This window comes from Dendrobates tinctorius, unplaced genomic scaffold (genome assembly GCF_039654945.1).
Source record: "Dendrobates tinctorius isolate UK_male_01 unplaced genomic scaffold, ASM3965494v1 ptg000151l, whole genome shotgun sequence".
Taxonomy (NCBI): domain Eukaryota; kingdom Metazoa; phylum Chordata; class Amphibia; order Anura; family Dendrobatidae; genus Dendrobates; species Dendrobates tinctorius.
The window spans coordinates 17,014,488-17,072,004 of record NW_027361818.1 but is presented as its reverse complement, the minus strand read 5'-3'; the positions used below and the strand labels follow the sequence as shown (position 1 = coordinate 17,072,004).

Below are 57,517 nucleotides of genomic sequence, written 5' to 3'. Positions count from 1 at the left end.
TTTGAAATTACAAATTTTTAGAAATTTATCAAATTACTGATATAGGAAAAATTTATATCTTTGTTCCATATTAGTGGATAGAAAAATATCAAAGTCTGAGATTCCACAGTGGTTGCTACCTTTTTACGGCTAATTGTAAAGGTCATAACAAATAGCAAGCTTTCAAGACTACTCAGTTTTAACTTCCATTTAATACCGAAAAGATTGATTTTCACATTCCTACTTATTGCAGTAATAATTTATGCTCAAAGAAGAACCTATTCAATGGCAAAGCTACAGATTCAGCTGGACGCATAACTTACAGAGGTTGTCCCCTACTTTGATATTGATGACCTATCCCTAGGATAAGTGATTGTCTGATTGGTCAGGTTCTGACGTCCGGCACCCTCACTGATCAGACATCAGACGTTCTTGATGTCGGTGACTGCCGGCTGGAAATACTCACTTGTGGAGCTGGCCATCTTCTGATGGCCATGGCTGGGTACTACACATCCGCCCTTTATTGATTTGATTACGAGGCAGATGTGTAGTACCCTGCCAGCTCTTCAAGAGAACATCTCCGACTTTCAGCCACTACCACACTGATAACGTCTCATTGGTGGGGGTGCAAGATGTCAAACCCCAACTGGTTAGACATTGATGACCTACCCTAAGGGTATGTCAACAATGCTGAAGTAGTGTAGTGGACGACCTCTTTAATGCCACTTATGTCACTGTACTTCACATTATTTAGGACATATAAAGGACAACATCAGATCCACTTCATTTTTTATAATGATCTTTTTTGGGTGAAGATCCTCTGGTTCTCGATGGCAAGAGGTCATTTGCCAGGTATCTAATATAGTGACCGGCAGCTTGGAAAATATGGCTCTCATAACTGTGTCCAACTGATAGGACAACCAGTCATTAACAAAGGGAAAATTGTATCCAGTGTTGGCTGACTTAATAATTATCTTTGTGTCAGGGCTATGTTCCAAAAGTCTAGTTACAGCTTCGCGAATATACCAGAGACGTTGAATATACAGTTCTAATGGATAGGTGGAAAAATGAGCCCAGCAATTCAGGACGATCACCATTCCTTCCCGAGCTCCCAGTCCATCCAGCTCTGTAGCAATGTAATGTAACTCTTTAACTCCGGTACGTACAATACGTAGAGGCTTCTGATGTGCTCTCCAGTGTACGAGATAGCTATTCTCTGCATCTGTGGCAAGTAATGGACCTGCGTGGTGGGGCACATGGAGGTCTATTTGCTTGAGAGCTGTAGATATATATTTTAAGAAAGAAAATTTAGCCATTAGTGATTAAAAGAATTAGACCTTCTTTAATATTAGCAAAAAGGATAAAGCATAAAATTTGATCTCATACAAAAGCTTGAAGGACACACAAGTTTGTTGACTATTATACTGCAGCAACCTTCAAGAAAGTTAACTGCCTTGCTTCTAGACCGGATGCATTGCTCAGTTTTATTTAAAGCAATGTGCCATCCATCTCTGCACAACATTTTTACATTGACATATAAATGCCGTTTCAATAGCATTCTGATTTTTTTTATAAATATTTTCCACATAGACCACTGAGAATATCTTTTTAATGAAGTAATGAACTGGGAAGAATTTCGACTTAGACAAATAGAGGTGGATTGCGAACCTAAAGTGGCTCAAAAAAAACATCAAAATGTTTCCTTTTGTAGGAGGTGGGTCAAAATTAGCAGCAAACAATACTAAGAAAATTGGGAGTTGGAGAGAAAATCAGTTTACAGGGTCAAACATGATTAGGAGACATTTCAAATGTTAAACTGGTGTCCTTACAGCAGCTTATGGAGGGAGCACATTGATAAACAAGTCGCAATATCACAGGTTCAGCTATTAACTTCACAAGAGGTTTCACAGTCTGGCTCCCACATTCACACTGGCAAAAACTATATCACCTGTAGAAGATCTTCAGAAAACTTGGAAACAGTAAAGTCTGTACCTGGCACTGAACTCTTGAGAACCGGCGACTGTAAACTTAGGTGACCTCAGTAAAGTTATCGCAGTCCATCAGCTATGAACTTCCATAACCTTAGTGACGTTATTGCTCATCATAGCAGACAGATCTACGTGCTACTGTCAGTATGTTCTGCTGTACGTGCTAAGGAGTCACATTGGTCACAGCTCAGCCCTGCTTCTGGATGGAGCAGTTGGGGATCATCATGGGACCTCATCGTTATGGATTAGTGCGGATAGGTAAGGATTACTTTGATTTTTTCTTTTAATTGCATCTCAATAGATGGGTAAAAGAGGGGATCTGTCGAGGAGTGTTTTGTTCAAATAAAGGACTTTTTTCTTTGTATGTATTTCCTATTTTTGACTATAAGGTCAGTAATGGGGGTGTCTTATAGACAGAAATATTTTACAAATTGCCAAAGGCAAATAATGCCTAATTAAGGACTCTGAAATAAATTTTTTATTTGTGCTGTTAAAAAGAAAGTACTATTAATAATTACACTTTCCAATGTGTACTAGTTTAGGACACAGGTATATTAATTTTGTAGACTCACATTTTTTTAAGTAAGTCACAAACCTAATCCTATTTTATGATAGTATTCATGGGTATGAAGCAAGGTGAGGCCGCTACAATCACTGACTGGTACTTATTAAAATTTGCTCCTAAGCTTCCCCAAATTGTTTTGCCAGCTAGATTGGCATCTTCAGAGGGTTGAGGCTGTAATTACAGTTGGAAACAGCTGGCATCAACCCTAAAACCATTACTCTTCTTATCAACGCACTAGGACAAGCAGGAATAGCGGAGAATAAGTGCCAAAAATTGTACATGTAATGGATGTGTCATTTATACGGCCGCTGAGGGCTGCTGTTTTTAATCTGGGATGGGGCCAATATCCATGGCCCCTAAACAGGCTATTATTATCAGCCTGTAGTTGTTTGCATAGCATTTGCTCTTTATTAAATATAGTAGGAACCCCACCCAACTTCTTTTGGATGATTCCCCTTTTAATAACCATTAAAGGCTACTCAGACAGTTATGAGGTGATATTAATATAATAGGAACCTTTATGGATATTGGCCCCTTCCCAGTTTAAAAAAAACAGCTCAAAGTTTTCCCTCAGCTGGTTTTCAAAAAGACGGGAACCATCCTCTTTTTGTTTGTAACAGAATCAGGCCAGGTCACGTGTTGTGCCATTACTTGATATGTCTGTGATGGTGTCGGAAGTGCCCACAGCCTTAAACCTTGTTGACTGGCAGTGCAGCAAACTTTCAATAAACTTTATTAGGATGATGAACCCAAACAGGAAACCTGACATACACTAAGTAGTCCGTGTTCAGGGTTGGGTACCAGACACTAGAAGTTCAGTACTAACAACAAACTTTCCAGTTCAAGTTCGATCATCCCTACATAGTACTATTGATAGCAAACCCGAATGCTAAAATTCGGGGTCTGTATCGGACACCTTGTGTTTTTGCATGGACTCTGATTACAGCCTTTTCACAAAAGTCTGTGTTACTGTTTGGGTTCAGCAGCCCTAGCAGTGCTTGGAGAAAGGTTGCAGCACAGCCAATCAACAACTTTTTCCAGTGTAGGAACTTCCGGCTCTATCACAGCCAAGCCAAATATTGGCATAGCTGTGATTGGAAGGCGTACCATGTAGAAAAAAAATTATAATAAAAAATGACATGTGGTCCCATCTATTTATGATAACAAGCATAGGAAAAGCAGACAGCTGAGGGCTGGTATTTTCAGGCTGGAAAGATCCCAGGATATTTGGCCCTCCCCAGCCAAAAAATGGCAGCCTACACTTGTCCCAGAAAAGGCACATCCATTGGATGCCCCCATTCTGGCACTTTGTCTGACTCTTCCTACTTGCCCTGGTGCATTGGCAAACAGAGTAATATTTTAAGGTTGCTGTCATCTGTGAAATGTCAGCTGACATCAAGCTCATAGGTTAGTAATGGGCATGACGCCTATCAGACTCCCCATTACTAACCTGATAATTGAATAGTTAAAAAATCACACACACAGGAAAAAAATACTTAATTTGAATAAAGACTCCCCCATGCTTCATTGTTTACCCATTTAGTAATTAAAAATAAATCCAGAAAATTTCAACTGTAATCCAAGAGTGCAATGTCTCATGATGTCCATCAAATCCTATTGAGTTTCGTTCTGAGAAAGTGGTCGCTCATTAGTCCAGCACCCTCATTGCCCTGGTGAGAACCGGCGCTGTGAACTGAGATAATCTTACTGAGGTCACCTAAGTTCACAGCAGTCGGTTCTCACAAGCGCAACATGTGCGCTGGACTAATAAGCGACTAATGAGATGCCAATTCTGATGTTTAGACTCAGTTCTTCCCAATTGCACTGGTGCAGGAACAATTGGAGTAATTGGTTTTGGGGTGAGTAATGGAGAGGTGTCAGTCAATCACCCACATTTCTAACGCAATAGCAAAAATAACCCACACACAGAAAAAATCCTTAATTTGAATAAAGGCTCACCAACAAAATGATCCCAAAACGTAATCCATGTTCAGGCTCTTGGTCTCTGGCATGTATTGATAGCAATAAAGCTACTGATATGCACAGGTGCCAGCCTATCAATACTCTCATCAGTGTCACATGATCTTGTTGATGTCAGTGAGAGTAGGTGATGCTGTGGACAGTAGTAGTCATCAGCTAGCATCTACCTGGTGGTAGCCTCATCACCATTGGTCATAGCCACTGTGTGGCAGCGTGAAAACCCGTGGAAGCCCACGATACTTAGCAACTGTTACCGGTGGTGACTTCAATAAAGTTGCCACCAGTCAGAGCAGCACAGTTGGAACTGCTGGATTTCCGGGTAACTGAAATGAATTTTTTTTTACAGTTTGGTCGATGCCGGCGAACATGAACATTCATGAATCCACCCATCCTTAATTATTACAAAGCTAAACTAGGATGTTGAGAAGTATACAGCCTAACAGAAGTTATGTCGCTTATCCATGTCATGTAAGTAAAAGCTTATAACCTGACGTTAAATTCATCCATTGGTTGTATAAATTATTCTTTTGAAAGCTGAAACCCTCTGAAATGTGGTTTAGGTTAAGAAAATAAATTGGCATCAATGCAGAAATATTGATCATTTAATGGACCCAGAATGGTCAGATTTTGGCAAGACAAAAGTTTTGTCGCCCACAGAAAGTAGAATCATAGAATCATAGAGTTGGAAGGGACCTCCTGGGCCATCTGGTCCAACCCCCTGCTCAAAGCAGGATTCACTAAATCATCCCAGTCAGATGTCTGTCCAGCCTCTGTTTGAAGACTTCCAATGAAGGAGAACTCACCACTTCTCGTGGCAGCCTGTTCCACTCATTGATCACTCTAACTGTCAAAAAGTTTTTTCTAATATCTAATCTGTGTCTCCTCCCATTCAGTTTCATCCCATTGCTTCTAGTCTTTCCTTGTGCAAATGAGAATAAAGATGATCCTTCTACAATGTGACAGCCCTTTAGATATTTGTAGACAGCTATTAAGTCTCCTCTCAGTCTTCTCTTTTGCAAACTAAACATTCCCAAATCCTGCAACCTTTCCTCATAAGACAGGGTTTGCAGACCGGTCACCATTCTGGTCGCTCTTTTCTGAACTTGCTCCAGTTTGTTGATGTCTTTTTTAAAATGTGGCGCCCAAAACTGGACACAATATTCCAGATGAGGTCTGACCAAAGAGGAGTAGAGGGAAATAATGACTTCACGTGATCTAGACTGTATGCTTCTGTTAATACATCCTAGAATTGCATTTGCCTTTTTTGCTGCTGCGTCACACTGTTGACTCATATTCAGTCTGTGATCTATTAGTATAGAATTGGGGGGTTTCCACTGCTCTTAAATCACAGAGATATGGCACTCAAACTTAATAGGTAACATTTCCCACATGTTTACTTTACATCAGCACAATTTGGCACAATTTGGGATCCCAAATTTTTTTTTGTTAGGAAGTTATAAGCGATTTCTCATTTTTACAACACCATTTTAATTTTAGGGACCACATCACATTTGAAGTCACTTTTAGGGGTCTATGTGATAGAAAATACCCAAAAGTGACACCATTCTAAAAACTGCACCCCTCAAGGTACTCAAAACCAGATTCAAGAAGTTTATTAACCCTTCAGGTGCTTCACAGGAATTTTTTGAATGTTTAAAATAAATGAACATTTTTTTCACAAAAAAAATTAATTCAGGTTCACTTTTTTATTTTACCAAGGGTAACAGGAGAAATTGGACAGGAAAAGTTATTGTGCAAATTGTCTTGAGTACGCTGATACCTGATATGGGGGGGGGGAACCACTGTTTGGGCGCATGGCAGAGCTCAGAAGGGAAGGAGCGCTGTTTGACCTTTTCACTGCAAAATTGGCTGGAATTCAGATCGGATGCCATGTCAAATTTGGAGAGCCCCTGGTGTGCCTAAACAGTGAAAATCCCCCACAAGTGACCCCATTTTGGAAACTAGACCCCCCAAAGAACTTATCTAGATATGTGGTGAGCACTTTGAACCCTCAAGGGCTTCACAGAAGTTTATAACGTACAGTCGTACAATTTAAAAATCATATTTTTTCCACAAAAATGATCTTTTCACCGCCAATTTTTATTTCCCAGGGGTAACAGGACCCTAAAAGTTATTGTGAAATTTGTCCTGAGTACGCTGATACCCCACATGTGGGGATAAACCACTGTTTGGGCGCATGGCAGAGCTCGGAAGGGAAGCAGCGCCATTTGACTTTTTTGGCTGGAATTTAGATCGGACGCGTGTCACGTTTGGAAAGCCCCTGATGTGCCAAAACAGTGGAAACCCCCCCAATTCTAACTCCAACCCTAACCCCAACAGACCCCTAACCCTAATCTCAGCCCTAACCCTAGCCCTAAGCCTAGCCCTAACCCTAACCCTAGCCCTGACCCTAAGCCTAACCCTAATGGGAAAATGGAAATAAATAATTTTTTTTTAAAATGTTATTATTTTCCCTAACTAAGGGGGTGATAACGGGGGGTTTGATTTACTATTTATGGCGGTTTTTATATTTGGCAGCTGTCGTGCACTAAAAGACGCTTTTTATTGTAAAAATAGTTTTTGCATCACCACATTTTGAGAGCTATAATTTTTCCATGTTTTGACCCACCGAGTCATGTGAGGTCTTATTTTTTGCAAGATGAGTTGACGTTTCTACTGGTACCATTTTCGGGCATGCAGCATTTTTTGATCGCTTTTTATTCCGATTTCTGGGACGCAGAATGAACAAAAATCAGCGTTTCATGAATTTCTTTTGGGGGGGTGCATTTACACCATTCCGCCTGTGGTAAAATTGATAAAGCGGTTTTATTCTTCGGGTCAGTATGGTTACAGCGATACCTCATTTATGTCGTTTTTTATGTTTTGGCGCTTTTATGCAATGAAAACAATTTTATATAAAAAATAATTATTTTTGCATTACTTTATTCTGCGAGCTATAACTTTTTTAGGTTTTCTCTGATGATGCTGTGTTGCAGCTCATTTTTTGCGGGACAAGATGACGTTTTCAGCGGTACCATGTTTATTTATATCCGTCTTTTTGATCGCGCGTTATTGCACTTTTTGTTCGGCAGTATGATAACAAAGCATTATTTTTTGCTTCGTTTTTTATTTTTATTTTTTAAGGGGTTTGCTAAAGGGGTTAACTAATGGGACAGTTTTATTGAGTGGATCATTATGGACGCGGCGATACCAAATATGTGTACTTTTATTGTTTTTTTATTTTCTAAAAATGAATTTATTAGGGAATTTTTTTAAATTTATTTAGCGATTTTTTATAAATTATTTTTACACTTTTTTTTAACTTTATTACAATGTCCCAGGTGGGACATCACTGTCATGTGACAGATCGCTGATCTGACACATCACAGATCGCTGTGACAGATTAGCGATCTGACACAGGCGCTGTAGCAGGCTTCCTCATGCCTGAGCTCTGCAGGCACTGAGGAACCCGGCTCCCTGCAGGCCCCCGAAGGTCCCTGCTGCCATATTAGATCTGGGGACTTGCAGGGAAGAAGGCCCCTGCAGCAGCGCTGCACATTGCGCTGTTTCGGGGGTCTCAGGGAAGCACGGAGGGAGCCCCCTCCCTGCCGATGCTTTCCTGATCCTCCGGTACACTGCGATTATGTTTGATCGCAGTGTACCGGGGGTTAATGTGTCGGGGCAGTCCGTGACCGCCCCTGACACCTAGTGTCGGGTGTCAGCTGTGATAAGAAGGTGACACCCTTCCGTGATCAGTGGCGCTCCCCACGGGAGGCACCTCTGATCGCTATGACGTACTATTCCATTCTTGGGACTTAGGTCCCAGGTCACATGGACGGAATAGTACGTCTAATGTAGGAAAGGGGTTAATATTTTGTGTGACTTCCATGAGCTTGAAGGACTGCATCCATGCGGTTCAACAATGATTCATACAATTTATTAATGAAGTCATCAGGAATAGCAAAGAATGCAGTCTTACATGCCTCCCAGAGTTCATCTAGATTCTTTGGTTTTGTCTTCCAAGCTTCCTCTTTCATCCTACCCCAAACCTGCTCAATGATGTTCATGTCTGGTGACTGGGCTGGCCAGTCCTTGAGCACCTTGATCTTTTTTGCTTGGAGGAACTTTGTTGTAGAGATGGATGGATGAGATGGAGTACCATCCTGCTGCAGAATTTGACCCCTTTTATGATTTGGAATATATGAGGTAGCTAATACTTCTTGATATTTTAGGCTATTGATATTGCCTTCCACCTTGCAAATGTTTTGCACACCCCCATACTGAATGTAACCCCAGACCATGATCTTTCCACCACCAAATTAAACTGTTTTCTGTGTGTATTTTGGATCCATACGGGCTTCAGTAGGTCTCCTGCAGTATTTTCAGTGGCTATGGTGTAATTCTACTGAAGATTCATCAGAGAAATCCACCTTCTGCCACTTTTCCAGCGTCCATCTGTTTTGCAGGCTGTGGGACTTTGCAAATGCCACACGGTTTTTTATTTGCCTTTTGTTTAGTGCTGGCTTCTGGGCACTGATTCGACCATGGAGGCCATTTCGAGACAGAATCCTATAAACGGTTCTAGTTGACACAGGGACTTGAGGTGACCAGGCCTGTTGGAGCTCTGCTGCAGTGGAAGAGGGGCTTGCTTTGCGTTTTCTAAACAACAAACGTTCCTCTTGAGCAGTTGTCTTGCAGGGTCTGCTGGACCTTGGCTTGTCAAACACATCTCCAGTCTCTTCTAATCTTTTTTTAATTCTTTGTACTTGATGCTGAGACACATTAAAGGTACCAGCCACCTCTGCAGTGGATCTGGTCTTTAGCCTCTTGATAATCCAGGCTTTGGTCGCAGGGTGGATTTTTGGCTTGTTGTCAGATTACTAGTTGCAGTTCAAGTGAAGGTCTGGGGTGCTGGGTTTCTTTTTATACACACCCACTAATTAACCCATCATTTACTGAGCACAGGTGAGGATGTAAACTAGGATTGGGGGCATTATATGACCAGGCGACCAAACTTTTGTCTTGCCAAAATCTGACCATTCTGGGTCCATTAAATGATCAATATTTCTGCATTGATGCCAATCTATTTTAATAACTGAAAGCACATTTCGGAGGGTTTCAGCTTTCAAAAGAGTAATTTATACAACTAATGGATGAAATTAATGTCGGGTTATAAGCTTTTATTTACATAGCATGGATAAGCGACAGAACTACTGTCAGGGAGTGTATATGACCTAACAGAGTTGCAAGTACTGTTCCATACTACAGGTAGTGACAAGGATATTGGCAATATAGAAAAATCAGCTGTAAGGCCTCATTCAGATGTCAGTTTCATCTGATTTTCGTCAGTGTCATCAGAGTTTTGTCAGAGTAGCATTAGTTTTTTTTCTTTTCTCCTTGATGAGAAAAACAATATATTTTTCACCTTCCTCCATTTAATGATCAGTGAAAAATTTACAGCACACAGGTGGCGTCTGATTGCTGTCAGATTATTGCTCAGTCCCATAGACTTTCATTGCTGCCACCAAACTGCTGCATGACCAGCTCTACCCTCGCCTACTGTATCCTCACCCATCCCGTTGTAGATTGTGAGCCCTCGCGGGCAGGGTCCTCTCTCCTCCCGGACCAGTCGTGACTTGTATTGCTTACGATTACTGCACTTGTATGTATTATGTATACCCCTCCTCACATGTAAAGCGCCATGGAATAAATGGCGCTATAATAATAAATAATAATAATAATAATAATAATAATAATAATTGCTAAGATTGATGTTGCACTCAGATGAATATCATCGCTCATGTCTCTGCAATTTTACAAAGACCGCTCCTTCTCCACCAAATTACTGAAGTGTCGACAGCCCAAAAGACCATCATAGGAATGAGTGTTCATTGGGAAAAATATGGCTATCACTTGTACTTGTAAAACTGACATATGAGTGAGTCCTAAGAGAGGCAAAATAGTCTGCGGCCACCACCTAAGGATAAAACGTTCTCCCTTTTTGGGTTCTTATTGCCGCTTCCTCTCCAATGCTCCTGGGATCATTGCTGGACATTTGCTTGCGGCATAGTAGACGTCTGACAACTTACATTGATTCACAATCACTTCTGCTTCTGAACTGGACAGATTGAAATCCCTGAAGTTTTACCGACTAAGGCCTCTTTCACACATCTGGTTTTCGCCGTCAGGTGAGATCCGGCATGTGTGTGTTAAAACGGATCCGTTTTTTTTACCGCCGGATGCGTTTTTTTCTCATAGATCATAACATGTGCCAGCGTTTGTTCCGTTTTTTGCCGGATCCGGCAAAAACATAGTGTCTGGCGGCCGGACAGAGCGCATGCTGTAACGTTTTTTTGTACGGCGTAAAAAGCCAGACAAGCGTGGATGTGGCGCTCCCGGAACTGTGTCACAATGAAAGCGAATGAGGACTTCCGGCCGCCGGATCAGTCTTTCACCTCATCCGGCCACCGCTTTCTGGCATTTTCCCTCTGCGCATGCCCGGATCTCATCCTCAGTGCGACTCATCATGCCCATAACAGAGCGCCGGAACTTCACACTCATCTCTCTCCGATGCATCCGTTCTGGGCCGCTTCCGGCACTCCAGCTTTTTGCCGCACGCCGCCGGAATAGCAAAAACAGATGTGTGAAAGTAGCCTTAGTTTTTATATTGTGATGTGCAAGTTATCCTTTAACTTGTTATCAGTGGATATCACAAGATTCTGAGACCAAAAAATCTGGAACTTTTGCAGATCATCTCATATCTGCGCTTACATGTTCATTTCCCTGTACTTCACATGATGGAATCCGAAATGTTGGTGGTGCCGGCTCTGTCACGTGATAGATGGAGTTAGGTGGACGTCATTAACGTTAAAAACCACAAAATATTTGCCAGTTCTTAAGATGAAATCTGAGGTGGGAGCTCTGACGCAGTTGTGATCCTTCCTAACCCTTTTGATCGTGGGAATGCTATTTATCAAACTATAGAATGAACCCAACTGCAGCTACTTACTTGGCACAAACTTCACCAAGTAATCCCACCAGCCTCGGAGTGTGGAGTCTCCGAACATGTAGACCATCTTCCCAGAAAGACATTTGGCCACATCTTTGGAATCATTGAAATGCTGATTAGAACAGGCGAGAGAATTCCAGACGTCCTGGTAATAAAATCCTGATGGGTTTGGATTTTTAAGCTTCGATGTGCATGGTATTGTGGCTGCAAACATGGGAGCAATTTTATTATTTTATTATTTTTTCAGAAAGGTTAGCAGTGAATATAATTCATAGTTGAATTAAAGTTATTGATGGCAGATTTTAGATAGATAGAAAGATAGATACATAGATAGATAAAGGGTAGGTAGATAGATAATAGATCGACAAGTTGATAATTGATAGATCACATGGATAATATATAGATGAATAATAGATAATAGTTAGCTAACACATAGATAGATGATAGATAGAAGTTATATAGGAGATAGATAGATGAAAGATAGATAGATAATATATAATAGATAGATAGATAGTAGATATCGAATAGATAATATAGATAAGTAGATAATTGATAGATCTTACAGATAATATATAGATGATTAATAGATAATAGTTAGATAACACATTGATAAATGATAGATAGATAGATAGATAGATAGATAGATAGATAGATAGATAGATAGATCATTTACCATTATTGAGTTGTTTTTGGGGAAGTACATTGAACGGCTTCACACTTGTTGAAATTTCTTGATCAATAAGATCTCTTAAAGAAAATGACAAAACACCATATAAAACAATAATACAGTAAGAATGGAATACGGAGGACAATGAATGTTCCGCATCAGACAGTATTTGTCATGTATACACAGTGATTGAAAAGTGAACTGCTGTCTGCAGAGATTTCCTGAAATGTCTTAATATTGTAGTAAATGGGTGTAACCGCTTATCCGATGTTCAACGAACATGTCCGGTATGAGTTGGTAGCGGGTGCACGGCGCAGGCTCAGGGGGTGAGCGCGCCCCATATTCCGCAGGTGATGGGTGTGTTATCTGTTAAATATTGGTATCAAACTCTATCGGCGGCATTAGCAGTGCGTCGGCAGCATGGCACATCATACCGTGACTTAATTAGCAGTCACTGTTGGGTTGCTGTAATAGCTGGGGGTCTGTTGACCCCAAAACTTGCATTCCAGGGCTCCCCTGAAACCTAGTCTGTGGCCGGACTTCAGTGGAGATCATGATATTTCCTATATGCAGCAATGCCATGACATCGCTTTTTATAGCTCAAGCGATTAGATGATCATTACTAGTCCCCTATGAGACACACAGACAAATACAGTGAGAAGTAAAGAAAATGTTCCGATCACCCCCCGTTTAAACCCAAGTAAAAATAAAAAAATAAAAAAATACACATATATGGTATCACCGCGCTCAGAAAAGTCCAATCTATCAAAAAAAACAAAACAAAACAATTAACCTGATCAAAAAACACCGTAAATGGAAAAAAAAAATCAAGAGCGACAAAATTGAATTGTTTGAGTCAGTGCAATATCACATAAAGCTCTGTAACAAGTGATCAAAATTTCATATCTATCCCGCAAAAAATATAAATAAAATGTTGTTTACCTCTACAAAAAAATAAGCCATCACACAGCTCCAAAAATGATTGGGGACACAATCCCCCAAAATATTCTCAAGCTTATGATTTACCACTAAAATAACATAAAAATTGTCCATTTTAGTCATGGCCGTCATCGTACGGCTGAGCAGAATCATAAGGCAAGGTTGTTTTTGCCATAAAAATAATTCCCAAAAAACAATGTCAGAATTGTGGTTTTTTTCCACAGTTTTACAGCAGTTGGATTTTTTTTTTCTCGTTTTCCAGTACACTGTATGGTTAAATGAATGGTGCAACTCGTTCTTCGAAAGAACAAGTCCTCGTGTGTGTACGTGTATCGTTTATGCAGCAATAAGTGGCTCATTTTTTAGAAGTAGTTTGGCCTCGTTGTATTAATTTGCTCACTGAGCCTTCGACTTCTTTCTCACCATCAGAGAGGCAGATAATAGGAATCACCTTATAATAAAGAAAATGTTTTCTAAGCTGACCTAGTAAATTCAGTAAATGATGAGCGTTACTTCGAGTCTGACAAGTAATGATGAATAGTTACTTTGCAAAGAACTTTTTCTCCCTTTTACTAAAGACATCCCGGAATCCCCCTGACGAGTGGTCTCGATAGGCGTCACATGGCAGCGTTTTTGGTCGCTGGCACACCCATTTTTCTTCATTGTGTTCATCATAATATTCGCAAACATCTTGCCCGGGAAGATCGAGGTTACATTCCACCACTTCTTCTCTTCCATTTTTCACAAAAAAGCCATGGAAGAAAATCTAAAGGAAAACAGAAGACCATGACATGTGGGGTTAACGTTATTATTCATGGTGAATATAAAATGAATATGTTTCTACTAGCTGCTGGCCCGATTCTAAAGCATCGGGTACTCTAGAATATGGCCAGCGGGAGACTAAAATAAAAAAATTGATATGCTCACCATCCGACGGCCCCCGGACTCTGTCCCTCCTCTCCACGCTCCAGGCATCTTCCGTTCCCAGTACTTCTTTGCGCCAAAGACCGCTGCTGATGTCACTCTCACAAGAGTGCGACGTCATCAGCAGCATTTCGCGCAAAGCATTACTGGGACCGGAAGATGCCTGGAGCGTGGAGAGGAGGGACAGAGTCCGGGGGCCGTCGGAAGGTGAGTAGATCACTATTTTTTATTTTAATTCTGTTTTTTACATGTTTATGGTACCGAGGGTCAGGAGAAGTCTCTTCTCCTCTTCTTCGGACCCTGGGTACCGACTAGCGCCAGTCACCTCCCGGCTGCATCGACGCTGACGCCCGTTCGCCCGGAGATCACCCGCTGCAACCGTCGGGAGCGCCGCTGATCTCCCGATGGTTGCGGTGGCGTGCATCCTTCTAATTGAGGACTACGCCAGCGCAGCGGGATTTTGGTTACAGAGAGATACCATAAGATGATTATATATATAGATTAGTGAATAAGGTAAGACGTCAATTACCAGAGTAGCAGGAAATAAATTGCGGCTGTATGAATCAAAACTCAGTATCTATGGAATGTGGGGTAATGACATCACATAGAGGAGAATTTATGAAAAATGTCATGAATACCAAGGAATATATAAGAAATGTTATGTGTTATGAATGGGTCACCGTTGAGAAAAATGCAAACAAGCTAAGCCACAGAAAACAGAGTGGTTGGTAACTATGCAGATTGCAGATCCCTGATCTTACCACACAACTAGCAGTAGCCGTGGAGCATGCCTACGATGAACCTAGATGCCTCGTCACGCCCGGAGGACTACATAAGCCTAAAGCAAGAAAAGGGAAAACTAACTGCCCCATAGCAGACCCCAAAGGAATAGATAGCCCCCACACATGTATTGACGGTGAAACAAGATGAAGGCACAAACACAGGCAGGAAAATAGGCTGAGCAAATGATGGGGCCCAAACTAACTAGAAAGGAAGGGAAAGGAAAGACACTATCTGCAACATGCAAAACACCTTACAAAATAATGTCCAACACTTCTGATAGCAAAATTAACCCTGAAGTCACTAGACTTCTCCCATTATATCAGCACTCTGAAATATTCTGAGACAGAGCAAAAAGAGACCGAACTAGAAAGGGACAAAAAGCCAATTGGCAAAATACTGATAAATAAGAGTGGAAATTCAGCTCAGCCCCCAGCCGGGGCTGGCAGACCACACAAAAAACTGAATAGACCAACAAAATCAAGTGTGAACATTAGCAGAAAAACTTAGCTTTTGATGACTGGAAAAGAGCTGAAAACCAAGAGCTGACAAGCAGAAGGAATCACCAGCAACTGAATAGGGCGTCGGCTGTCTTAAATCCAATCTGAGAATCCTGAGATCCAATCGTCATCTTCATTCTCAGGTGGCAGATCTCCACCGATCAAACCAGCCGCACCACCTCCCGTCACCACCAGAGGGAGTCCAGAGCGGGAAGTCACAACTGGTGAGAATTAACCCACAACAGTACCCCCCCCTTGAGGAGGGGTCACCGAACCCTCATCCACGCCACCAGGCCGATCAGGATGGGCCCGGTGAAAAGCACGAACCAATCTATTGGCATGAATATCAGAGACCCAAGAATTATCCTCCTGACCATAACCCTTCCATTTGACCAAATACTGGAGTCTCCGTCTAACCAAACGAGAATCCAATATTTTCTCTACCTCATATTCCACATTGCCTTCGACCAACACAGGGTCAGGAGGTGTTGCCATAGGAACCACTGGCTCAACAAACTTCTTCAACAGAGATTTGTGAAATACGTTATGGATCTTGAACGTAACTGGAAGAGCCAATTGAAACGAAACAGGATTAAAAATTTCCAAAATCTTATAAGGACCAATAAATCTTGGCTTAAATTTAGGAGATGCAACCTTCATAGGAATATTCTTAGACGACAACCAAACCATATCACCAACTTTAAACCGGGGACCAATGGTCCTATGCCGGTTAGAAAATCACTGGGCCTTTTCCTGAGAAAGTGACAACTTATCCACCACTTGGTCCCATATCTGCTGCATTCTCTTAACCACAGTGTCCACACCTGGGCAGGACAAAGATTCCACTTGCCCTGAAGAGAACCAAGGATGAAACCCAAAATTACAGAAAAAGGGTGACATCAAAGTGGCAGAACTAGCTCTATTGTTCAGCGCCAATTCGGCCAAGGGCAAAAATGAGACCAAATCGTCCTGATCAGCAGATACAAAACATCTAAAATAAGACTCCAAGGTCTGGTTTGTTCTCTCAGTCTGTCCATTGGTCTGGGGATGAAACGCGGAGGAGAAAGATAACTGAATTCCCAGATTGGAACAAAAGGCTTTCCAGAATCTGGAAACAAAATGGACTCCTCTGTCGGACACAATGTTCTCAGGAATCCCATGTAATCGAACCACCTGTTGTAAAAACAAGGGCACCAACTCAGCAGAAGATGGCAACTTTGGGAGTTGTACAAGATGGACCATCTTCGAAAATCTATCACAAATCAACCAGATAACAGTCATTCTCTGAGAGACAGGAAGCTCAGAAATAAAATCCATTGAGATATGGGTCCATGGCCTCTTGGGCACCGGCAAGGGCATCAGCAACCCACTAGAACGAGAACAGGGTTTAGACCGAGAACAAGTCCCACAGGACTGTACAAAATTCCTGATGTCACGAGAAAAGGCAGGCCACCAAAAGGACCGACTCACCAAATCTCTGGTACCAAAAATACCTGGATGACCAGCCAATGCGGAGCAATGAATTTCAGACATCACTCTCTTTCTCCACTGGTCAGGAACATACAATTTTCCCATAGGGCAACGCTCAGGTTTATCCTCCTGAAATTCCTCTAGGGCGCATCTCAAATCGGGCGAAATGGCAGAAAGAACTACCCCCTCACCTAGGATGGTAGTAGTCTCGGTCACACTAAGAGAATCGGCAAAGAATCTCCTAGAAAGGGCGTCTGCCTTAACATTCTTAGTGCCCGGAAGAAAAGAGACCACAAAATGAAAACGCGTGAAAAACAAGGCCCATCTAGCCTGTCTAGGATTCAAGCGTTTGGCCGACTCCAGATAAATCAAATTCTTGTGATCGGTGAGGACCACTTGATGTCTAGCTCCCTCCAACCAATGTCTCCACTCCTCAAATGCCCACTTCATGGCCAACAACTCCCGATTCCCCACGTCATAATTGCATTCAGATGGGGAGAACTTTCGAGAAAAGAAGGCACAGGGATTCATCTTAGAAGTCACAGGGTCTTTTTGGGACAAAACAGCTCCTGCACCAATCTCAGAAGCATCTACCTCCACCTGAAATAGAAGTGAGACATCAGGTTGCCGTAAAACTGGAGCGAAATAAATTTCTGCTTAAGCTCCTGAAATGCTGAGATAGCCTCAGGAGACCAATTCAATACATCAGCGCCCTTCTTCGTCAGATCAGTCAGTGGTTTGACAATACCAGAAAAATTACCTATAAATTTACGATAGAAATTAGCAAAACCCAAAAACTTCTGGAGGGCCTTCAAAGAAGTAGGCTGAACCCAATCATAAATGGCCTGTACCTTGGCCGGGTCCATTTCAATAGTCGATGGAGATAAGATAAATTCCAAAAATGAAATACTCTGTACACCAAAGAGGCATTTCAATCCCTTAACAAACAGGGAATTCTCCCTCAAAATCCGAAACACAATCCGGACGTGTTCCACATGAGAATCCCAATCACTAGAAAAGATAGATGATCAAAAACTTATCCACAAAGTCACAGAAAATATCATTCATAAAGGACTGGAAGACAGAAGGGGCATTAGTGAGCCCAAAAGGCATCACCAGGTACTCAAAATGTCCCTCTGGAGTATTAAGCGCCGTCTTGCATTCATCCCCATGCTTGATGCGAATAAGATTATATGCCCCCCTGAGGTCAAACTTAGTAAACCAGCAGGTACTCTTAACTCTGGAGAATAAATCAGACATCAGAGGTAACGGGTACTGACATTTAACCGTCATCTTGTTAAGGGAACGATAATCAATACACGGTCTTAATGAACCATCTTTTTTGGCCACAAAAAAAAACCAGTACCTAAAGGTGACGAGGATGGTGTAATATGACCCTTCTCCAATGACTCCTTAATATAGGATCGCATAGCATCATGTCCGGGTATTGATAAGTTGAAAAGCCGACCCTTGGGAAATTTACACCCAGGCATCAACTCAATTGCACAGTCATAACTCCTATGAGGAGGCAAAGATGCAGACTTGCTCTCACTATATACATCAGAAAAATCGGCCAGATAATCAGGAATATCATGAGACTGAGGAGAGGTGGAGAAAACAGGAGCGTCCCGAACACACCGACAACCCCAACTCACCACAGACACAGATTAACAATCCAAAACTGGATTATGAGTTTGCAACCAAGGAAAACCCAGAACAATAGTATCATGCAAATTATGCAGCACCAAAAATTTACAATTTTCTTGGTGGTCTGGGACAACCCGCATCGTCACCTGGGTCCAAAACTGAGGTTTATTCTCTGCCAAAGGAGTAGCATCAATACCCCTCAAAGGAATAGGCGTCCACAGAGGCGTCATGGAAAAACCACAATGTTTAGCAAAGTCTAAATCCATTAGATTCAACGCTGCTCCTGAATCCACAAACGCCTTCGTGGAAAACGTGGATAAGGAGCAGATCAGAGTAATTGCCAAAAGAAACTTAGGTTGTATACTGCCCACAGCAAATGTGTGTGCAAAACGTTTCTCCTGTTTTGGGCAGGCAGAAATAGTATGAGAGATGTCACCACAGAAAAAACACAGCTTTTTACGCCTTCTAAACTCCTGACGTTGCGCCCGAGACAAAACCCATCACATTGCATAGGTTCAGACATTTGTCCAAAAGGTGGCAACTCCTCTTGTGTAGTTTTGCGTTCACATAAACGCAGATCAATTTGAATGGCTAATGACAAAGAATCGTCAAGACCAGAGGGAACAGGAAATCCCACCATAGTATATTTTACGGTTTCTGACAAACCCTTCCGAAAGAGAGCTGCCAAGGCATTATCATTCCAGGTAGTAAGGACTGCCCACTTTCGGAATTTTTGGCAGTATAACTCTGCAGAATCCTGACCCTGGTACAATGCTAATAGGGCTTTCTCAGCTTGATCCATAGCATTAGGTTCATCATACAACAACCCCAAGGCTTGAAAAAATGCATCCATATTAGTCAGAATAGGATCTTCAAGTGTCAAAGAAAACGCCCAATCCTGGGGATCGCCACGCAGCAAAAAGATGACAATTTTAACCTACTGCGCAGAGCTCCCCGATGAATTAGGCTTCAAAGCAAGAAATAATTTACAATTATTCTTAAAATTCAAAAATTTAGACCGATCCCCAAAAAACACATAAGGAGTAGGGATCCTTGGTTCAGCAGCATGTGAATGAGCGAGATAGGCAGAAATTCCCCGCACTTGAGCAGTAAGCTGCTCCACACGATCAGACAATTGCTTAATCTCCATTTAAAAAGAAAAAAAAATCCTCCTACGGCCCCAGAGAAAAAGGGGAAAAAATATACATAAAAAAAAAATTCTGACACTTTTTTTTTTATTTACAATTCTTTCCTGCTTTTGAGTACCCTAGAATCTGCGGTATGGCTGGTGATTCTGTTATGAATGGGTCACCGTAGAGAAAAAAGCAAACAAGCTAAGCCACAGAAATCAGAGTGGTTGGTAACTATGCAGATTGCAGATCCCTGATCTTACCACACAACTAGCAGTTGGCATGGAGCGTGCCTACAATGAATCTAGATGCCTCGTCACGGCCGGAGGACTACATAAGCCTAAAGCAAGAAAAGGGAAAACTAACTGCCCCAGAGCGGACCCCAAAGGAATAGATAGCCCCCACACATGTATTGACAGTGAAACAAGATGAAGGCACAAACAAAGGCAGGAAAATAGGCCGAGCAAACGATGGGGCCCAAACTTACTAGACAGGAAGGGAAAGGAAAGACACTATCTGCAACCTGCAAAAAACCCTACAAAATAATGTCCAACAGTTCTGATAACAAAATTAACCCTGAAGTCACTAGACTTCTCCCACTATATCAGTACTCTGAAATATTCTGAGACAGAGCAAAAAGAGACCGAACTAGTAAGGGACAAAAAGCCAATTGGCAAAATACCGATAAATAAGAGTGGAAATTCAGCTCAGCCCCCAGCCGGGGCTGGCAGACCACACAAAAAACTGAATAGACCAACAAAATCAAGTGTGAACATTAGCAGAAAAACTTAGCTTTTGATGACTGGAACAGAGCTGAAAACCAAGAGCTGACAAGCCAGAAGGAATCACCAGCAACTGAATAGGGCGTCGGCTGTCTTAAATCCAATCTGAGAATCCTGAGATCCAATCGTCATCTTCATTCTCAGGTGGCAGATCTCCACTAATCAAACCAGCCGCACCACCTCCCATCACCACCAGAGGGAGTCCAGAAGGGGAACTCACAACTGGTGAGAATGAACTCAGAACAGTTATGTCTATATTAGCTGATTCCGAAGAAGCTAAATACAAAATAATTTCAAAATAGCTGTAAAATTCATTTGGTCCTTCTCTCCTCCTGCCATCCCTTATATTTTGTTTTTCTTCTTTCCTTCATTTTAACTCCAATCATTGCTTCTTTCCTTCATCTCTTCCTTCCTAACTCCAATTATTCCTTCCTTCTACTCTCCTTTTGTCCCTTTTATCGCTTTCCTCCTTTTATCACTCCTCTCTTCTTTACCCCATACACTATTTCCATCCTTCTATTAGTAATTCCTTCCTTCCTTACTGTCTGTTTCTCCATACCTTTTCCCTCCCGATCTTCCTTCTTCCTTCCTTTCATCCTTTCATATTAAAGTGCATTGCTCCTTTACTGTTGCTCTAATTCATCCTCATCTGGACTACCAAAACTCTTCTAATCGGTTTCCCTTTTCCTAAACTCTCCCTTCTCCAATCCATCCTGATTGCAGCAGTCCTTCCTCTCCAACCTCTGCACCGATGCCATTACCTTTTGCCAGCCATTGCACTGGTTACCCATCCACTACAGCATCCAGTATAGATTCTTCTCTCTCACCCACAAAGCTCTTCACAGTTTTGTACCACCCAACATCTCGTTCCTCATCTCTGTCTATCACCCTACCCGTGCCCTCCATTCCATTAATGACCTTAGACTAACATCCTCCATAATCCAAGCCTGTTGGATATGTTGGCACTATAGAAATAAAAGTTATTAATATTATAAAAACGTATTATTATTTTTACATTCCTCACTCTTTCTCCTTTTACTCCCTGCCTTCCTTCCTCCTTCCTTTTTTATCCCTCATTACTTTTTTCCTTCCTTACTACCTTTCCTATTTCCTTACCTTCTTTCCTCTCTCCCTTCCTTTTTCACTTTCTTGCCTCCTTTCATCCCTCCTTACTGTATTTCCTTTCTTAAACCTTCCCTTTTCTTCTATCATTCCCTGTATGAAACCACATAGGGCTAAAGGGCTATGATCGGTCAAGTTAGTAGTTTGATGCAATGTCCAATGCCTCAAAATAAAAATACAAACTTATTTAAGCCAGCTTAGGCTAGTTTCACACTTGCTTTTTTTTGCAGCGCGTTTTCCCCGCAAAAAAACGCATTGAAAAAACGCATACATAAGCATACAACTGCTGCGTTTTTTTCAAGCATTTTTATGAGCATGCATGAAAAAAACGCAGCGTTTTTATGCGTTTGTATGCGTTTTTAGTGCGTTTTTACCGCGTTTGCATTTTTTTCCAACATTTTTAGGTGGCCCCTCACACTACCCAAACCATGACTTTACTAACCCTAACCCTGACCCTAACCCTAACCCTGACCCTAACCCTTAACCAAATCATACTTAACCCTAACCCAAACCCTAAACCCTAACTAACCCTAACCCTAACCCTAACCCTGACCCTAACCCTAACCCTAACCCTAACCCTAACCCTGACCCTAACCCTAACCCTAACCCTGACCCTAACCCTTAACAAAACCATACTTAACCCTAACCCTGACCCTAACCCTAACCCTAACCCTAACCCTGACCCTAACCCTTAACCAAACCATACTTAACCCTAATCCTGACCCTAACCCTGACCCTAACCCTAACCCTGACCCTAACCCTTAACAAAACCATACTTAACCCTAATCCTGACCCTAACCCTGACCCTAATCCTTAACAAAACCATACTTAACCCTAACCCTGACCCTAACCCTAACCCTGACCCTAACCCTAACCCTAACCCTGACCCTAACCCTAACCCTAACCCTAACCCTGACCCTAACCCTTAACAAAACCATACTTAACCCTAATCCTGACCCTAACCCTGACCCTAATCCTTAACAAAACCATACTTAACCCTAACCCTGACCCTAACCCTAACCCTGACCCTAACCCTAACCCTGACCCTAACCCTAACCCTAACCCTGACCCTAACCCTTAACAAAACCATACTTAACCCTAATCCTGACCCTAACCCTGACCCTAACCCTTAACCAAACCATACTTAACCCTAACCCTGACCCAAACCCCAACCCTAACCCTGACCCTGACCCTAACCCTAACCCTAAACCCCCTTAACTAACCCTAACTCTAACCCAAACCCCTAAATTCCATGGTTAAAAAAAAAAACGCATATGCAAAAAAACGCATACATGAGCATGCCAGTGCGCACATATGCGCATCCATAGGCTATAATGGCCATTTTTAGCGCAAAACGTGCGCATATGTGCGCATGCGCTTTTTTGCAGGGCCAAAAAATGCAACATGCTGCGTCTGGAAAATACCAACGCACACCCCAAAAAAACGCAGCGCATGAAAATCGCATACATGCGCTTACCAGCGCGCAGGTATGCGCACCCATGTTAAATATAGGGGAAAAAACGCATGCGCAGGTATGCGTTTTTTTCCAGCGCTAAAAAACGCAAATGTGAAACCAGCCTTAGTCCTTACTTGGACAAAAAAATTTTAATTGAAAATATTGCTAAAATATGATTAAAAATTCAAGTTTAGGTAAAATTTACCTCTACATTTTCAAATTTTGAGTATTTTGGCAATAGAAATTCTCTTTTGTAACTCATTGGCCACCAATTAAATGATTTAATGAGTTCTCTGTATTACCTTACCTTATCTGGTCGTGTCTCTCTTTTTTCATGTAAAATTGAAATGGCTTCACTGGAATACATGAGCTTTATGGAGACCATGGTCTCACCAGGCCACTGAAGAATGAAGGAAGCTGTGTAGGAGCCGTTCTTGTGGTCTGTCACAGATCCACTCACTCCAGCTTTCAGACTTGGGGAATGAAGCTTTGCATGAAAAAAATCCCCACCATAGCTCTTTGCCCGACCTTTATGGTCCTTGGCTATGATAAATACCTCCAATTTTTCTCCCTCAACATAGGTAGACCGGGGATTAAGTAAAGAAAACACTGAAGTTTTTGAGTGGGTAGAAAATTCCAAATTGGGATTGTTAGGCGGCAGTGGCCATTCTGTCAGTTTCAGGAGCGTGTGAAGTTCTTCATCCAGTTGGGTTTTCTTTGGGAATTTTCGAGGTACTGAAAACTGCATGGGAACTTTTGTAGCGTCTGGTCTCCAAAAAAATCTGTAAGTAAACTTGGAAAAAGTTAACATGGGTTAATAAGTAACACACATCACTGGAGATACAGTGGGGCAAAAAAGTATTTAGTCAGTCAGCAATAGTGCAAGTTCCACCACTTAAAAAGATGAGAGGCGTCTGTAATTTACATCATAGGTAGACCTCAACTATGGGAGACAAACTGAGAAAAAAAAATTCAGAAAATCACATTGTCTGTTTTTTTTCATTTTATTTGCATATTATGGTGGAAAATAAGTATTTGGTCAGAAACAAAATTTCATCTCAATACTTTGTGATATATCCTTTGTTGGCAATGACAGAGGTCAAACGTTTTCTGTAAGTCTTCACAAGGTTGCCACACACTGTTGTTGGTATGTTGGCCCATTCCTCCATGCAGATCTCCTCTAGAGCAGTGATGTTTTTGGCTTTTCGCTTGGCAACACGGACTTTCAACTCCCTCCAAAGGTTTTCTATAGGGTTGAGATCTGGAGACTGGCTAGGCCACTCCAGGACCTTGAAATTCTTCTTACGAAGCCACTCCTTCGTTGCCCTGGCGGTGTGCTTTGGATCATTGTCATGTTGAAAGACCCAGCCACGTTTCATCATCAATGCCCTTGCTGATGGAAGGAGGTTTGCACTCAAAATCTCACGATACATGGCCCCATTCATTCTTTCATGTACCCGGATCAGTTGTCCTGGCCCCTTTGCAGAGAAACAGCCCCAAAGCATGATGTTTCCACCACCATGCTTTACAGTAGGTATGGTGTTTGATGGATGCAACTCAGTATTCTTTTTCCTCCAAACACGACAAGTTGTGTTTCTACCAAACAGTTCCAGTTTGGTTTCATCAGACCATAGGACATTCTCCCAAAACTCCTCTGGATCATCCAAATGCTCTCTAGCAAACTTCAGACGGGCCCGGACATGTACAGGCTTAAGCAGTGGGACACGTCTGGCACTGCAGGATCTGAGTCCATGGTGGCATAGTGTGTTACTTATGGTAGGCCTTGTTACATTGGTCCCAGCTCTCTGCAGTTCATTCACTAGGTCCCCCCGCGTGGTTCTGGGATTTTTGCTCACCGTTCTTGTGATCACTCTGACCCCACGGGGTGGGATTTTGCGTGGAGCACCAGATCGAGGGAGATTATCAGTGGTCTTGTATGTCTTCCATTTTCTAATTATTGCTCCCACAGTTGATTTCTTCACTCCAAGCTGGTTGGCTATTGCAGATTCAGTCTTCCCAGCCTGGTGCAGGGCTACAATTTTGTTTCTGGTGTCCTTTGACAGCTCTTTGGTCTTCACCATAGTGGAGTTTGGAGTCAGACTGTTTGAGGGTGTGCACAGGTGTCTTTTTATACTGATAACAAGTTTAAACAGGTGCCATTACTACAGGTAATGAGTGGAGGAAAGAGGAGACTCTTAAAGAAGAAGTTACAGGTCTGTGAGAGCCAGAAATCTTGATTGCTTGTTTCTGGCCAAATACTTATTTTCCACCATAATATGCAAATAAAATGAAAAAAAAACAGACAATGTGATTTTCTGGATTTTTTTTTCTCAGTTTGTCTCCCATAGTTGAGGTCTACCTATGATGTAAATTACAGACGCCTCTCATCTTTTTAAGTGGTGGAACTTGCACTATTGCTGACTGACTAAATACTTTTTTGCCCCACTGTATAGCTTTAAGAAACCAAAATTCAAAATATCTATTTAGCTAGTAGAAGCCATGTTGTAACCACAGTTAATACATTTCAGCGATATGATGTACAGCTCGGATGAAAATTCTATCGATCTCTGACTACTTTGGTCTAGTAAATAGGTTTTTGTTGCCCCTCATTTGACTTTCAAACTCATAATTAGAAATTAGCAAACGGATTAGAGGAGAATTGAATTCCCTTCAAATTTCACTACAGACTTGAAGTCACCAGAGTCTGATTTTTTAGCAATTCGATTAGGTCCTTGGCCCATCATCTGTCCTGTAGCTACTCAGCTTTCTCCTATCTCACTTCCTCCCAACTGCTCTGGTTTTCCCTACTACAATCACTCTAAAGTGTCTTTAAATTAACTGTGCCTCAAGTGTTGCCAATATGTCGCAAAAAGACAAATGCTGTGATGATGCATGGGGTTTGTTGAGCAAGCATTGTGTCATGGTTAGGACATGGATAATGTCCTGTTCTCACAGGGTTAACTTTTGCCGGCCTCTCTTTGGATCTGGGAGGGATATTTATACTTACTCCAGACTAGGATTCCCTGTCAGCTATACTGTTATTCTGGCTGTGTGTCTGACCCCCCTGGTGTGCGTGTATTCTGCATTGCTTGTTTGATTCCCGTGTATGACCCGGTCTGTCCCCTCACTCTGAACTCCGTCTCTCATTTTGGTACTATTGTCTTCTCCGGTTCTGACCTCCTGGCTTGGCTATTGTTACTCCGTTACAGGTTGTCCCTATTGTACCGTCCATTGCCCGTTCTGGTTTTCTGATCTATTGCTACGTCCTGACTATTCGCTCTGTCTAACCCTTTGGTACTGTCCTGCTATCTCGTGCTTTGACCCCGGCTTGATCTGGTTTCTGTCTAAGCCCCTTGGTAACTTGTCCCGTAGTTACCTTTCTAGGAGTTTCCCTGCAGTTCCTAGCTCTGTGGAGCTTAGGTCACGCCCCCAGCAGTCACGTGCTTCAGGTCCTGTTAGTCTGAAGCATGCATCGTCACCACTGCTGTCCCGCTCTGCAGGTATCTTTGAGCACTGTTTTTGTACTCAGGACACACGCACTGGCTCAGTGAGCAAGTGCAGTGCGGTGTTCCTGACACATTGAAGAAAATTGAAATGGAAGAGAAGACTGAAACCAGGGGAATAGGAAAGCCAGCAAATGAGCAAGAGGGAAGCTGTGGCACGACACAGGTGAAGGTCAAGGTAATTATAATATTACTTATATATTAACCCTTATTTTCTTAGACTTTGGCATCTGGAGAGACCTGTCTAGCACAATAAATGGATTTTACTAGCAGTTCAATTTACATTGAATAAATTCGAGCAAATTTGGAGAATCCAATTTTGTCAGACTCGTTCATCTTTCCTCATAACCCTCTCCCTTGATGCCTGCATCAGTTACGAAAAGAGATGAGCATTAGGATCTGCCACAGACTCTGATTTGAATTCTTTGATACAACAGGCTGTCACGAGAGGTGGTGAGTTCTCCTTCAATTGAAGTCTTCAAACAGAGGATGGACAGACATCTGTCTGAGATGGTTTAGTGAATTCTGCATTGAGCAGGAGATTGGACACAATGACCCAGAAGGTCCCTTCTATCTGTAACATTAAATGATTCCATGACTCTATGACCACACTGTTAAGTCTTAAATATCATAGATCAAAGTTCTTAAGCCCCAGCAATTACAGGCGCAACGCACAGGTTGATAGAAATTAAAGAACAATTGTAAGGTTGAAAGATGTATGGTGGTTATGGCTTGATCACATTTGAGCATTGATGTTGTCCTTACACTACTGATCAGCAACCACCTTAAAGTATTAGTATTTCAAGGTTCATAAACTATCTATAGCCAATGACATAGCATGACTGTGATAGATGTGAACATAGCACATCTTCTCGCCAAGCGTAGAACAGATGCTCAATTACGTTGGGTTTCATTATGCAACTTTTCCTCCCAATGATGGTTCATAGTGTAAATAAAGTTAGTGTGACAAATGCTACATCTGTATGTCATCAGAATGCATGAAGAATTTAAAGAAGCATCTTCATCTTGTAAAGCTATGGCATGTTTTTAGGATATGACAATGCTTTATGATGGGTGGCACTTCAAACTTTGGTTCTCATTACTAGTTCTGAGAATGCAGTTACCCTGTAACTGTCAAACTTTTTTATGTCCATTCAAAACCAATCGTGACTCTGAGCTCAAGGATGGAGTGATGGATATAGACATGACAGGGTAAAATCGAGCACTTAAAAAATACAGGAAACAACGAATTGCAGCAAAGTGGCCAAAAGATCATGATGAAGACTGGAATTTCTATTTAAAATTTATGTGATCTGGTGTATTTGATTCTTGGCTGATTCTATTTAAGATGGATACATTTATCCTGAACCTACATGACATTAATGAAAGTTAGCCCACAGATGATTGTCCGCTATATACAACTGCACTGGCTTTGGATTTAATTTCCAACATGTTCATTTCACTAACAGCATGCAGCTGACACAACTCTGTTGTCAGGTATTCATTCCCTGTCCCTAACACTAGGGGCGCCCTAGCTGACCTTGTTCCCTGGGTTACCTTTGATGGTGAAGACGCCGGAGTCACGTACCTTGCCTTAGCTCTTGAATCTTCCCTCACTCTGTACCCTTTTCCAATCCAGGAAAGAGGGGAATAGTAGTGTACTGTAATATACCAACCAGACTAACAAGGTAATGAGAACAGGGATAAAGGAAAATGCCAATCATACAAATATACTCACACAAACAACAGAGGTATACACTAAAGAGTGGAGAATAGGGTCAAACAAAAGTAGGAGAAAGAGGAGAATAAGCACACACCCAAAACCTAACAACAGTTTTGGATAAATGCACCAAACACCTTCTCAAACAATGACCTCCAGCCACCATCTATGAATCATGCAGGATAAGCTAGTTCTGGCAATGAGTGCGAGCCAGGGCCCAGAGTATATAGGAGATGGGAGTAGCTAGCAGTGAACAGCTGAGAACCTTAATGCAGGAAAACTTCCAGGAGCTCTCGACTGAGCAGACTAATTCCTGAATTGCTAAAAGAAGCCTGCACCATTTAATATGAAGGTGAAGTGCTTCTAACCAGTGCTGGAGTAGGAGAAATAAGACGTTGCAGTCTTCTGGCTTCTGTCTGCCATGGTAAACCCATGACTGCAGCAATCTTGAAAAATTGCAAGAAATTAAAATACACAATACATGACCAATCTAGAGAACTTTTTATATGATTTATGCTGTAATTAATGTCCACCATCAGTACACTGCCTCTTACCATTGTGATAAAAGAGAAGATGCAGAGTCCGGCGAGGAAAAACAGCTGCGTCTTCTTCATGGCCCCTGCGAGTCCTGACTGTACTTATTATGTAGGATGCAGCATTTTGTATGTAGAAAAGTAACAGTAAGAATTAATCAGCAAATGGAAAAACAATTCTGCAAATTACAAAGGTGTAACATAACAAAGATATCAGCACAAAATTATCTGGAAGGCAATGGACTATAGCATCTCCAGAAAAGAATCTAATACCCACACTGTAAGGCCTCTTTCACACATCAGGTTTTCGCCATCAGGCGCGATCCGGCGCTTTTGACAGAAACCGGATCCGGCGAAATGCAATGCCGGATCTGGTTTCCCCCCCATTGACTTGCATTTGCGCCGGATCGCGCCGGATGGCCATGCGTTTCATCCGGTTTTCACCAGATCCGGCAATGTGTCGCGATCCGGCGTCTGGAAAAAACGGCTACTGTAACGTTTTTTGTCTCCGGCGAAAAAACCGGACACGCCGGATCCGGCGCGTCCGGCTTTTTCACACAATGAAAGCCTATGAGCGCCGCAATGCGCCTGATCCGGCGAAAGCCGGATCCGGTGGCCGGATCCGGTTTTTTTGGTCTGAGCATGCTCAGTAGCTCTGCCCACAAGACATATATAAAAGCAAGACAGTGGGACCCACAGCCACACCCAACATGCCACCCAAGAAAGCAACCAAGCGCAGCAGGAGAAGGCAGGAAACCACTGCAGCACCATCAGCACCACCACCACCCCAAATGGAGCAGCAAATGGAACATGCTGAGGAGGGGAGGCCAGCAGCAGATGAGAGACGGTAATTATCAAATCCCCCATTCCTCCAAACTAGGGCTATTGAATATCAAGATATTCATTGGCCCTTTGTTTCTCTTTATTCAACAGCCGCCCAATAGATGCAGCAGCAGCAGCAGCAGCAATGGCAGCAGCTGGAACACCACCCACAGGCATGGAGTGTGGCCACCAGGAAGACAGCACATCATCTTCTGGGAGCCCTCCCTCGCATCGTCAGCGTTTGACGGTAAGTTTTTATTTCCAAAATCCATCATCTCTGTAATATATGTGTATTCATTGCCTTTTATTTCAAAACAGGATTCACAAGATGAAGAGGAGCTCCCAGAAGAAGAAGGAAGGGGTGGACAGACACTTGGAGTGGGCTCACAATTGGTAAGTTTTTTGCATCAAACGCAGAAACACAACATCACACTACACACAACACATAGAAAACAATGTTCTGCAGACCACACACAGCAAACAAATGCCTACATCCAAAGACATAACATTTTTTGTTTTCTTCTCTAGTCTTCCCAATCTGGTGCTCGGCCAAGAGGTCCTCGCAGTGCCTCCCAGGGTCGTCGGCGACAGCAACGCGGCGGTCACCAGCGTGTAAGTATAAATATTTTTGCTTTGTTTTTTTGCACTTTTTATTTCATTTCTTTTGTGGAGGCTAATTATGTTATTTTTGTCTTTTTCTTTAACAGCCTTCACAGCGTGCTCCCGACTCTGACGGTGAGGATGGAGGACTCGATGTGGACCACCTCATCGATCTCGTCAGAGAAAGGGAGCCGCTCTGGAATATGGCTGACCGCCGCCACGCTGACCTTATCGTTACCCGACGACTCTGGGAGGAAATCTGTTCGCTCCTTGTGGGCCGCTGGGAGGACCTCGATGTTCGGGCCCAGATTAAAGAGCGTAAGTATATACAGTACCGGTTGCTTGATGTAAACCAGTGTTTCCCGAACTCCAGTCCTCGTGGTCCCCACGGATCATGTGTTCAGGATTTCTATTTACTATGGAAATCCTGAAAACATGACCCCTGGGGACCATGAGGACTGGAGTTTGTGAAACACTGATGTTGTATACTAACCACTCCTTTCTCGTTTCAGGGAACAGAATTGTGAATCGGTGGCGGTCTGTGAGGGATCGTTTCAAGAAGGAGTTCAACAAAGAGATGCGGGCCCCCGAGTGGATCTGGAGGACGCAGGAGCAAGTACAAGTACGCACAAGCCCTGTCGTTCCTCCGGGAAACAATGGTCACTAGAAGGTAAATATTACACACCACATGTGAAAAAAAATGTTAGATGTAACTTTTTTTTTCAGCCAGGGCCATACCATGTCAGTATTTTAATTGTTTTTTTTTCTCTTTATTCCACAGCACGGTGAGCAGCACTCGGGAGCCTGGACAATTGGACCCTTCTGAGGCGATCCCTGAGGAGACCGGCACCGAGGGACACTTCGACCGCCCCGGTACATCTCCACCTTCCCAGCCTTCCCACACATTCGACCCATCTGTCCCATCCACCAGCACAGGAGCATCGTGGCCGCCTACATTACATGAAGCTGCTGGTGAGGAGATCGCTTTCCCTTTACCCCACCCTTCTTCCCCTGCCACCTCTAGTACACCTGTGGGTACTGGGCGGCAGCGGCAGAGGGGTCAGGAAAAGACTTATGCGCCAGAGTTCTTGCATCTGAATGCATCTTTCCAGAACTGTCTAAAAGTCTTGTCAGAGCAAATCTCCGCAGGCTTTCAGCAGATCAACTCCAGCATTCTGGAGGTGAAGACACTTCTGCAAACCATGCATTCAGAAGCAAGATCTTCGCCAAACCACACCTTTTTCAGGTCTGTTGTGGAGCGCATGGCAACACTATCTCCTACCCAGCAGATGCATGTAATGCATTCGTGCCACGGTGCTCTACAGCAGGTTACCTCCCAACCTCCACCTCCCACCACTGTAGTTCCTCCACCTGCACCCCCTCCAGCCACTTTCCATCCTCCCCCTCCTATTACATCTGCACCCCCTCCAGCCACTTTCCATCCTCCCCCTCCTATTACATACCAGCAACCTCACCAGTACCAGCAACCTTCCCAGTAGCAGCAACCTCCCCAGTACCAGACATCTCCCCACTTCCAGCAACCTGCCCCATACCAAACTCCTTCCCCGTACCAAACTCCTTCCCCGTACCAAACTCCTTCCCCATACAACTTCCCATCAACATCATCTGCTCCTACAGTCCCTGCCCAACCCTCCACTCCACCGCCCACCACCTCTTCTGCCTCCCACATGTCCACCCATTCTGTAGCTTTTTCCACACCATCACCTCTAACTGTTCCTTCCCCACCACGATCCCAATCTTCTCTCCACACTCCCATTGTCGAAGTGTCCCGCAGCCCCTCCAGCAGTATTTCCACCCCACACTACACCGAGTTATAATGTTTTTTTTGTAATAAAAATGCCCATTTGGTTGGTTTCAAACCTTTATTAAAAAAGTTTTTTTAACTTTAAAAACAGTTTACACAAAAAAAAATATTTTAAATAAAAGTTAAATTATTGTTTACACTGGTTGTCTGTCATTTCTTTCTGCGGCGAAATATGTTTAAAAAAAAGGTTAAATACAGGGTATTTAAAAGGTAAAAAGGTATTCAAAACCAGGTATATAACTGTGGGTAAATTTTAGCTTTTTGCCACAGTTGTGTTCCTGGTTGTGTTTGAAGCAAAGTATTTCACCTGAAAAGTTGTGTTTATTGTTGGTGATTTCCTAACAATGTACACAACTTTTGTTAAAAGGTGAAATACTTTGCATAAAACACAACCAGGTACACACCTGTGGCCTAAAGCTAAAAATAGTAAGACCATGACAAGATAGCCAACTTTGGTTGGCAAAGGTATATACTGTTGGTACAGAAGGTACACAAGTTTGGTTAGGGCACAAATCTTTCACACTCTGTCATCCTGCCAGTGTACTCTGCCTTGAGGTGACATAAAGTATAGTGCAAAATTGTCCCTCATTACTGAAACCGTCACAGAACTTCTAGTGGTAATATTTCCAATGACAACATCCATCTTCGCCAGTAACTTGCTCTTCTCTCCAACCTGCACTTTCTCCTCTACAACCGGTCAAAGAAGGGCTGTAAGAACATGCTATATATAGTTTTCCAGTAGCCAATCCCGTTCGGAAGGCCACAAGGGTCAATTTTAAAAACCAGATCCGGCGTAATCCGTCGAAAAATGGATAGAAAAACGGATGAACCGGATGAGACGGATCCGGTTTTGTCTGTCAAGAACAAGACGGATCCGGCAGAAAACCGGATCCGGCACATCAGGTTTTACAAAACATTTGCCGGATCCGGCGCTCCGGCACGACGCCGGATCGCGCCTGACGACGAAAACCTGATGTGTGAAAGTAGCCTAACATGTTCCTTGATCTCTCTCCTGCACTCTATGACACATGTACAGTGCATGAATACCTCGTGAACTTCTTCACATTTTTTTCACATTACTCCCACAAACATATTTTCATTGGGATTTTATGTGATACCAACACAAAGTACCAAATCTTCATGAAGTGTAGAGGATATGAGACATGATTTTCTAATTAGTTTAAAAATGTAAATCACAAAATTTTGACGTGCATTTGTATTTATCCCCCCATGAGTCAATAATTTGTAGGAGCAACACTTGCTACACTTAACACTGCCAATATTTTGGGGTCTGTCTCTACCATTGTTGCACATCCAGAGATGACATTTTTTCTCTTTATCCTTTGCACACTCGCTCTCGCTCTGTGAGATTGGATGGAGACTTCGTGAACAACAATTTTCAAGTCTTGTCACAGATTCTCAGTAGAGTTTGGACCTTGACTGTGATTGCACCATTCACACACATAAAATATGCTTTGATATAAGCCATGCATTTTAGCTCTGGCAGTATGTTTTGGGTTGTTGGCTCGCTGGAAGGTGAACCTTGTCCGCAGTCTAAAGTCTTTGCTAACAGGTTTTCTTCCAAGATTGCCCTGTATTTATCTCTATCCATCTTCCCATCTACACTGAAGATTTTCCCTATCTGTGCTGAAGAAAAGCATCACCACATCATGATGATGCCACCACCATACGTGATGGTAGGGAAGGCATTTTCAGAGTGATGTGCAGTGTTAATTTTTCACTGTGAGAGAGGCGTCTGACCGATATCCAAGAAGTATCATTTCTCCTTGCGGAGAATGACATGCTAAGCATGTCACCTCGACATGCTTAGCATGTCATTCTCCGCAAGGAGAAATGATACTTCTTGGATATCGGTCAGACGCTTCTCTCACAGCCAAACCAGATCTTCTCCCACTTTGCACTGATGAGGGGCAGTACCCCAAAACACAGTGTCTGCAAATGGAGATTCTGGCTTGGCTTTTATCCTAAGTCATGTAACTAGGCTCGTTAAAGGGTCAACATTGACTTTTAGGATTGCTACCTCCAATAGGTGGCACTAGAGTTCTAGTCCTCTTCCTCTCTGATGAGACAATTTGCATAATTTGAAGAACAATGGTTCAGATAACGGCAGTTCTGATGAGAGTCAGTGCTTCCTAAGTCCATGAAGTGAATAGCGCCAACAACGACTGGTGCTGTGTCTTATCCAATGGGGTCCTGTGTTCAACAATGCCCTGTCTTCTGGTGGCAGCGGACGGTCTCCGGTACCTTCCACTGAGTCCCTAGTCCATATACTGCAGTGGCTGACAATGTTACGGGCCACAGTCCTGTATGAGCCCAATGTGGCTCTGAAAATATACACTAGTGAAGTCAGGGCGCCAGTGTCTGGGCAAATATTCGCTGGCAATGTCAGGGCTCAAGTGTCAGTACCAGTCACTCTTATGTGGCACGTGCGCTGTACTCACGGACACGAACCATACAACGCCTTGTTCTCTGGTAGGCACCGGGCTCACACTGCACGTCTCCTTCTATCTGGTCCCCTCGGCTGGTGGCAGGAGATGACGGACACTGACCTGCACATGGCAGGTGCTCCCAGGACAAAGACCTTCTTTCCCTGGCTGCTGCTGAACACACGGCTTCCCTGAGCACAGTAGTCCCTCTCTCTCTGGATTGCTTCAGCACTCCCGACTTCTCTCTTTCTCTGGTGTGGCACCTTAACAGTAGATGGAGGCTGTCGCAGGGTCGGTACTCGGTGGGGGAAGGGGAAGCAGAGCAGTTTGGCATGAACCCATGGCAGAGCGCAGAGAGGTGAGTGGTGTGCTCTGCCCTGGGTTCATGCCAAACTTCTCTGCTCCACGTGCTTGCTCCTTTTATCTCCCCACCCTCCTCGGTCAGGAGAAAGGCCCCACTTGCTATTGCTTCCGCCCCGGAAACATGGGATGCAGCCTTAACAGTTCTGGACCCGGCACGCAGGTACACGCAGTCTGGTCATCCCCCTTACACTCTGGAGAGAAGGTAATGAACATATTGCAGACATGGGATTTTTTCCTTCATCACTTACAGTAGCATTTTGTGGTGCTCAACACTGGACATGAATGGATTCAGTCTAAAAGATGCCACAATTCCACCAATCACTGTGTCCTGCATGCAGTGAGTAACAGCTCAGCCATCCAATCTAAGACAGGGGCGTGCTGAGCTTTGCTAATACTGCGAGTGACAGTCCAGTAGTCCAATTAGAGCAGGGGTGTGCTGAGTTTCTTCCATTTGTCTCTGATTCTGGTTGAACTGTCTATTTAGCTGACCATCAGTGTCTGATTACTACAAGTTGTAGCTTTAACTCATTGTTGTGTTTGCATCTAGTTTTCTAGTGCTATATTTCTGATCTTTTGCTGCCTGACCTTGGACCTTGACTTTCACCATCGGTCTGCCTAGCCCCTTTGTCTAGATCCACTACCTTCCTGGAATCCTGACATTGGACTGTGACCTGACTATGCTTTTGTCTTACACCTCTGTTTATGACAAACTCTCTTGGTATCTTACCCCGGACCTCTTGAAAACACTATCTCATGGATTGTCCATGAGTAGTGACACAGCATTACATTTGTGACTCAGCGACAGATTACGACTGGACGTATACTTTTTTTGCCCACCAGTATGAATCCAATTTGTAAATTTTGTGATTAGGTGATAAATATGACAGAGATGATTTAATATCTGGCCAAGGAATGCCAGAATCATCACAGTCCCACTTGCATGGTAAGATTTATAACCTGAAGAGTGCTTCCCAGAGCCCTTCGCTGACAGCAGAAGCTTTGACGTCTGTACCCTCTGACATGCAGTTAGCCTCTCCTGAGCCATTAGGGACCCTTCCTGATAAATTTTCAGGGTAGAAAAACAGTTTAGGTTGTTCAGGGACAGATGTAGGCTATTTTTACCCTGTGACCCCCGATTATCAGGGGATGAATCACAGCGAGTGGTTACAATACTGTCCCTTCTGTGGCATTTTCTTTGTTCCCACAAGCCCCAGACCAATCTTCTGTTGAGACCTTAAGGTTGATCTATGAGGAACTTGACAGTATTCAGCTTGCAGAGGCAAGATTCATGAGCCTGACACAGAGAGGTTGCCCAGAAGAGTACTATAGTTATGGATTCCAGCAATTGTCCATTAAAGTTCTGTGGAGTGATGTAACTCTCAGGTTCCATTTCAGTACAGGCCTTCCTGTATACATGCTGGACATGGTTGTTACGTACTACCGGTAGCGGAGATGGTGGTTCACTTCTCATTCAACCAACAGTCAGTCGGAATGGACCACTTGCCTTGAAGGCTGCAAGAGCTGATGTCTGCAACCAGGTTCACATTGCTGAAAATGGAGAGGCAACATTGCTGATATGCGGTAGGTATGAAGAAGGAAGGTAGCAGTATGAAGCCTTCTTGCAAAATGAATAGGTCTGGGAGTGACTCCTCGAGGCGCCTCGAGACAGGACTACAACCCTCAAGAGATTGTACTGTCCTTGGGGATTTGCACCTTCTATGCGGGAGCAGGCAATGGTGGGGGAGACACAGGGGGCTGTCACCCATTTCTACATGTCGGAGGCTCCGGCACTATCCAAAGCTAGGTCACTTACAGCCCTGGAAGCTGGGATTTTTTTCAAGACTTTGAATTTTGTATAAAGCCTCTATGAATGTAGGACTACAGCAACTACAGTTAATTTAGTGTCTTCAAAGGTATATCGATGACCCTGTTGAATGTTTGGCAGGTTTTGCACTGTGTGCAGAGCTTGCATGAGTGTAGGAGTCCCACAACTACACTTTGTTCACAATATTTGAATGAGTAAGTACATGTGTTGCCTTCAAGTGTGTATGGATACCCCTGCTTGTAATTCCTGGCAGGCTTTGCACTTAGTGCATAACCTTTATTAGTCTAGGACTACTATTGCATAATAAATTGAAAATAATGTGTCTGAGGTCCTCCTTGTGTCTTTATTACAGGGTGTATCTGAGTCCCTCTTCCATCACATTTTTGGCAGTTCTTGCTTTTTCCATACATTACTAGAGATGAGAGAGCACTAACCTGCTCAGATGTTCCTTACTTGAACCAAGCAATTCCTAATTCAAAAGTGCTCATTTCGAGTAACGAGTATAATAGAAGTAAATGAAAAATCAGAGGATTTTTCCTGCAGAACCTAAGAAGAGGTCTGGGGGTCAGTGAAAATGTTCAAAAGGATGGAAAAAGTACTGAATAGAAGAACAGGATGCATAAGACCCCTGGAAGAATCTCTGACTCCCAGATCACTGTTGAGAACAATGGTGTCACAATTTTACTCCACTTTATGGACTGACACATAAAACATTCAAATTCAACAGGAAATTGGAGTTCACAGGAAAAAAAAATGTTAAAAAACATTCTTTCCTGTATAATGACTTTTATATAAAGCAAAATATTATTTTAAAAAATAATAGCGTAATTTATGAAGAAAGCAAGAACTGCTAAAAATGTGATACAAGAGGGACTAAGATACACCCTGTATTAGACTAGACATAAAGGTGGGCTTCATACACATTGTGTTCAAATTGTCATGTAGTGTACGCCTAGACTCATAAAGGATATGCACTTAGTGCAAAGCTTGCCACATATTAGAAGTAGGGCCATCCATACACCCTTGAAGGCACCAACTTTAGTGCCTCACTTAAATATTATGAGTAAAGTATAGTTGTGGAAGTCCTCCATTCAAAAAAGTTCTGCACAGTGCAAAGCCAGCCAAAAATTAGAAGCAGGGTCTTCCAACCTTGAAGGCACTAACTGTAGTACCACATTCAAATATTATGAGCAACTTATAGTTGTGGTTTTCCCACACCCCAAAAGGTTATGCCTAGTGCAAATTCTTCTAAAAATTACAAACAAGGTCATATACACCCTTGTAAGCTGAACGGCCTCAATAAAATATTTAAAAAGTGTACACCTGTAGCAGGCCAATTTTGGTTTTTATTTCAAACCAAGAAAATTTCACACAAAAAAGGTTCTATAGTATGTGTGACAATAGTCAAATTTTTTAACAAAAATATATTGTAAACTGTACCAGGCCAAGCGGTTTATAAGAATGATAACCTACCTTAATTTTACGCAATGCACAGTAAACTGTATGCATGAATCATTGAATCAATAAAATATTTAAGAGTCTAATATACCCATGAAAGAACTGTGTTAGGCTAGTTTCACATTTGCGCTTTTGAGCGCAGCGACAGCCTACGCACGGCCGCCGCTAAGCCCTGCCCCCTGACGCGCCTCCACCGGTAGCTCCGCCTACTGGCACATGACGCTGCATACGTCCTGCGTCCCCTATCTTTATCACTGGGGGCGCAGGCCATGTGCAGTATGCGTTTGGCGGCGCATGCGTCCTTTTCATGGTGCGCCGACCGCAACCAAACTGCAGCAGGTTGCGTTTGGCGCTTGTCGGTGCACGGTGAAAAGGACGCATGCGCCGCCAAACGCATACTGCACACGGCTTGCACCCCCATTGATAAAGATAGGGGACGCAGGACGCATGCAGCGTCATGCGCCGGTAGGCGGAGCTACCGGCGGAGGTGCGGCATGGGGCGGGGCTTAGTGGCGGCCGTGCGCAGGCCGTCGCTGCGCTCAAAAGCACAAATGTGAAACTAGCCTTACACTGTATGGATGAATCATTGAATTTATAAACATTTCTTCAAGGTTTTTTGAATTTATATATTATACCACGCAGTATTGTATGCATCAGTAATTTTTCCATCTACCTCATTTGTAACCACTGCTATATGCTTGTAAAGACAGAATAGAAGTTAGATTGTTTTCTTATTAGTGATGAGCGAGTATACTCATTGCTCGGGTTTTCCCGAGCATGCTCGGGTGTCCTCCGAGTATTTTGGCGTGCTCGGAGATTGAGTTTTCGTAGTCTTATCTGCATTATTTGTGACTTGCAGACAGGCTGAATACATGTGAGAATTCCGTAAGAAACAGGCCTTCCACACATGTATTCAGCCTGTCTGCAAGTCGCAAGTCATGCAGATAAGTCTACGAAAACTGAATCTCCGAGCACGCCAAAATATTCGGAGGACACCCGAGCATTTTCAGTTAACCCATTCTGCATCCAGCAATGTGCAGCGACACATAAATGTAATAGTAGCCAAACGTTGCAATATTTTCAATAAAAAACAAAAAAACTTTATCCCAAAATACATAAATTAAAAAAGCCATCATCTGAAAGTTTATATCCTCTTACTATATTGAAGTCATCACATTATTTAGCACTGTGTACTTACAGTATATTTGCTCATTTTTCCTTTCTAACCAGTGAGTTCTTTTCTTTTCTCTCTACTATGTAGAAATAGGAAGTCTCTTTTCCCTGCTTGAATCATTCTTCTCCTTAACTCCTTAATTCAGCTTCTCTGCTCCTCCCCGTCAGAGACTTTTCAGTGATGACTCGTGCTGGGAAAAGTGACGTCCTGTTTCCACATAGAGCTTACAAAGATTCAGCCAGTCATTTTATACTCACGTGAAGTCATAGACCTAATGGAAATCAGAATAATTCACTGGGTAGGAGGGCAAAATGAGCAATTGTAATTACACCGAGATATATAATTTGATGACTGTGTAGTACGTGTGCCGACTGGGGGGCGGTCCCTTTCGGCTGCAGAACAGACTGGAGTCAGATGCAAGAATCCGTTTAATCAGGTCCACTTTATTGGGTGTCATCCATAGCAATAAGACAGCTTCTTCACATTGGCCCGGGTACCTATCACCTCCTCCTACTCCTGTTGGCGATGACACACTGGTTTCTTTCACAGTGGCTGCCGTTAGGCCCATGGCCACAGCGGCTTCCCCGACCGAGTCCGCCCACTGCGAGAATTACTACCCCTTCAGGGTCCAGCCGTCCGGTACCCCAGGCCTCCATTGTCCTGCGTTCTTCGTTCTGCAGCTGTCCTGTCAGAGCCACCCCCCCCCGACTATCCATCTCTCCACTCTGTCTTTTCCTGAGCTCTGATTTCTTCTATCTTCTCCTGAGTTCTTCTCTGTCTCTGTTGCCTCCTGGGAGAGATCTCTCTAACCCTGGGACTCTCTTTCCTTTTATCCCCTTTCCTGGGAATTCCCCTCCTCAGTCCCGTAACTCCACCCACCGTGACTGCGTTACCTTGCTTCAGCTGCTGTTAGGTCCTTTACTCACTGTTGTATGTCTCCATCTAGTGGCCAAAGCCCAGTACTACACCATCGCTTACTAATTCTAGCTGTTCCCATAGACATGTACAGTGTGCACAACAAACAGTGTGCACAACATATTTTACATGTTCCTTCTTCATCAGACAGGTCCACATGTCAGTCCACCCTCCTACAACTGCAAAATATTAAGAGACAAAGAGAGAAAGAGAGAGATCTACAGCAACTCCCTCTGCTACGCACTTCCCATCTGACGGCCGAGGCTCAAGGACCCAAGCACTTGATCACCATGCGATACTTGGCACTGCTTGGTATTTGATTGAGCACCTAAATGCTTGACTGAGCATCGAACAGTGGCGAGCACACTTGCCCGTCGCTAGTAATTACATTAGATGTTTCACTCAATTTGCTGATAACAGTAGTATTTAGAGAAAGCCACTGCAATTTTTGCTCATGATTTTCTTAAAAACCTGCAATATGTTGCCAGCAGGGGATTACACTTGTTGCCAACCCCTATTTTGGGAGCTGTTTCACATTTGAATACCCTCAAAAAGGTAAATTTCCTAGCAGTAGCATGGTCTACCACTGTAAATCACAGTGGCAAGAAAGGCGAAAGCTACCAGCAAGTGTATCTGGCATGGTTAGCCCGTGCCAGAAACTGCACAATATAGAATTATGACAGGTAGAAATTTCTACACTTTTGGTAGATATCCTGGTCTGGTTGGATCTGATGAAACCACCAGCTGTGCTTAGTACCTTTTCTAACATTCCACTGGAGGCTGGACATGACATTATGCACATAGCAAACTGGGACAGGTGTAGTCATCCATCCAATCCATTGAGTCAGAAATCCATGGATTTGGGACTTGGGGTATCTGCAAAAGAAAGGACAAGGTTTAGGTACGAAGATGTTAAAACTGTATTGATATGGATTGAATACACATACGGATGTTGTATGGATTCTAGATGAGGAAAATCGCACTGTACTCTCATGACACTTATCCTACTTTTCTGGTTCAACATCGGACTGATTTTTTATACATTATTGTGACTTCAGCCTAAAGCTCAGGACATGAACTATGCAGGGAACTTGAGTTACTTTGGCCAAATATAAAATATTCTCAATGTTCCAGGCACTGTCTCTCATGATGATGCTCAGTTGCACTTGACAGGAAACCATCCAGAGTGAGATTTTCTGCTTGATGCAAGCAGGATCTCATCCACCATATGGATTTTATCGACCATGCTTACAAGCTGTAAAACTGCTTGGAAGCCCTATACCACATGTGAATGAAAAAAAAAAATGACTGTGAGGGTATGCGTTGCTGTGCCATGATGCAGTTGGTGATGGGGTCAAGGCTGTTTAGAAGAATGCAGAAGATGTCTAATAAGAAGATTAACAACATCTGGTGGTAGATCCAAATGTAGCTTGCCACCATGGACACTTCTCTACCAGTCCTGGTTATGATGTAGCATTGGTGATGCTGAAAATAATTACCCAAAGGATTGTGAAAAAGAATAACTGTCTCACCCCATAGTGGCTGCTCCAATGAACCTTGAAGCTCAAAAACAAGACGAGAGAGTAGCCCACATTGTACTGCATAGGAGAAATTTGAGCAGAAGGTTTCCAGTTGAGCTGGAGTCTTCCAGTAATGCAAGACCACACTATCATTCCTCAGATGACACATAACCCAACTTAGATGTAAAGCACTCTATACACCAAAAGCAGGGATGTACATAGAAATTATGGGGCCTCATAGCAGAAGTTCTAATTGTGCCCCTTTCCCCAGAAAAAATAAAATTATATAATTGTTGGGGTCACAGAAGAGATTATCTCACAACTTTCCAGCCTTTACTTTTTATCCTAAGTCATATTACAAGACTCGTTAAAGGGTTGATTGTGACTTGTAGGATCGCTACTACCAATAGGTGGCGCTGTACAGTAAAAGTCCTCTTTCTTTCTGAAGAGGCAATTTGCATATTATTTTCCCAGAGGAGCATTGCACGATGAATAAGCCTCCTTACCTTGGCAAGCCAGAGCTGACATGTCACTCTCCACAAGGAGAAACGGTTACCCCTTAGACCTCAGTCCAGAGCCGCTCACCTAGCCAAATCAAATCTCATACTTTGCACTGACGAGGTGCAAAGTTTCCTGAATACCTTGAGTGCTGTCTCTTGGCCTTCCGGCATCGCCACTTCGGTGGCTTAAGCCGGTCGCTGCTTTTGGGAGATAGCCAGGAGGTTTCAGGGAGGAGATCCTTGGAGCTGTGGACAATAGGAGTCCGACTTCAATTCTCTGGGACCGGTGATAGCCGGGTCAAAAATGGATTTAGGACTGACATCGCTGAAGATAAGAAGTTGCATTTTTCTCTGGGATATTTGGTCAACATGGTGTTTTATGAAATCCTGAAGATTCGGAAGTCTGATATAATATGCCTGCAGGAGTTTAGGAGGGAAGGCAGGTATGTACTGGTGCTATCTTCTATGGCGGCTTGCCAGAATTTGTTTACTGCCCTGAAAAATGGAGTTGCAAATCCTTTGCTGAAAGGTCTTACCTTTACTGTGTGGTAATCTAAGGGAGATATCCCACTAGTAGTTTTCATGCACAGCCCTTTTGTTTCCCTGGAGGACATTATTTTTGAAAAGACATTGCATCTATGTTCAGTACTCCCACAGGGTCCTGAATGGAGAAGGGCTCTGGACTGGGAAGTACAAATTTTTTGTGAGATTTGGGATGGATCCCCAAGGCCCTGGAGGCATCCATTACCCCCTCTTAATTTTTCAGTTGGGAAAAATAGTGGTTTTCTGTTCTTTCCAGATACCCTGATATATTGCAGGAGGTGTAAAAATTTTGGGCATACCCAGGATAGTTGCGGGGAGATGCCAACTTGCAGGAATTGCAATGCTTCTGGCTACATGGCAAAAGACTGCACAAATCCTGTTATGTGTAACGCTTGTGGTGAGGAAGGCCATAAGTATCAGGACTGTAAGGCCAGGATCAGTCCTAGGTCTTAAGCTGAGGTGTCAGGTGGGGCAGCTGTGCCCCCTGCTGCTGTTGTTGACATTCCACAGGTTTCAGAACCGGATCTTATTGAGGAACCTGAAATCATGGATGCACATGAGGAGGCCCTATCCCAAACGGAGTCACCCAGCTCAGAGGTGGCAGTTTTAGAACTTGCTGATGTTGAATGTGAGCTCCCTCATCAGTCTGATGTCTGTGGGGAGGGGGAGCTGGAGGGAAATCTTGGCAATACCCCCAGTGTATCTTGGTTAGCTACTGAGGAGGAGTTGGCCGTTTCTGGAGATCAAGGTGACTTCCCTCTTGCAATTTATTATTTTTGCACTGCTTTATTCTGTGAGCTATAACTTTTTATTTTTTCGCTGATGACGCTGTATGGCAGCTCGTTTTTTGCGGAACAAGATGATGTCTTCAGCGGTGTCTGAGCGTTGTCCTATGGGAAAATTGTATGTTCCTGACCAGTGGAGGAAGAGAGTGATGTCTGAAGTTCATTGCTCCGCATTGGCTGGTCATCCATTTATTTTTGGTTCCAGAGATTTGGTGAGTCGGTCTTTTTGGTGGCCCGCCTTATCTCGTGATGTCAGGAATTTTGCGCAGTCCTGTGGGACTTGTTCCCGGTCTAAACCCTGTTCTCGCTCTAGTGGGTTGTTGATGCCCTTGCCGGTGCCTAAGACGCCATGGACCCATATTTCAATGGATTTTATTTCTGATCTTCCTGTCTCTCAGAGAATGACTGTTATCTGGGTGATTTGTGATAGATTCTCTAAGATGGTCCATCTTGTACCACTTCCAAAGTTGCCATCTTCCTCAGAGTTGGTACCCTTGTTTTTACAACAGGTGGTTCGGTTGCATGGGATTCCTGAGAACATTGTATCAGACAGAGGAGTTCAGTTTGTTTCCAGATTCTGGAAAGCCTTTTGTTCCAAGCTGGGGATTCAATTCGCCTTCTCCTCTGCGTTTCACCCTCAGACCAATGGGCAGATGGAGAGAACAAACCAGACTTTGGAGTCCTATTTGAGATGATTTATATCTGCTGATCAGGATGATTGGGTTTCATTTTTGCCCTTGGCCGAATTCGCTTTAAATAATAGAGCTAGTTCTGCTACCTTGATGTCGCCCTTTTTCTGTAACTTTGGGTTTCATCCTCGATTTTCTTCAGGGCAAGTGGAATCTTCAGCCTGCCCAGGTGTTGACACTGTGGTAGAGAGAATGCAGCAGATTTGGGACCAAGTAGTGGATAAGTTGTCTCTCTACCAGGAAAAGGCCCAGTGGTTTTCTAACCGGTATAGGACCATTGGTCCCATGTTTAAAGTGGGTGATATGGTTTGCTTGTCATCAAAGAATATCTCTATGAAGGTGGCTTCTCCAAATTTCAAGCCAAGATTTATTGGACCTTACAAGATTTTGGAGATTCTTAATCCGGTTTCTTTTCGATTGGCTCTTCCTGTTACGTTTAAGATCCATAACGTGTTTCATAAGTCGCTGTTGAAGAGATATGTTGAGCCAGTAGTTCCTATGACTGCACCTCCTGACCCTGTATTGGTTGAAGGTAATGTGGAATATGAGGTAGAGAAAATACTGGATTCTCGTCTGGCTAGACGAGTATTCTCCAGTAGACTCCAGTATTTGGTCAAGTGGAAGGGTTATGGCCAGGAGGACAATTCTTGGGTCTCTGCCTCTGATATTCATGCCGATTGATTGTTTCGTGCTTTTCATCGGGCCCATCTTGATCGGCCCGGTGGCGTGGATGAGGGTTCGGTGACCCCTCCTCAAGGGGTGGGTACTGTGGTGAGCTCATTTTTGGGTTTGCCTCTGGCTTATGGTGAGGGATATGGAGCTGGCTGTGCTGACAGAGGAGTAGTGAGTTCTCTATCTGGACTCCCTCTGTTGGTGAAGGGAGGTAATGAAGCTGATCTAAATGGCAGAGACCGGCCACCTGAGGAAGAGGACTGCGATTGGACATCAGTAGTTTCTGATTGGATTTAAGGCAGCCGACGCCCAAGTTTCTTGCTGGTGATTTTTCCTGACTGTGGCTCCTGGTTTCCAGTTTGGTTCCTGCCTTCCTAAAGCTAAGTTTTCTCTGCTATTGTTCATATGAGTTTTTGTCTGGTTTACTTAGTTTTTGTGTTCAGCCAGCCCTGGCTGGGACTGGGCTGAATCCCCATTTTGTCTCTGATCAGTTGATCTCTTTGCTCTGTCTTCAGAATATACCTGAGTGCTGATATAGTGATTTGAAGTCTAGCGACTTCAGGGCCTTTTTCTATCAGACGTGTTGGACATTCTTTTTGGCAGGGTTTTTTGCGTTATTGCAGACAGCAGCTTTTCTTTCCTGTCCTTTCTAGTTAGCGAGGGCCCCATCGTTTGCTCAGCCTATCTTTCTACCTGTGTCTGTGTTTTCATCTTGTTTCACCGACAATACATGCTGGGGGCTGTCTATTGCTTTCGGGTCTGCTCTGTGGCAGTTTAGATTTTTCCTTTCTTTCTTTAGGCTTATTTAGTTCTCCGGCCGTGACGAGGCGTCTAGGACCACCGTAGGCACGCTCCATGGCTACTGCTAGTTATGTGGATAGGATCAGGGGTCTGCAATCCGCTAGTTACCAACCTCTCCGGTTTTCTGGGCTTAGCTTGCTTTTTGTTTTTCCCTCCTCAGTGACTCATTCATAACAGAGATGTGTGTCACATTTCATCCATGTTATAACTGCCAGTACTTTGATAAACTGTACTTCGATAAAGTGTGCATAAATGCCCCCTGCATGCCCCCTGCATGACACTATATAGTAATGTCCTCCCTTGGGACAATGTAAAAAAGTAAAAAAAATGTGCAAAAATAATTTTATACAAATTCCTAAATAAAGAAAAAAATATTCCCCAATAAATTCATTTCTTTATGTAAAAAAACAAACCAATAAAAGTACACATATTTAGTATCACCGCGTCCATAACGACCTGCCCTATAAAACTGTCCCACTAGTTAACCCCTTTAGTGAACCCCTTAAAAAATAAAAAACAAAGCAAAAAATAATGCTTTATCATCATACCGCCGAACAAAAAGTGCAATAACGCTCGATCAAAAAGACAGATATAAATAACCATGGCACGGCTGTAAACATCATCTTGTTCCTCAAAAAACGAGCTGCCATACAGCGTCATCAGCGAAAAAATAAAAAGTTATAGCTCGCAGAATAAAGTGGTGCAAAAATAATACATTTTTATATAAAATTGTTTTCATTACATAAAACCACCAAAACATAAAAAAATGATATAAATGAGGTATCGCTGTAACTGTACTGACCCGAAGAATAAAATCGCCTTATCAATTTTACCGCACGTGGAACAGTGTAAACGTCTCCCCCAAAAGAAATTCATGAAATGCTGCTTTTTTTCATTCTGTCTCCCAAAAATCGGAATAAAAAGCGATCATAACAAGTCACGTGCCCAAGAATGGTACCAATAAAAATGTCAATTCGTTCCACAAAAAATAAGACCTCACAGGACTCGGTTGGTCAAAATATGGAAAATTTATAGCTCTCAAAATGTGGTGATGCAAAAACTTTTTTTGCAAAAAAAAGCGTCTTTTAGCGTGTGACAGCTGCCAAACATAAAAACCCGCCATAAATAGTAAATCAAACCCCCCTTATCACCCCCTTAGTTAGGGAAAAATAATAGAATTGAAAACAATGTATTTTTTTCCATTTTCCCATTAGGGTTAGGGTTTGGGTTAGGGCTAGGACTAGGGTTAGAATTAGGGTTAGGGGTGTGTTGGGGTTAGGGTTGGAGTTAGAATTGGGGGGTATACACTGTTTGGGTACATCAGGGGCTCTCCAAACGCGACATGGTGTCTGATCTCAATTCCAGTCAATTCTGCGTTGAAAAAGTCAAACGGCGCTCCTTCTCTTCCGAGCTCTGCCATGCGCCAAAACAGTGGTTCCCCCCCACATATTAGGTATCGGCGTACTCAGGACAAATTTCACAATAGCTTTTGGAATTTCTCCTTTTACCCTTGGTAAAATATAAAATTGGACCTTAAACAATTTTTTTGTGAAAAAAGTTAAATGTTCATTTTTTTTTTAAAACATTCAAAAAATTCCTGAGAAGCACCGGAAGGGTTAATAAACTTTTTGAAAAGGGTTTTGAGCACATTGAGGGGTGCAGTTTTTAGAGTGGTGTCACTTTAGGGTATTTTCTATCATATAGACCCCTCAAAGTGACTTCAAATGTGATGTGGTCCCTAAAAATAAAATGGTGTCGTAAAATTGAGAAATCACTGCTTAATATTTAACCCTTATAACTTCCTAACAAAACAAAATTTGGTTCCCAAATTGTGCTGATGTAAAGTAAACATGTGGGAAATGTTACTTATTAAGTTGTTTTGTGTGCTGTATCTCTGTGATTTAACGGCATGAAAATTCAAAGTTGAAAAATTGAGACATTTTCAAAATTTTTGCCAAATTTCCATTTTATTCACAAATAAACGCAAGTTATATCAAAGAAATGTTACCACTATAATGAAGTACAATATGTCACGAGAAAATCATGTCAGAATCACCGGGATCAGTGGAAGCGTTCCACACTTATTATCTCATAAATGGACAGTGGTCAGAATTGTAAAAATTGGCCCGATCATTAACGTGCAAACCACCCATGGTGGTAAAGGGGTTAATGTAAGCGAGATTCTTATGATCAGTGACCATAATAAATGTATGAATTTCTTCCTCCAAAAAATGTCTCCATTCCTCAAAGACCAATTTAACAGCAAGTAACTCTCGATTCTAAACATCATAATTTATTTTCGCGGACTAGAATATTTTAGAGAAAAATACAGGGGCAGCGAAACCCTTCAGACAGGACCGCCCTGCAGGTGAGTATAATAAAACTCATTTTTCATTTTTTCGAGGCCGGGTTGGAGTCTCATATGCAGCGTTATAGAATGCTGTGTATAAGCTCTGAAAGGTAATGGCCGAATCTAACATTGGCAAAACTGACAGGGTCACTTTAAATAGTGTAAATTTATTTGGGCAGCTAAGGGGTTAATCTGATCTGTTGAGAGCAGAGATGAGCAAATTTGCTTGGATTCGGTTCCGAATACGTTCTGATTTGAATATTGTTTTTGCAATATTCATCGGACACAGTCGAAAGTCATTAGCCCCTTACCGACATTGGACGCACTCTTATGCCGATGTCTGTATCCCTACCTTTGATGTGGGCTCCAGCGGTGAGCCCATTTCTTTCCTGGGACATGTCAGCTGTTTTGAACAACGAATATGTGCCCGCCATAGCCGCGGGTGGAATTGCGATCCACCCATGGCTATTAACTAGTTAAATGCTGCTGTCAAATGCTGACAGCAGCATTTAACAAGCGCTTCCGACTATCAGGCCGGAAATACGGTCACCGGTGACCCACGTCACTTGATCACGGGTCACTAGTGTGTCGGCATGACAACTGGAGGTCTCCTGGACACCTCTATGGCTGTCACTGCCAAATTACTATGAGCGCCAACCCGTGGTCGGTGCCCATAGCAAGTCAGTAATTTGGCTACATAGAGGCAATCTGCTCATCGCCTCTATGTAGCTGAGATGATCGAGTTGTGCCAGCTTCAAGCCTCCTATGGAGACTATTTAAGAATGACAAAAGTAAAAAAAAAAGTGCTTATAAATATAAAAAAATAAAAATATATAAGTTCAAATTACCCCCCTTTAGCCTCATTCAAAATAAACAATAAAAATAGAATCAAACATACACGTATTTGGTATTGCCACGTTCAGCATCACCCGATCTGTCAATAAAAAAGGATTAACCTGATCGATAAAAGGCGTGAAAAAAAGTCAGATCGCCAGAATTACGGCGTTTCGGTCATCTCGACATTGCATTAAAATGCAATAACAATCAAAAGATCTTATCTGAGCCAAAATAGTATCATTAAAAACATCAGCTCTGCATTCAAAAAATAATCCTCACCCAACCTGAGATCATGAAATATGGTATCGGAAAATGGTGCAATTTTTTTTTTTTTAGCAAAGTTTGGAACTTTTTTCACCACTTACATAAAAAAGAATCTAGACATGTTTGGTGTCTATGAACTCGTAATGACCTGGAGAATCGTGATGGCAGTTAATTTTTAACATTTAACAAAACTAGCAAAAAAGCCAACCAAAAACAACTGTGGGATTGGCCTTTTTTTCAATTTCTCAGCGCTTGGAATTTTTTTTCCTGTTTTCTCGTGCACGACATGGTAAAACCAATGGTGTCATTCCAAAGTACACCTTGCCCCGCAAAAAATAAACCCTCACTTGGCAATATTGACAGAAAAATAAAAACTGATTGCTCATCTTTAGTTGAAAGCTCCTGGAGCTCTGGCTCTCAGCTGTGCACTGTCACTCCCATCTCCTATATGAACTGAGTCCTGGCTAGCTCTCGCTGTCAGAGTAGCTTTTGCTGCTTGGCTGGAGGTTGTTGCTGGTGGTTATTGGAGAATGCGGTTGGTGGATTTATCTGTGATTGTTGCTAGGTTTTTGTGTGATAATTTCCTTCCTTTTTCTAGTTTGGTTTAACCCCATCCTCCTCTCCCCATTGCATACATCTGTTGTTTGTTTGTGTATATTTGTATGTTTGATCATTTTTGTGTATATGGATCTATCTATAGCGCGGACAGCGGCTGGTGAATACTACCATCAGCTGCCCGCTGCTTTTGCTGTTAACAGTTGAATACAATTCTCCACATTGTACCCGGCTAGCGCTGATCGCAGCAAAATCAGGGGACAGTGATGTGAGCTGTCTTCAGCACCTGGCACTGGGGAGCAGAGTAAATAGTACCGCTGATTTCCATGCTCCAGTATGTGCCATACTGATGACACAGGGATGTCATCCTTGTGTCACATGTGCGGGACGTTCTGCGGCCCCTGCTGCTATCGGAAAAACTAAGATCTGAAAGAGCCGTTAGTAAACTTGGTTATTTACTGAATTTTGGCCAATTTTTGCTAATTTCTAGGAAAAAAGTTTGGGAATCCGAACATTAATCCAAAAGCACAAAGTTCAGGCCGAATTGGAGATTGGCGAACGTTTTACAAACAAGTTCGCTCATCTCTAGTTATATCGAGGTCCAAGGTCAGGCAACAAAATATCAACAAGCAGAACACAAGGCACGGAGAGAGAAATCACAGAGAGCTGAATGTAAGTGTAACAAAGGTCTGGGATTAACAGCTCAGCTAACTAGCAGAAAAATCACCTGTGGGAATGAACACCTGGAGAGAGCCAGCACCTCCCAGTCTCAAATTGGATAGTCAGGCTGTCAAAGTATTGTCCACTCAGCATGCTCTGGCAACAGGTTGGATGGCTGAGCCGTCAGTATCTGCATCCCAGACACACTGAGGGGTGGAATCGTGACACTCTCCTTCTCTAATTACATAGAATTGTGTCATCATCATTATGAACATGATCCCTAGCTCAACCCTAGAGTTGCCTCAGTGTGGTAAATGGCCTGAGCTTCTTGCCCCCATGCCTGATGCCCACCTGTTTATTTGTCCTGGCTCAGAGTATCACTAGTATTGCCATCGCAGCCATCTTCCCAGATGACAGAGTGTGCTGTACTGAAAATAGTGTCTGTGAAATGTCTTCCTTAGCTCTTGGAGGACTGTAGCTTAAGGAACGAAGGAGCAGAATAGACACAGACATAAATGACAGAAGTTGAAAGATTATTCCTGTCTCAAATTACCCTTTTATTACTAATGATGGATATAGCATTACATGAGCTAGCGTCAGTTCCTGCTTCAAAGAAGAAGTATAAAGACCGGTGCACTGTCCTTTTAAAAGAATTGTGTGCATGACGACACGACTCATGGTCCAACACCACGAAAGAAAATGAGACTGTCGGTCTTGCCAATAGGACCAGATCTGTTTTTGACGCCTTTCCATATGAAAATAAATTTACACTGAACACCTACAGCCTCATTTTCTTTTGCTATGCTGAACTTCCTACTAGGGATGAGCGAGTATACTCGGTGCTCGGGTTTTCCTGAGCATGCTCGCGTGTCCTTCGAGTATTTTGGCGTGCTCGGAGACTTCGTTTATGTCGAAGCAGCTGCATGATTTGTGGCTGCCGGAGAGCCTGAATACATGTGCGGATTCCTAACAAGCAGGTAACCTGCACATGTATTCAGGCTGTGTGGCAGCCGCAAACTAAATCTCTGAGCATGCCAAAATACTTAGAGGACTCCCGAGCATGCTCAGGAAAACCCGAGCAACGAGTATACTCGCTTATCACTAGTTCCTGCAGCATCACATGCTGTCAATCATGCCTTAACACTCTCAATGCGTGATCGCACAGTTCCATGCCAACAGTGGCCACTGACAGCTGAGCTTCACGGAATAGGTGCAGGGATCCATGTCAGTGATCCACGCACTGACTGACTGATCACAGCATGATCATGCAGGAGGGGCTAAAATACCAGCACATCCCACATGATCAATGCAAGAGCTCAGCCAAGCACCTGCAGTGGGAGCCAAGAACATTGCTAGCACTGCAATCCAATCTAAAGCCATCGTGACCTTTGGAAGGTTGTGAGAGGGAGAGCACTCCCACTCTTATCCCCATTGGCACATTCATGACAAAATCATGGGAAGCCAATGGTTGTCACGGCTCCTGGATGTCTAATAGTGGCATCCTGGTGTGCCATGTGCGTTGGCCAATTACACCTAGCCATATGCAGGGTGTACCAAGACAAATGGTTGTGTAATAACACGGCTCTCATGCATTGCAATACACGATGTAAAAACAAAAATAAACAATAAAAGTATAAGCATTTGGTATCCCTATGTCCAAACACCCTGACCTATGAAACTGGCCCACTACTGTTAACTCTTTCAGTGATCACCCTAAAATGTTGCAGAAACAATGGGTTTTCATCATACTACTGGAAAAAAAGTGGAATTAAATGCAATCAACCTACCTAAAAGTATCTTCTCCCACAAAACACAAGCTCCATCAGTGGGAAAATGGAAATGTTATAGCTCCCAAAATCAAGTGATGCAAAAAGAAATATTTTTGATATGAAATATTTTTTATTGTGTAAAAGAGACAAAAAATGGCAATAAAAAAGAATTAAATGTGTTATCGCTATAATCGAAAAATAAAATTGCCTTATTACTTTTCCACACAGTGAAAAGCATTAAAAGAAATCCTGAATTGCTGTTTTTTGCTTATTCTGCCTCTGAAAAATCAGAATAGAAAGCGATCAAAAAATGGCAAGATACCCAAAATGGTGCCCATAAAAATGTCAACTTGCTCTACAAAAAACAAGCCCTAACATGACCTGGTTGCCAGAAATATGGAGAAATTATAGCTCTAAAAATATGGGGATGCAAACTCTTTATTTTGCAAAACAAAGCATCTTTTAGTGTGACAGAAGCCAAACAAAAACTATATTGATCTAGTATTGCTGTAATCAACCTGTAGAATAAAGACATCTAGTCACTTATACCTCAAAAGGAACAGCATAACGGATAAAACCAATTCTTCACCTGTTGTTTACTTGTTTGTTGATCTCAGTAAGGCTCTGTGCACATTTATCCTGCTCTCTATGCTGAGCGCTTACAATGGGGTTTCCATGTAAATCTTTGAAATATGTGATTCAGATGAAACCCATGTCAGAAGATTCCCTATAATTAGGCAGATGGAGGCACTGTGGATATCATCTGACCTATGATCTGGAGGTCTCAGTCTTTTTAGGCGTGCATAAGATTGCGGCCGGCCACAGTTGTGCTCAACGATGAAAAGCCAGATACCATCAATCAGAAGCCAGACGGAATCCACAGTAATTTGCTGCCTCATTATAGTGATCGATTTCCTGGGGGGTTTCTTCCAGATCACATATTTTGTAGATTTAGATGGAAACCCAATGTAACTGCTCAATGTAGAGCACAGGATAAATGTGAACTAATCAAAAATATTATGTGACCCCAAAATAGCAACAATAAAATCTTCAGCTCATCCCACAAAAAACAGGTCCCCATTCAAGTTCGTCATCTGGTAATGGTATTATATTGGGCTTCCACATTACTGGTTGCGTAAAAACCCTGCAAAAGTGATGTTTCTTACACCAAAAGAAATCCAGGTAAATCTGCTCTCCCAAATCCAAATGGCCTCTCCTCCTAAGACACCCAGTATGTCTATAAACAAAAAACGCCGTATGCACTACTTGGAAGGGTGCACAAGTATGTACCCACACCTTGTGTAAAATAGAAAGAGACTTGGCACTCAACTTCTGAATGAATGCTGGTATATTTAATGCAGCCAAAATAAACAAAAATGATTCGGCCTCATGCGGCCATCATCAGTTAGCAGACTGCACAGAGAAAATGGGTATCAGGTCAGTGAAATATGTAGGGGAATTTAACCCTATCACTTTAAGGATGGCCACTGGTGTACAGCATTGGATGTGTGCACAGTAGTGAACGTCATCCTCACAGATGCCAGGAATAAAGCCCCTGTTACACTCTGCGATATCGCTAGCAATATCGCTGCAAAGTCACCGATTTTGTGACGTTGCAGTGATATTGCTAGCGATATGGCTGCATGTGATACTAACCTCCGACCGGCTCCCCCGCTGGTTATCGCTGATCGCGCGAGAAGCTGCTGGACCATTCCTCGTCGGTCACTTCCTGCGGCGCTTCCTGTTGTGACGATGAGCGACGCGTGGAGCCGGGCGGGAGGACGCAGGATCGCCGCGTCTGACAGTTAAGTAGCGACCCCCGTCCCCAGCAATGTCGCTGGTGAGATCTGCCTGTGTGGCAGCTCACTAAGATAAGATAAGATAATCCTTTTAGCGACCACCTAGCGATGTACCAGCGATCCTGACCGCGTCATATTGCTAGTCGGGATCGCTGGTGCATCGCTAGGTGTAACGGTACCCTTAGTACACGCGAGCTGCCTGCAGTAACACGGTATCCACCACTCATCAGCCGTCCTTAAGGTGATAGGATTAAATTCCCCTATATATTTCACTGAACTGATACCCATTTTCTCTGTGCAGTTTAAGGCCTCTATATGGAGCCTGAAAATTATTCTATGAAAATTTGTTCGCCAAGAGTCCAATAGTGCTCTGTCATTCCTGAGTCTAGCCATGTAGTCAAAGAATACTGTACAGCCATATATGAGGTATTGCCTCGTTCAGCAGAAATTTTGAAACAAATTATGTTGATGTTTTTATGTATTTCTTCTTATGAAAGTGTAAAATCTGGGGCTAAAACAACTTTCTTGTTGAATTTTTTTTCTACTTCAACGCTCAATGGTATAAAAGTCTGTGACACACCTGTGGTGTTAATATGATCACGGCACCGCTAGAAGACTTCATTAAAGGGAATCTGTCACCTCATTTTTGGCCTATGAGATGCGGCCACCACCATTAGGGGCTTATCTACAGCATTCTGTAATGCATTCTGTAATGCTGTAGATAAGCCCCCGATGTAACCTGAAAGATAAGAAAAACGAGTTAGATTATACTCACCCGGGGGTCCGGTCCGATGGGTGTCGCGGTCCGGTCCGGCACCTCCCATCTTCAAGTGATGACGTCCTTCTTCTTACTTCTGCCGTGGCTCCTGCGCAGGCACACTTTCTCTGCCCTATTGAGGGCAGAGTAAAATACTGCAGTGCGCAGGCGCCGGACCTCTCTGACCTTTCCCGGCACCTGCGCACTGCAGTACTCTGCTCTGCCCTCAACAGGGCAGATATAGTACGCCTGTACAGGAGCCGCGGCAGAAGTAAGAAGGAGGACATCATCGCTAGAAGATGGGAGGCGCCGGAGCGTGACACCCATCGGACCAGACCGGATGCCCTGGTGAGTACAATCTAACTTGTTTTTCTTATCTTCCAGGTTACATCGGGGGCTTATCTACAGCATTACAGAATGCTGTAGATAAGCCCCTGATTGCGGTGGCCTCATCTCATAGGCCAAAAATGAGGTGACAGATTCCCTTTAAAAGGTGTAGCTTATAAAATGGGGTCACATATGGGGGTTCTGTTTTCCTGACACCTCAAAAACTCTGCAATGTGACATGACAACCATAAACCATTAAAGACAAATTTGCACTCTGATATGGCGCTCCTTCCCGTCTGAATTTTCCATTGTGCCTAAAAAGTAGTGTTTTAACACATAAAGTGTACTGCTGTACTCAGGAGACATTGCATAACAAATTTTGGGGTCCATTTTTTACTGTTACCTTTGTGAAAATGAAAAATGTGGGACTAAAACAACATTTCTGGGGATTTTTTTTAATTTTCACTGCCCAATTATTTTACAATTCCGCTAAGCACCTGTGAGTTCAAGATGTTCGCCACACTTCTAGATATATTCCATGAGGGGTGTAGTTTCTAAAAAAGAGTCATTTGCTCGGCTTTCCACTGTTTAGGCACATCAGGGGCTCTCCAAATGCTGCATAGTGCCCCTTCTCGATTACAGCCAATTTTGCATTATAAAAGTCAAATGGCACTCCTTACCTTCCAAGCGCTGCCATGTTCCCAAACAGTAGTTTGCCCTTACCTATGGGGTATTGACTTACTCAGGAGAAATTGCACAGTAAATTTGATTGTCCATTTTCTCCTGGTACCCTTTTGATAATAAAAAAAAGGGGATAAAGTAACATTTTTGTGAAAAATAGTAAAATGTTCATTTTTTCCTTCAATATTCCTTTAATTCATGTAAAGAACTTGAAGGGTTAATGAAATTCTTAAATATGGTTTTGAGCACTTTAATGCATGCAGATTTTAGAATGGTGTCACTTTGGGGTATTTTCTGTCATATAGATCCCTCAAAGACACTTCAAACATGAGGTGGTCCCTAAAAACATAGTTTTGTAAATTTTATTGGAAAAATGAGAAATTGATGATAAATTTTGAACCCTTCTAACTTCCTAAGTGAAAAAAAAATAATTGTGTTTAAAAAATAATGCAGGTCTAAATTAGATATGTGGAAAATGTTTTCTTTATTAACCATTTTGCGTGGTATAACTCTATCAATTAAGGGCATAAAAATTTAAAGTTTGAAGATTGTGAATTTTTTGTCAAATTTTTTATTTTTATAAATATACTCAAATCATATCGACCAAAATTTAGCACTATCATAAAGTACAGCATTTTGTGAAAAATAATCTCCGAATCAGTGGGATATGTTAAGCGTTCCAGAGTTATTACCTTAGGCTAGTTTCACACTAACTTATTTTCCATGCAGCGCTCGGCGCTGTTAAGCTCTGCCCCATGCTGGCTCCCTGCCCGCCCCATCCGGTCATTGCCGCCTACTATCGCACACGGCTGCATGCGATCTGCACACCCTATCTTTAGGATAGCATGCGCAGACCGTGCACTAGTAGGATTTTAGCGTGCGCTGCGCACTTTTGAAGGTGCGCTGGTGTGCGCTGAACGCACCATGTTGCATTTTGGCACGCCCGGCGCACCTTCAAAAGTGCAAAGCGCACGCTAAAATCCTACTAGCGCATGGTCTGCGCACCCTATGCTAAAGATAGGGTGTGCAGATCGCATGCAGCCGTGTGCGATAGTAGGCGGCTATGACCGGATGAGGCGGGCAGGGAGCCGGCAGGGGGCGGGGCTTAGCGGCGCCGAGCGCTGCGAGGAAAATAAGCTAGTGTGAAACTAGCCTTATAAAGTGAAACGGGTCAAATTTGGAAAATGAGGCTCGGTTATCAATGTATAAAGTGACTTTGTTCTTAAAGGCTGGGCTAAATCCGACCTCTACAGTTCAATATGTAGATTTAGTTTGATTTGTGTTTTTGTCTACTTTTTAATAACAAATTTATATACCCCTGCTAAGAAAGGACATCAAATATCCCAGGTAGCTACAAGCCCAGAAGCCAAATGATGTAAGAGCTGCAGTGATGCCGTAATATGTATGGAGGCAAAATTAGACTAGTAAAACAGGTATAAAACAAGCTAAATGTGTGTTAGGATTTGGACGGAAAACCTGTTTTTCCTGTTACCTCTTTGACATAAAGTCTGTAACCAAGAATGAAACATCGGGAAGTAAATGCACAGAACAACATGTGGCGGCAGCCGGCAGTATTGTCGTGGCGTATACTGCTGTCAAATTGCAGAATTAAAAAATGTGTGCAAAACCGTGCACATGCACAGTACTGCATACAGGTTTGGGATCAAATGCTGCAAAGTAAGAATGTTTTCAAAAGTAGCAATAATGTATATTTAGCAAAATGTAACGTACGTGTACAAAAGAGATATCGAAATCCAATCAATCATTTAGTGTAACTGCCCTTTGCCTCAATGCAAACATGTCATGTCGACAAATGTGATTACCCGGCAGAAATGGGGTTAATATGCGGGCCAATATCATTCTGACACCGCTGCGCTATGGGCAC

At 42.9% G+C, this 57,517-nt stretch overlaps 1 protein-coding gene across 1 annotated transcript; it reads right to left on the bottom strand.

The window, feature by feature from the left end:
* Positions 1–546: 546 nt before the first annotated feature.
* Positions 547–28,775, bottom strand: LOC141049998 (NXPE family member 3-like). Its single transcript, XM_073546837.1, has 6 exons — positions 28,716–28,775; positions 23,246–23,731; positions 13,673–13,893; positions 12,195–12,268; positions 11,522–11,725; positions 547–1,258 (listed from the first exon to the last, which is right to left on the bottom strand). Exons 1-6 carry the CDS (start codon positions 28,773–28,775, stop codon positions 726–728), a joined length of 1,578 nt encoding a protein of 525 aa, XP_073402938.1. The 3' UTR covers positions 547–725.
* Positions 28,776–57,517: the final 28,742 nt, after the last annotated feature.

Excerpts from the sequence above, each read along its gene's own strand:
- LOC141049998 (XM_073546837.1), bottom strand. The coding sequence starts at position 28,775 with ATGAAGAAGACGCAGCTGTTTTTCCTCGCCGGACTCTGCATCTTCTCT. Across the intron at positions 12,269-13,672 it reads GAGAAAAAGTTCTTTGCAAA|AGATCTTATTGATCAAGAAA; the intron begins GTAACTATTCAT and ends ATTTTCTTTAAG. Across the intron at positions 11,726-12,194 it reads CCAAAAACAACTCAATAATG|CCACAATACCATGCACATCG; the intron begins GTAAATGATCTA and ends CCATGTTTGCAG.